The sequence below is a fragment of the Arvicanthis niloticus genome, chromosome 2, assembly GCF_011762505.2.
Source record: "Arvicanthis niloticus isolate mArvNil1 chromosome 2, mArvNil1.pat.X, whole genome shotgun sequence".
NCBI lineage: Eukaryota > Metazoa > Chordata > Mammalia > Rodentia > Muridae > Arvicanthis > Arvicanthis niloticus.
This window is the reverse complement of record NC_047659.1, coordinates 77,571,982-77,643,788: the sequence shown is the minus strand read 5'-3', so window position 1 is coordinate 77,643,788 and position 71,807 is coordinate 77,571,982. Positions and strand designations below refer to the sequence as shown.

The window sequence follows — 71,807 nt, the reverse complement described above, 5'->3', positions numbered from 1 at the left end:
AAATCAAGGACATCATAAATTTTTCAGGCAAATAGATGGAACTAGAAAATATCATCCTGAGAGAGGTGACCCAGAAAAGGTTATTAGCCAAAAAGTACAGAATACCCATGACCCAACCCACAGACCGTAAGAAGTTTAACAAGAAGTAAGGCCTATGTGAGGATGCTTAAATCCCGTTAAAGAGGGAGAGCAACATAGTCACAGGAGGCAGAGGGAGGGACCAAGGTGGGAGAGGGGAGGAGGCCTGGAGTGGGGGACAGGATCAGGAATAAATGGAGTCTTCTCTTGGTACTGATCTCAGCCTCGCCTTGTCATTTAAGAGAGTCCTTTGTCACAAGGGGAAACATGGGCACCCATAAACACAGAGTGATCTCTCCTCACGCTCTAATATAAATACTTGTGCCTTGAAAGAGAACTAATCTTCCTTGGGAGAAGTACCATTTGGTAGAAGGAAGTCTTGTGACTTATGAAGCACCGGAGGCCATTTATTTCTTTTAAATATTATCATCCTGAGGGTAAAAACATCATAAGAAAAAAATGGGACTCAGGAAACATTGGCCTTTTACTATTCACAGCATTTCAAATCCCTGCCTGGTCTTCCCCATAAAAAAAGAGAAGGGAGGGTGGAATGGGGGCGGGGGGAAATCTGTGTGAAGGTGTACTGCAAGAAGAGGAGGGGCTGATATTGGGATGTAAAGTGAATAAATAAATTAATTTTTAAAAAAGAATTTAGCTTATGAGAATTGGTAGGCCAGTCTTAAAAATGTTTTTAAAAATAATAACAAATGGTTAATGTTCACAGCAGTGTTTAAATTTATATACAGGTTTTAAGAAGGCTTGAGACTCAGCGTGTTTATGAGCCTACTGGATTTAAGTTATTGCATTTCTCAGAAAGTTTTTCTTTGTTGAATCAGATAAGTAGAGTATTAAAGGTGACGTGGATATGTTGTGTACAAAGATGCCTTTAAAAGTTGAAGAGATTAAAATCAATTTTTAAATAAAACTAAACACTAGTCAAAGAGTTATATATTGCAATATCTCTATAAATAATTTATAAGCAATATTTGGAAGCTCATGGAAAAACTAATGCATTGATTTGTTTAAGGTTCACTGATTTCCAGAGGAGGGCATCAGAGCCCTTGGCACTGGGGTTATATAGAGTTGTGAACTACTACGCTGGTGCTGGGAACTGAACTTGGGTCCCCTGCAAGATGAGTAAGTGTTCTTAGCCACTGAGGCTTCTCTCCAGCCCCTAATGTATGGGGTTTTAAAAAATTGTTTCTTTTATTTTTTTTTTGAGATTATAATATAGTTACATTGTTCCTCTTTTTTTTTCTTCTTCCAAACCTTCCCACAAACCCCTCCTTACTCTCTTTCAAATTTATAGTCTCATTTTCCATTAGTTGTTGTTATAAACATGTATGTATATATGTATACACATATATATTCCTAAACACATAAATACAACCTGATCAATCTATATCATATAAGCATATTGCTTACTTTAATAATGTTGAACAGGGCCAATAAATAGATTTACATTTTGGGGTCTGGAGAGCTGGCTCAGCAGTTAAGAACACTGGCTGGTCTTCCAGAAGACCAGGGTTTGATTTCCAGCACCCACATGGTGGCTCACAACTGTCTGTAACTCCAGCCCTCTTCTGGGCTCATCAGGCACTGGACATGCATGTGCTGTGCAGACAAACAGGCAAAACACACATACATATACCAGAAAAATTATATATATATATTTGAAAAAGAATGGTATTGGCAGCAGATCATGGTGGTGATGCCTGTGATTTCCACACTTGAGAGGCTGAGGAAGGAGGATTATAAGTTTATGAATAAAATAGTGATATCCTCTTTCAAAGAGGGAATAAAAGAATGCTTCTGGGCTTTATGTTTGACTTTTAGAAATGTTTTGTTTCATTATACAAATTGTTTTGGCTCTCTCCAGATGCCAAACCTGGTTGAATTTTGATCTTGGTCATTTCAGCCTCTGAATCGTGGGAAATGAACTTGTGGTGTTTACAAGCCTCCAACCCAGCATGTTCCCTTACGCATGTCTGAAAAGAATAAAATAAAAACATGAGAAAATATTGTTTTATGTTTGATCAAAAAATGTTACAATTGTTTTTGTTAAAGGTGTTTTAAATTTGCAAATATAATTATTTTCCCTGTTAAGTAGGAAACGGTGTCCTAAAGGTTACATCTGTTATTCCCAGAATAAACCAATATTTTTGGAGTGGATTATTGAATCTATGTAATTTTACGAATTGGTTAAATTTGCTATATAGTCATATCCTCCCCCCACCTTGGGTAGAATTAATTTAAATTATTTGGCAGTAGGAAGACTAGGGTAGAGGTATTGCTGGGTCACTGTCAGATGTAAGAGTCAAAAATTAATTGGGGCAGGGCACAGTGGGACATATCTTTAAGCTTAACTGCCTGAGTGGTCTAGGCATGAAGACTGTGGCTACATGGTTTCTCAAAATAAGGACAAGCACAAAAAGAAACTCAAATCACATTGTAGCCTCAGTTAACAGGTTATCCCCTTTGCAAACACCATGAAGAATTTCACCAATAGAGGATGACCTACTGGACACAGAAAAGAGCATCTTGGGACACAACAGAGCTGTTCTATGAGGTCAGCACAGCACAGCGGATCACGGAGCAGCTTTGGAACTTGGAAAATTATTTAGCCTCTTGGAGCTTCAGCATTTCCCACAGCTCTAAGTGGAGGGAAGTCAGAGAATGACACCTGAAAAGGCTAAATTTGAGATAAAATGGGCACTGAAATGGGTGCTTTGGATAGCATTTCCCCCAACAAGCAGAGCGCTTAACCATTTGTCTTTTTACAGGGATCGTTTCCTAGAGCAGAATTGGAGATTGGCAGAGCATCAGGACTGAGTCCTTCTTGGAAAGTCAAAGAAAAGATCTATTTGTGCCCCTTTGTGGCTCCTGGTGGTTACCGGCAATCTTGGCATCTCTTGGCTTGTAGGTGTATCCTCTCACCTCCCTTTTTTCTTCCTCCCCCACTCCTCCCCCCTCCCCACTTTTTCTTCTTATAAAATTACCAGTCACAATGGGTTAAGTACACATCTCTTTCTATTATGACATCATTTAATTAACAGCATCTGCAATGGGCTATTCCCAAACAAAGATGAAATCTAACGTCTGGGAAGACCACGAATGGGAAACCCAACCCAAACCAGTACAAAAGTCCCCAGTCCTCTTCAGAAACTAATTTCACTTGTAAAGCTTGTCCCATTTGATCCATGCTGGATGCAGACAGTGTCTTGCAGTCATAAGACCTCCTATAACTTAGTTATTCCCAAGACTCACAGATAAAATCTTGTGTATTATCACCATATAAAATGCACCCGATTTAAAGACTTTAGTACATATCTTGAGCAATGTGGATTGACAAGCCCCTGAAGTCAAGAGAACAGATTCCATAGCCTGGACACTTAAGATTCTATATGGTCTCCAAATGATTCTATGAAGCCATGAGTCAATTCACTGCCTCTCATCTCTGAGTTCTCCCTTCAGAACCTGTTTTGAATTATGAGACCGGAGGCTTTCAGCATTTCTTTACAGCATGCAGTGCAATACTTTGTCAATAGAGGGCGATAGAGGGTATGAGTGCTTCCTTCTGTCACTTTAGAATCCTCCCTTTGCTTAAGTGGGGGTGTCCAGTTTCATAAGTGAGGTTCTCCATTGACCTTCTGCCCCATCCAGCCTCCCAGAATGCACAGGCACTGAGAAACCTCATTGCTGGCTGAAACCCAGAGACCACATTGTCTGCGCACACGCACACACACACACACACACACACACACACCAGCCTTGACTTATCTGTGTTCTGGGACATTGATTCCCATGATTCTCTTGTTATTATTTTTAATGTGTATATGCTCCTCGTGCTCGCTCTCTCTCCCTCCCTCACTTCCTCCCTGCCTCCATTCCTCTCATTAGCTTGAATCTTGTCAATTACACCAGACCAGCAGACCACAGAGGCCTAGGCCTTTCCTGTCTCCTCAGTGTACCACTATGCCTGGCTTCTTCTGAACATGGGTTTTGGAGATCAAACTCAAGTAGCCCTCGTGTTTTTGAGCTAAGTACTTTATCAACTAAACTGTCTTCCCAGCTGCCCAGGATAGCCCTTTACACCAGCACTGTTCCTAGACCAGCTGTCTCCCTGTCAGGAAGCAGGGTCTCAGCTTCCCAACTCCTTGAACCTCTCGCCTCTGGCTATCAGGACTGCTTCCTGTGCCCAGGAACTGTGAGTTGGCTCTGACCCAGACAACCCACCAAACCTCTCCACCAAGTGAGCTGTAATCATTCCAGCCCACTCTGAACTCTAGCCTAAAGAGAGGCCGCCACATTCCAGGTTGTCCTTCTTAGGACGAGTTATCTTCACATCTTATGGTTAATCACCGGTAATATTTTAATATAGCTTAGGATGAAACCATCTCTGTTTCATCTCTGTGTGGCTTCTGTCTCCTGATTGGATCCAGATGGATCCAGACAGGTACTGTTATTATTTCCGTTTTGGATGAGAATTCAAGAGACTAAGTGACTTACTGAGGATCACATGGCTGTGGCCGAGATGGACACAAACCAGGACTTCTTGGCTCTGAGTAATTTTTTTTCACTCTTCTGTTACATTCTAACTAGGAATGAGTGTAAAGATACCTCTGAAGACAGAAGGGTGGGCAAGATGTGCCCCTCACGCTTCCCTCCCCACACTTGCATGTGCTGCATGCTTTAGATTAAAATAAAGGCACACACACACACACACACATACACGAAACCAGTACCTATAGGAAGACTTTCCAATGGTCAAGAGTGTCAAAAGTCATTAAGGCAATGGCCAAGATAAACACACAGGGAAAGACAAAGGGAGAACAATCACCCCATACATTTTTTCCCATGTTTTTATATACTTTACATATGGTCAGCACTGTGCTCCAAACACATTCATTTGGAGGCTATTTGATTTTTGCCAACTTCCCAGGTTTTGTCTTATCTGCTACAATGCTTCATTTCACTTTGGAGAGACCTGAAATCCCAGCTCTGAGCCTTGTCTTGTCTTGTATTTGGCTCAAGGCATAGCTAGTTTTCTGCATGATGTATATCCTGTCGGCTCTGGGGCCTCTGCTCCCCTTGAGGCTGTGATGAAGGCAGCATGCAGCAGCTTCCATGTTCCCAGAAACAGCCCTGCTCCCTCTCACAGCCACTCCCTGGAACAACACCACCACGGGAACCCTAGTTAGCTCCAAACAATCTCCTGGTGTTAATGGCCTTTCCTGAGGAATGGCTCCCCACTCCCCAGCTTTTCCAGGATGGAAGAGTCCAAAACGAGGAGCCCCCACTTCCTGCTGATTAGAACCTGAACTCTGCACTGAGCTCAGAAAGCTAGACTTGAGTCTTGGCTTCGCTACTAATGGGAGCCTTAGTGTCTCTCTGTACGAGGAGACCGGGCTACACGTTTCCTTTTACTCTCCAATCCTTTAACCCTCGGAATCTTTTCAGTTCTGTTTATTTCTCTCCACTTAAAATTGTAGTGGTTCCCCATTGCAAAGAGCTCACAATGGGCCACGCAAATTGTTCAACACCTTAAAGGCATCCCCCACAGAACTATGATGTCATCTCTCTTCCTGCCCACTGTTATAAAATACTTAGAACTTATGGAGTAAGGCAGTACAAGCTACTGTGTGAGTCCTCTCCTGACACGGGTCACTGGCTGATGCCTTCCCCTGACAGAAGTGTTCCACATGGGATTCCACAAGGAGATGTAGGTAGATGGTACAGTTTGAAGATACACCCCATTCAAGCCCCACTAGAAGGATTTAGGAGGGTAGAAATTACTCTGGCTACAGGATTTGTGTGGGGTTTGAAGGTTAAATGCAACCGTAAGAATGGGGCCCTAATCAATGAAACTGTGGCTGCAATGGTTAGTTTCCAATGACAGCTTGTCACAACTTGGAATCGTCTAAGTAGAGAGTCTCAATTAAGAAATTGTGTCCATCAGATTGAGCTGTGGACACATCTACGGGGAATTGTCTTGGTTGCCTTTGTTGATGTGTGATTACCCACCCTTAATGTGGACGCCACCTTCTCGTAGCAGCCCAGACTAAAAGGTCGTGGGAAAAGATTATGTGCCTTTTGCTTGGATGTTCTTTCTTCTCACTACTGAGTTAATTTATCCTATTGCTGCTGCTGCTGCTGCTGGTGGTGATGATGATGATGATGATGGTGGTGGTGGTGATGATGGTGATGATGATGATTCTTTTGCTGGTATCAGAAGCAGCTTTTCTGGGCTTCCAACATGGGCTAAGGACCGATGGTCCTCTAAGAGCCCTCCAGGCCTTCAGCCTCAGATTGGAACTGCAGAGGTTTCCCCTGCCTGCTAGATTGGAAGTAACTACCTTGTTCTCTGTCTTTCAGGTGTAAGGCAGCTGTTGTCGGACTATTCCAACCTTGTTGCATATGCGGATTTAATCAATCCTTCATATATATATATATATATATATATATATATATATATATATATATATATATTCATTATTCTAGACAACCTTGACTGATACATCAGCTTTATGATAAGGAGAAAACTAAGTGGGAGGCTGGCTGTCCTGCAGTGTGAAACCCTGCACCAGACTGGGATTCAGTCAAGTCTCTGCCAGCCAGCCAGACCTCCCCAGATCAACCTTCAGAAGACCTTTATTTGTTATAAACTTCCCGGTCTGTGGCATTCAGCTACAGCAACAGAAAACAGACCTAGCATCTAGCATCTAGGTCTGTGACTTTTTTTTAAAAGTCAGCATCAGTCTCTGCAAGCCCTGAGTAAGGATGAGGAGGGAAGCAGAAGTGGCCAGGCATAGTCAGAGGCATAGAAAGAGAAAGTGAGCTGGACAGGAAAGGCCGAAAACTTTGCACAGGGCTTCCTTGGATCTTAACAAGGATCACCCTCACCTCAGTGGGTTTGCTAGTCCCATGGTACAGGATAAGAACAAACATTTCTGAGGCTGGTTAAGAGATGTGTCCCCGCTGGGCGGTGGTGGCGCACGCCTTTAATCCCAGCACTTGGGAGGTGGAGGCAGGCAGATTTCTGAGTTCGAGGCTAGCCTGGTCTACAGAGTGAGTTCCAGGACAACCAGAGCTACACAGAGAAACCCTGTCTCAAAAAACCAAAAAAAAAAAAAAGAGAGAGAGAGAGAGAGAGAGAGAGAGAGAGAGAGAGAGAGAGAGAGAGGTGTGTCCCCTGACCACCACTGATCATTAGCTGAGCCAGATTTAAGCATCTTCGACTCCTTCTATCATGTCGCATTGGCACAACTGATTGCTTGTGGCCAGAGATTCCAAGACCTGGGACCCAAGCTCACATCTATTAAGGACAAGGTTATGTCATGTTTCAGAGAAACGGCTTGTGTCTCTGAAAAAAGTGGAAGACATTTCTTTGCCAAACTGGTCTTTTCCTGTGTAGTAATGGAGCTGAGAGACCAGCTAAGCCCAGCTGGGTGAGGCTCTTCTGTTCAAGGGATGCCCTGCAGCCAAGAAGAAATAATGGCTGTCAAAGAAATGTCTCATGGGTTGAACACCCAGAAGGTGTCAGGATGGCACATTAGAGGAAGCATAAGGACGTATGCTGTTAAGCCAAAACACAGGCCCTGCTGCACATATCTTCAAAGAAAGAAAGAATTGGGCTTCTTCACCATCACCACCACCACCATCGCCACCATATGTCTCTTTGGCTCTCTCTGTGAAGACTATGTGATTAAAAAAGAAATGCTCCTCCTGACAGAGGGAATCATTGGCTCTACTAAAATAGACTTGTTGCCCAGACTCTCGGGAATTGCCCACCATACAGAAAGTATCCCTGAGATCAGGCTGTTGTTCTGGCTCTGGGGGTGCGGATGGCTGTCAAACAATCCCATTTTTAAGCACTTACCAATTCTTGTTGTGCAAACACTTCGAGTTGACTAAATGGCCTCTTTTGAGTCAGTTGTTCCTGCCTAGTAATTTCCTGAGCCAGTTGTCAGAATAGGTAGCTCGGCTCCTATTAACAAGCCTATAGAAAGTGGTTCTGAAGACCCCTAGGATGCTGGCCCTGAAAAAAAAAGACAAAACAAAACAAAAAGTGGTGTCTTACAGACACTGACACCAGGGATCTTGATCTGAGCAGATAAAGAAATCGCCTGTCCTTTTACTTTTTGTACTTCTCTCTATCTAGAAGATTCTTTCCTTTCTTCCCTTTCTAAACAGTTCCTGTGCAGAAAACCAACAGAGTCAACTAACCTGGACTCTTGGGGGCTCTTCAGAGACTGAACCACCAATCAAAGAGCATGCATGGGCTGGGCTTAGGCCCCTCCTCCATATGCAGCAGATGTGCAGCTCGGTCTTCATGTGGGTACCCCAACAACTGGAGCGATGGCTATCCATAAAGCTGTTGCCTGTCTCTGGAATATGTTCCCCTAACAGGGCTGCCTTTTCTAACCTCAGTAGGAATGGATTGTACCTAGCCCTGCAGAGACTTGATGGAGGATACCTAGAGTGGGGAGACCCAGGGGAACCTCCACCCTCTCAGAAGAGAGAAAAGAGGGTATGTGGGGGGGGGGCTGTGTAAGTGAGGGCCTGGGAGGGGGCAGCAAGCAGGATGTGGGAGGGGCTGTGTAAGTGAGGGCCTGGGAGGGGGCAGCAAGCAGGATGCAAAGTGAATAAATAAATTTAAAAAAAGTTTCTGTGCATCTTGAGACTCAAAAACTACCCACTAAAGCTCCCCTTGCCCTACAGGCAAAACTCATTTTTGATCCTTAGTAAATGCGTGCATCACCTGTTTGTGTCTCTGCTTCTCCTATAAGATGGAGGCCCTGAGGAGGAAGGTGACCCCTGATTCAGCACTCAATTAGGGGCTGGACAGTCTGCAAGTTTGCAACAAATGTCTGCTAAATGAATGGGACTGGAGCCCTCACTGATTTGAAGTTATGGAGTGAATGATATCACGCCCTGGCCTAATTTAAATATCTACGTCTCCAGAATGTCGGTAAGCTGTCTCATGATAGAACTGGGCAGCAGCAGGTTCAAGGTTATGTTTCTTCTCAATTATAGACTGTAGTTGATCATGCCAGGAGACAAAGCCCCTCGGCCACTCTCAGTTCTGAAAGCACGTTCTGGGGGTAGGGGAGGTGGCACCTGGGGCACTGCCCTGGGTGTTGACTTTATGACAATCCAACCAGGTGGAAGAGGTGGATTTTATCACTAATACTTAATACTTTTTATCACTAATACTTAGTCCATCTTCTGTGTTCTCCCGAAGCCTGGATCCTGTAACCCTTCCTATGTAGGGCTGCAGGCAGAGAAAGTATCCTGCAGGATGTCCCCTCAGGATCCTCTAAGAGAACCTGAGCATCGAAAGGTCAGGAGGCAGAGCTGAGGGCACAGTTTAGGGACAGTACCTGCTTAGCATGCACAAAGCTCTGCATTCAAGAACATACACTGGTAGCTCCAACCCATGCAACCTCATGCACTCAAAAAAATAGCTATGAATAAGGTCTAAGGAAAAAATCATAAACTTACCTTAAAAATTATTGGGGGGAAGGACAGGTTGCAAGGATTTTTTGTTTTGGTTTAATTTGGTTGGTTTTGGGAGTTTTGTTTTGCAACTAGATTGTACAGTTTTCCACCATGAACTTTGTAGATGACAGTGTAAGATTCTAGACCAATTGCCTCAACTGAGAATATCCAACTGGCAAGAGACTTAGCCCTGGGAGGGGCTCAGGTTTCTTTCCTGTTGTCTGCATTTTTTGCTGACCCCATGGGGCAGAAGACAACCACACCACACCACACCACACCACATGCTCGGTATCATGCTCCAAAGCCCCGGATGCACTTCCAGTAGGAGACAAGGGAAAAGAGAACAGTGAATGAGAAAGGCAGAGAAAAAGGCGGCTGGAAAGAGTAGTAATGGGCTCTACATAAACAGGTGATAAAAGCTGATAACAGCAATGGCAAAATTCAGAAAATAAAAACACTGCTCAGAAGATTTATAGACGAGCTAACGTGGAGCTTCGTTGGCAATAACTCGAACTGATAAAAAAGCAACAGGGCATCAGCCACATAAACACCCAGCCACTTGAATGCTTCCATGTATATTATGATGACCCCAGTTGGTTGACACCGTCCAGCCCCCCCTGACCCGGCACCAGGAGCAGCGCCCGACGCTTCAGGAGGAGGTTGTGTTGGGTCGAGGCTGCCGGGTAGTTTTTTTAGAAAGACAAGTTATGTTTGACTGGATGCAGATGGCCCAGTGAAAAATGAATTCTGCCAGCAGACCCTGCCTTTATCAGCTGCAGAAGTTCAGCTGGGATGAGACTTGCCCACCCCTAGTCGGACAGAGTGAGCCTCTGGTTTCAACGCCATATCACACAAGTCTTAAAGAATTCTTCCAAGTGCTTGGAGCCGACGCATATCGGCTTCTGGGAGTGCCTCTGGGGCTTTGGGGCACGGTGCGGAGCATGCGGAGTGGGGTGGATGGCTGTCTTCTGCCCCACGGGGTCAGCAAGAAATGCAGATAGCAGGAAAGGAGCGTGAGCCCCTCCCAGGGCTAAGTATCTATCCCTCCCAGGGCAATTGTGCCTTGGTCCTTTTTGCCTTCTAGCTATGGTAGAAGGTAGGTGCCCAGGAAGTCAAGAGGCTCCCATACACACCATACTGGATGACGCCTAACTTTTCCTTTGTGTCAAACACTATGAGAGTCCCTTTGCCTCGTTTAACCAGACACCTCAAACTCCAGCACGATGCCTTTCCAGCATTGCTGACCTGCAACGTCTCCAACTGTAAGCCAGAAGCCCTTCCTTTCCTAAGTGGCTTTTGTGGGGTATTTTATCAGATCAATAAGAAAAGGGAGCTAAGACAATGAGGGACCTGGGCATGAGAGAGGCAGGGTTTGATACCCAGTTAACCAGGCCGGGTAGCACAATCCACTGGACAGTTCAGAAGGAAGTCAGTTCAGCAGGGACCTTGGAACTGAGAGAGACTTTGGTGGCTTTGTCAAGCCCCATGGGGGGTCATGATCTTTGTGAAGCAAGAGAAGCTCTGGAATGATTTAAGCCAGAATGTCAATCAGGTCTATAAAATGTCAATGCAATCAAGAAGAAATAAGTCACAAGGGGACCTGCCTGTGCCATGAAAAGGCACTATTGGGTGTAGCTAGAGTTCTGAGAGAAAACAAATGACATGACGGGAAGCCAAAGTCAGTACTTGGGAGATACGGAAAGGTAGTAAAAGCTGACCAGCAAACCAGCAGAAGTGTGCAGGACGTGCCAATGATGTTTACTGTGCCAGCTTTTACAGAGGGAGGCACTCTCCACATTGAGAGCCACCTGAGCTACTCTCTCCCTAACTGGGCAATGATGGTTGCCTGCATACAAGGGCTGTGCAGGGTGCAGAAGCCCTACCAATTTACTTATCCTGTGCTAACGTACAGGATACTTGATTCTAGTGTGTGTCTGTGCTGGGTCCTGGCAGCCCCTAGGAGCTTCAGAGACAGCAAGCGTCAGTGGAGATGGAGATGGGATAGTAAATGGGGACTGGGCTTGTCCCCAGACAAGGAACAATCCTCTCAGAGAGTACACTGTGTACATCTCTCCCTGCAAGGAGTGCTGTGGTGGTTTGAACATGCTTGGCCCAGGGAGTGGCACTATTAAGGGGTGTGGCTTTGTTGGAGGAGGTGTGGCCTCATTGGAAGAAGAGTTGTCACTATTAGGGTGGGCTTTGAGACCCTCCTCCTCCCTGCCTGAGTATAGTCTGCTCCTGGCTTCCTTTGGATGAAGATGTAAAACTGTCAGCTCCCCCATCACCATGCCTTCCTGGATGCTTCCATGATTCCTGCCATGATGATAATGGACTGAAACCTCAGGACCTGTGAGCCAGCCCCAATTAACTGCTGTCCTTTATAAGAGTTGCCTTCGTCATGGTGTCTCTTCACGGTGATGGAAACTTTAACTAAGACAAGTGCATTGGCTGAGTATAGAGATGGTTCACCCCACCCAGGGCATTTTCAGCAGCCAGATGTGCCTGGTTAAGAGATAGTGGCTGTAGTGGGGTTTGAATCGGATCCAGAGATTCAACTTGACCTAAGTAAGCATCATGTCCAGGAGAAAGCAGGGCCCTGTTCCCACTGGCCCTGGGCTGGACAAAGCAATGCAAGCCGGCCTGACCTAGTCATTGTGGGGAGATAGATGGTAGCCCAAAGAAGCATCCCAGGATGAGAAAGTTGGATGGTCCATGATCTGAGATTATGAATCATAGAGCACTGATGTGTAGTACCTTCTAGCCCACACACTAGCTGACATTACTTTTGAAGGAAGTAATTGTTACAAGAGGTGGGATCTTTTCATTCTATTGACCTTGTTTATTTTTTAAATGTAATTTATTTATTTATTATTTATTTACTTTAAATCCTGCTCGCTGTCCCTCTCCTAGTCACCCCTTCCCATAATCATTTCCCACCCCGCCCGTGTCCTTCTCCTCTGAGTGAGTTTTAAAAAGTAGCTTTTTGGCTGCTGAAACCCCAAATCAATTGGTATATGCCTTCAGAGATCCTACCTACCTGCAAGAGGCTTCATTATATAATGCTACCCTCTGCGTGCCTTATAGATGCAGGAACACATACAGACAATATGTGAGTGCACCTAAGGGAGCAGAGGGGAGGTCAGTGTGAAGAGCCAGGCACAATTGTGAGATCTCTGGGGATTTTATGGTTGGGTGAAGCATATCATGATACTCAACAAAGTAATTGAGGAAAACCTTACAACAGCCCATGCCTTCAATGTTACAGTGATGTTTAAGAGGTTAAATAGAGATAGCCTGCACAGAAAGAAAAAGATACTCCAGAAGTCATAAGGTTATTGAATGAAAACTCCGAATCAAGAGTAGGTTACCTCCCTATAATTGTGGGCCAGGAATGTCTCTAAAACCCCTGACACAATAAAAAGCCAGGGCAACAGCTGCTGGTTGCACTGCAGAACTAAATGATAAGGTCCTGTTACTTCTCTCTGTTGCTTAAGTCACTATATACTCTGGGTGGAGTACATAAAGAAATCAGAAACAGGACTCTCCCTTCCTGTCAAAGGGGCTGTTTGGGCTACTAAAGAGTAGTCGTTGAATGATAAAGACCACGAGCATAGGCTACCACATCTAAGGCTACCATCGATACAGTCTGCTCCTGGCCTCCTTGGTTGTTCATCTGTAATGATAGCCTGTTGATGTCAACAGCATGGCAAGTAAGATGTGTTCTCTGGTGTAATAGTGGTATGACCGTTACGGATACAGTTGTTTCCTAATTGGATTTAAGGCACATGTCACAGAAAGGAACTTACATTTAGTGTTGTAAGACAAACAAAACCTTGTGGTTGGGAAGATCATGGGCACTGGTGTGGAAACTACTGTTTTGTTCTGTGAATTAGATTCAATATGCCTGTCAAATGGCCTTCGAAATACTTGTGTTTATGCCTATGGATTGTTATAATGTTGGCCTTGGTTAAAGAAGCTTTTTTCTGCAGTGGGTGGTGGTCACTTCAGACTCATAACTAGTCAAAGTACAAAAATAGCAATTCAATAACAGAAATGATGAGAACATAAGTATAATAAATCACGTATCTTTGCACCCCTCCAAGCCTTGGGAAACACCTTGAAAGAAGCAGGTAGAAGAATATAAGAACCAGAAGAAGGGGTTGGGTGCTACGGAACTCTGCCCAGCAAGTATAGCATAACTGTTGTTGTCAGAGAAACAAGGCGGTTGTGAGTGCCCAGACCAGAACTTCATAAGGCCAGGCCCACTAACAAGAGGAGGGACAGCTCACTAGGCCTCTGAGGAAGATGATGAGGTGGCTTTTGAGGCACGTGAGGCTTCTCCCTGAGGATGTAGGCGTGACTAATCATTGTGGGAGGTGGGTTTCAGTGGCGCAGTTGTCCAAGGCTCCAAGGCTTCTGTGAATAAGCCCTCATTTGTGTTCCTCTAACCCACTTAAAATTATTGGTTCACTAGCTAAACTGGGCGAGATTTTTTTTTTTTTTTTTTGATCTGTCATCACTGCCTTCCCCCGGGCAAACATACTTGTTCTCATTTTCCCATGCAAAGTCATGTAACACCTGGTCACCCCCCTCACTAGAAAATACGGACAGTTACAGTTCAAGAGAAAGGCAGAGGCTCCTTTTTGGCAGGGCCAGCTTGTCAATGACTAAACCTGGCCTTTCCTGTAAGACCACCACAGCCTGCTCACCACCCAGTGAACTCAGGGCATGTTTATCACACAAGCATCCACACAAAGAGGTCAGCTCCTCCTCACAGCTGTTTCTGGGGCGGAGGCAAATGCTGAGTCTTTTGCTTGTCATCTCTTGCCACAACATTAGCATGACCTTTTACCAGATGGTTCTCTGCTTCTCTCCCTTGCTGGGACAGAGGTTTGTTAGGGTCCAAGATAGAAGGGAGGGCTAAGTCCTCATTAGATGATAAAGGCCACTTGTAGGGTGTAATTTTAAAAATCCAGATGATTCTACTACCAGCCCCATCATCACTAGAAGCCATCGACTTCCTCCCAGGCATCTCCTTCGAAGGTAGAGCTCTTTGGGAAAGCAAGATGCCACTCTCTAAAAGGGATCGTTGACTCTCAACTTTCAAATGTGTTTCTCAGTTTTCCTCTTTTCTCAGCACCTGGCTAACATTATACTCTCTTTAGTTCTAGTATGTGATAGAAAATACGGAATGATCCTATTAAGCAAAAAGGTCCTATACCTGAATATAAGAGAAGGAACATCCTGCCAATCATGCCTGTTGTCTCTGGGAATGTGATAGTTGTCTAGACAGTGAGTGAGCAGGACAGCTGTGCCATCCTCTGCGTAGGCCTACTGCTGTGGTAGGGGGGTCCGGCAAACCCTGAGATCAGGGGAAGGAAGACAGAGCAATGAAGAGTTAAGAGCCAGTTAGGCTAATGCCCCACTGTGCCATATGCTCAAGCTGAATGACCCTGGGTGAGGATGAGGTGCTTCTTAAACCTCAGTTCTTCATCTTAGAGAGAGCATGCACAGGCAGTGGTGTTGACACACACAGAGGTTTAACAGTGGATGTGCACAATCGCTCCCCTTGTGTCCCTGGAGCACCCTGTATATGAATCCCTGGTGCCAGCAGAGCAGGTCCAGGTTCACACAGGGGTCGGCCTTGTCAGACCTCCCTGACATCCACACTTCATTTCTCATCTGTCTCTCTCTTCCCGGTCGTGTCTTCCTCTTTCTACCCCTCCATCTTTCCCCAGGAGTCCGCTTATCCTCTCAGTGGACCTTGGGAGTCCCTCTTGTCAGACCATCCTTCTCCACCACTGTCAGCCTCACCAGTGCTCCAGGGATGATGCAAGAGAGGAAACCCCCTTATTACAACCATCACCCCCTGACATTTATCTCAGCCCTGTCCCCCTGGACCACCCTTCAACCCTCCCCTGCTCCATGAAAATCACTCAGTGTCTCTTTAACACATATTCAGAGTCTGCTCTTGCTGCCTCTGTCTGGCTACAAGCTCTGCCTAAGTTTTCCCAATAATGGCCTGATTTCCAGCCTGTGCTTACTGGCTTTGCCTTTCAGAGCCCTAACTTCAGGGGCTCTATTGTCTCCCACTCCCTAGCCCTGCAACCCACCCTATGGGAAGTATATGGAGGATCTGAGCACCAGAGTTGTTGTAAGGCCTCCTGTGGGCTATCCTGGGATCTCCAGCCTTCTGAGACTCCACCCCACTTTGTTTTCTGTCTCACTCTCATTGAAATCCAAGAACTAACAGAATCAGAAAAACAAAAGACCCCAGAGCCTTCTACAGAAACAGCTACTTTCTTTGCATGGCTTCAGTGATGATGAACTTTCCACCAGGTTTGAGACCATTATAATAAATTTTTTTGTTATGTGTGTTTTTGTGTGTTTTCACCGTGCATGTGAGTATAGATGCATATGCGGTCCAGCGGTCAGTGTTGAGTGTCTGTCTCCATGACTTTCCACCTTACTTTTTGAGACATGGTCTCTCATTGAACCCAGTGCTCATCAATTGGCCAGCCTGACTAGCCAGAGAGCTCTGAGAATCCACCAGTCTCCGCCCCTAGTACTGAGAGTTAAGAGGTGGGTTATCTCTCCTGGTTTTTTATGTGGGCTCTGGGGATCCGAATTTAGATCCTCGTGTGAATGCACCAGGCATTTTACTGACTGAGCCATCTCCTCCTAAATTTGTTTTTATTCATTAACTTTTGCATGATTCTATCAAATATATATTTATATAGATTTCAATCACTTGATAAGTAATCACTAGAAAAAAAGACATCAGAGGAAAGAGCAAGAGGCGTTTAGATCATCTTCAAGATTTGTTTTTCCTGTAGTTTGTTTGCATTCATCTCAGATTCCTTACCAGCTACTCTGCCTGCTCAGACACTTCAAAGAAAAATGTCTCCTCAGAGTAGCTAATTCAGAAAAGTGGATTTAGATATCAATTCTAAAGCACCCCCTCTCCCCTCTTAGCTGGTGACAACTCTTTCCAGTAAAAGAGACTCCCTTCTTTTATACCAGGATCTCTCAAACCTGGGACCACTGACATTCAGAGATGGATAATTCTTTGGCAGAAAGAATGGGTGTCCCGGGGCATGATTGGCTGTTTAGCTGTATCTCTGGTGTAAGTCCTCCATCTCTGTCATGATTACCCAAGACCTGACTAATAAGCTCCTAAAGGAGCAAAGCCACTCCCTGCTTAAAAGCCCTTGTGCTGGCTAGTCTCATGTCCATTTGGCACAAACTAGAGTTATCCAAAAGGAGGGAATCTCAATTGAGAAGATGCTCCATAAGGCAATTTCTTAGTTAATGATTGATAGGGGGAGGACCTAGCCCATTGTGGGTGGTGCCATCCCTGGACTGGTGGTCCTGGGTTCTATAAGAAAGCAAGGTGAGCAAGCCATGTGAAGCAAGCCAGTAAGCAGCATCCCTCCAGGATCCTGCCCTGCTTGAGTTCCTGCCCAGACTTCCTTTGATGATAAACAGCAATATCAAAGTGTAAACCAATTAAACCCTAAATCCTTTCCTCCCCAACTTGCTTTGGTATTTCATTGAAAAAAAATTAAGATAGCTCTGGTTCTATACATGTGTGTACATACATAAACTCTCAAGGACACACTGATAAATCTGAGTTTGGTGATGGTGCTATGGTCACTTGAATGAGAATGGCCCCCATTCTTGCCCTCAATCAGTTGAATTTTTTTTTGAAGGATTAGGAGATGTGGCCTCATTGAAGAAAGTGTGTCATGGGGGAACACTTTGAGGCTTCAAAAGCTTCCCATCATCCCCAGTACACTCTTTGCCTTCTGCTTGCAGTTTTGAAATGTGAGCTTTTAGCTATCTCTACCACCATGCCTTTTCTCTGCCATCATGGACTCTAACCCTCTGAAAACATAAGCCTAATTAAACATTTTTTTAAATAAGTTGCCTCTGTCATAGTGTTTTATCACCATAATAGAAAAGTGACTAATACAGAGGTTGGTACCAAGGAGCTGACTCCTGCTATGACAGACCTGACATGTGGGTCTGAGATGAGTGTGGAATATGTTGGAACTGTCGACTAGATAGGACGGAGTGACAGGATCTGAAAGGTAACTTCCCCATAAAGTGTATCTTTTGGGCTAGTGTGTACAGTTCCTCCAGTAACTTCTGCATGATCCTCCTGACCCTCAGCCCCACAGACTAACAAAGCAGAACCCCGAGCCACCACCATGGCCATTATCAACTGTCAGCATGGTTTGGTGCCATCTTAGCATTATCAAGTGTCACCAGTCACCTTTGAGTCCCTTTCAGCAAAGACTTGTTGAGCCTGCCCTATAGGTCCTTGTTACATGTCTGCTGCCAACAGCCCACCATGGCAGGAATCATCTGGGAGCAAATCAGAATGCAGATGTTCAGGCTCTCTGCTGGAAGTTCTACAACAGAGCCTGGACCTGAGCAAACTCTTTGGGTGGTTTCAATAGACATTAAAGCTGGGTTTGAATCCATGTCATGAGTAACTCAGGGGAGGGAAAAGAGCACCCATTTAGTTCACATCACAGTTGGGAAGATATGACTGATACAGGGGAAATAACAGGGCAGAGTGTGGGCTGGCTTTCATCACCAAGCATGTTGTGGTGGGAAATAAGATATTAATTGCTCCTTCATTCCTCACCTAAGCATGGCCACTGAGACTCAGTGTCTTCATCCATAAAACAAGGGCATGTTTCCTGTCTACCATACAGGATTGCCCTACAGATTGAAACAGAATATGGATAAGTACCACAATGACACAAGACACTGTTCAAGGATACATACTCTTGGTGCTAAAGAAATTCATAAATGAAAGAGGTCAGGAGGGTTGGAATAGTGTCGAAAGCTCTAGCCAAGTGGGTGGGGGGAGGTTGGAACGGAAGTAAAATGAGATGGAGAGCTTTGTACTTTGCCAGCCTCCAGGCCTGCCCACAGGGATCACCTACTGACCACCACCCACCAGCTGCCTCCTGACAGCCTGCAAAATGTCAGCACCACTGGTCTCAGAAACAGTGTCAACCAGTGATTTGCAAAAGACACAAGACACACAGATGTGGTCTTTGTGGTGAGGCTGGCAAGAAGCCCAGCTGTTGCAAATAATCACTGTGGTTCAAGGTACATGGGAAAGGACATTTTGTCATGTTGCAGGGCTGACCTGTGAGCATGCCCAGCAAAAAATGGGAGATACAGAAAATCAACAGGTAAGTTCATGGGCAAGAGTTCTAGAAAATTCCCATAAGTCTTTGGTACACTATTTTTTTTTTCACTGTCCTCTGCTCGTGTCAGGGAGGGGCTATTGCCTTCTCATAGATGAAAAACAAAACAGAAGCCCATGGACATAGGATTTGAACCCAGACTGTTCTCCTTTCTGAAGTCTGTGTTCTTCCTGTGAGCTGCACTGCTGCAGTCTTTGAATTTCTGGCCTGCCCTGAGCAGTGGGAACACTGTGTTTGGACTTTTGTTGTGAAACCCACTCTCTGACTCACTGACGTCTGCCATGCTTGTCCTGAGCTTCTCCAGAGAAATGCTGTCTTCTGGCAGGAAAAGATAAAAAAACGGCTGATACCCATGAGTCACCGCACTCGCTATAATTAACGGTGATGCAAGAGCCAGAGGCAGCAGAAGAGCCTCCAGACCCCTCTTTTAGGTTGTCCCGACTTTGAGTTGCAAAGAGAGTCCCTTACAGCTAAGCTCCTTTGTGCCCAAGATCCTTTTAAATGAAGAAACAAAACCTGGAATGCATGCAAGCTCTCAGATAATGGAGCTGAAAAAGGCTGAACAAATGCATGTCCTTAAGATGGAGAAACATACACCAGAAAGGGGGGGGGGGGGTCTACAGGTTACGGAGAGTGTAGATCTTTGCTTTCACATTCAGCTGCCCTGGAAAATCTAAGCAGTTTCCCCGCCTACTGAGATGAATCATGGGAGCTACAGTTGTAAATTCAGTTGTACTAGGTGCTCAGCTTCTGCCCTCCTGATACCCACAAGATGTCAGTGAACTATTCTCTTCTGTTGCTCTGGACCTGATGCAGTGATTGTTCGATTAAAATAAGCCTTGAACCACAATGTCCACCACACCATGAGCAAGCCAATCACCACACAAGGGCGCCTGCTTCATGGAGAAGAGTGAAGGTGGCCCCTGCAACTCTGAAGACGGATCATTCCCAGCCCAACAAAAAGAAGTCAACTAATGGTCAGGGACCTGGATGGGCAGTTACTGGTAGCTATCAGTGTTGATGACATGACTTCCTGTTTAAAAGAGGTTCGACTGACCTTAAACACAATACAACAAAAGACTCCTGCATCTTCTTTTTGAATAGACTTTAATTGATGGCCAAGTGAAAAAAAATGCAGGTTACATTTTTAGTATTATCATTAATACACTGTAAGATTGACATCCACACAGTGATGTAGCTAATACCCATACACCTCCTAATTTTAGTTGACAAAGAGCACATCATATATATACATATATATTTACATAGTATTATTTCAAGCTACAGTAAATAATAAACTCCCTCCCTTTAAAAACAACAACAACAACAACACACACACCTTTAAACAATGGATTTCCTCACAATAATATATATATTTTTTCCCCCACATACTTGCAGATTCAAAGATACTTAAGTTACTTAAGAACAGTCTTACCAGTGAAGATCCTGGACCAGCCCCTAGTTTCTTTAAGTCATTTTAATTTTTACAACTTGATGCCACATAGCCAGTGTGGTCTGTACACTCGAAAGACACCCCAGATGATGGAAATGAATCTTCCACTTCCTTCACATGAGGAGGAAAGTACATCTCTGAAGATGTACCTGATTACAACTAAGAAATAAATCAAAAACACTTAAAAAAAAAAACTCTGCTCTTGAAACATCACGTCTTAAGAGCCCAGTGCTAATGTTAACAGTGGATAGCTGAACAGGAAGGCTCCTTCCTGTCCCAACTATGCAGGGGTTCTAGTTAATTCTAAGCCACTATGCAGTTACTCGAAACCTATGAGCTTTAAAAATCGCCTGGTAGAATTACATCCGGCCTTCCAGGTTTCCAGGTTTGCAGCCTGACCTCTGGAATTCTGCAGGATACATGCCCCTGGTGCCTTGCTCTCTGATTTATTTCTTTGTATGGCTGTTAGTAAATGGGAACCATGACAGAGTTTACATTAGCAGACACATACACATGCCCTGGCCTATAAATATCCCATGAGAGAGAATGGAACAATCTCTCTAATCCTGGAGAAATGACCACAAAGGAGAAGAGGAAGTCGGGGGACATTATCAACAATGGTTCTTCTAACGGTAGAAAATTCAGACAACAGCAATGGACTTTCTAGACACTATGAGCCACCTTTTTTTTTTCAGGCCTGTGAGCTAACCGAGAGTGGGCAAAGCACCGACTCCTTCCGGCAAACCTGATTGGATGCAATCAAACACGTGTGCTGTCTTGGAAGTCGGATGACGATCCACCGTCGTGTCTTTTTGTAGGTGAGTGGGAGGAATTTCAAAATCAGATTTGGAAGCAGTTTGCACACTTTCCTGCCTGGGATGCTGGACTGTCTCCGGGTCGCACCCCTCAAAGCGCCAGCTGGAGTTTGGTCATGTTTCTCTGGTGCATGTTGTGATGGCGGACTAATTCATCTGACCGCGCAAACTTTTTCTGACAACTGTGCCACCGACAGCTGAAGGGCTTTTCACCTGTTGACACAATTGCCAGTCAGAGACACTTGCAGCAGAATGACTGGGCACAGGTTCAACTATCAAAGGCCCGAGTTAAACCACCACAACCCGCCCTGGACTCCCATGGGTCATTCCCTAAACTAGCCAACTGGCTCTTCACTGGCAGTTTGGGATTAGCAACGCCTTTCGAGGGCTTGATAACCAGAAGCACTGTAAATATAACAAAATGGAAAACTTGGGGAATGGGAGGGAAGTCTAGTTTGTGGAAATCTCTAAGCAACTCATAAATTAAGGAGGTTTGGGAAACCTCTGTTTTATCTCTAAGGATGCTCTGTGACATGTGCAAATGCTTCCCTGTGGCTGGCTAAGTAGGACCTGATCTGCAAGCACTACTGAACCACCACCCTGGACACTGTTGATTGATGGCTGGCCAGAAGTAGATCTGGGACCAAAAGCTTTACTCTTTATATATAGATGATTTAAAATAAATCATGGATACCAATTTGTACCCTATTTGCTTCTTTCTAGTGCAGAGTCTGACTCAGAAACTGTGTTAGAGCAGACGTTCTGGTTGCAAATGATTAAGACTGCTCTATCTTGGGAGCTCCGATTCTCAGTAAAGACAATAAAAAGCTTGCATGTGATGCCTAGCATCCAAGCATCACTTAAAAGTTTATGTCTGTTGCCTTTAAAACAGCCTCACAAAGAAATATTATCTTCACTCAACAGACTGGGAGGGGGTGGCTGTTGCAGACAGATCCAGGCAGGATTTGAATCTAGACATGTCTAAGTCTAAAGCCCACACGCATCCCTGTATCACATCCCCAGGGCTTGCTGAAGAAAATGCCATAGGAAACAATCCCTGTGCCATCTGGAGGATCTTCCCAGGGTATTGATACCCGACATTGAGAAATGTCTCTAAAGATGTGGTGCTTTGAGGCTAGACTGGGTGGTCAATCAAATATAGCATCAAGCAGTTTGTTGGTAGCACGGGTACAGGGAGGGAGGTGTGTAGGGATAGACTGTGAATTTGGGACCAACTAAAAGACAATATGTCAAAAATACCCAAAGAAGAAGACTAAGCCATATCTCCCCATCACTAGGACACAGGTGCTTTGACATATCTAAGGTATAACCTGTCTGTCCTGAAGAACCGGTACTTTCCCAGACACTTACAATGCCATGGCTTCCTCCTACTCTTCACTGGCCATCCGCTTCTCCTAAACTGGCTCCTGCCTGACACTCCTACCTCCTCCTGGGCACTTCTCAGCTCCTTCTCAGATTGGTCCTCTCAGCGGCACCCAGCTTGGCTGATTCTGGCTCCCTCTTCGATCCCCTGGCTTCTCGGGATGGTTGTTTGAATTCAAGCTCTTTCTCCAAGAAGATGAGGTGGGCAGAAGCAGTTACCACTGAGGGTGAAGCCCAACTGCTCTGTGGCTCTGAACAAACCACTGAATCACTCCCACCCACAGACTCATCTGGTCCGTGAGAACTAAGACCGCCTACCCTCCTCTTCTTCCAAGGATGCTGTAAAGATGAAGGGCTAACCTAAGAGTCGATCCTGCTTCCTAAGGAAGCAGATGAGCAAGAAGGGCGGTGGTATTCCACTGTGAACCTCACCAGCCTTGTGGACAAGCACAGTGCTTCAGCAGCAAGCACTTGTCAACCCTCCATTCTCCTCCCTGTGCACTAACACGTATAAGGAAATATATCCATGAGTTTGTGTTAATCTGGCAGAAACCTAGACTCCTCATGGAGCTTTAAGTAAGTGGAGTACATTCTCTGATCAGGTATGAAACTCAAGCTCTCAGCAGAATAGAGTGTCTTGAATTTCTGATCATGCTGTAGGTTGATTGTTCAACTGGTAATACAGTACACTGGGGACAGTGGAGGTGAGTTTATCTCTGCACCTTTGCTCTGAATCCCCTGGACATTCCCTGCCCATCTCTTTCCTACCCAATGCTCTTTGACCCTTTCTCTGAAAAACATTATCATTTATCATATAAAGATAGCCAGATATAGCCACTCTTTAAATGGATTCTCAACTCTAGAACTTTTACATGAGTCTCTCTCATCACAAACAGTTTCATTCAACAGTTGCTTAGAAAATAATGAAAAATAAATGTGAAGAAAAGTTTACGCACTTGTTTTACCTGTATGAGTCCTGGTGTGGGTCTTCAGATGGTCGGACCGGGAAAACTTTCGCTGACAAGTTTTACACTGGAATGGTTTCACACCTAAACGGACAGAGAAGGTCTAGCCTCGGCCCTAGCAACTCGGGGCACAGTGAGACACATAAGGTGGGCTTGCTGGCAGCTGGAGAAGCCCCGCATATCCTTCACATCAGCCAGGTCTGGGTCTACCTGGACCTCACATTTCTTTGATCCCTGGACCCAGCAGAAGCCACCTGATTTTGTACAGCAACCTCCAGGAACTGCTCCCGACGTGGAAAAAAAAAAAAAACATTTCCTAGTCCCAAACATCCAGTAATTACCAGAAGACAAGTGCTAGGGACTGAGGAGAGTAAGTCACTGCAAACCCGGTTCTCTCCATTGCCCTGGTTCCTGACTGACCGTCAGTCTACCAGCAGCCTGCTGAGGGAATCTCACTGCTGCTGTGGCTCTTGAGAGAAACAGGAGATGTTTCCTTTCTTTCTTTCCTCTTTTTCCTTTGTAAAGGAAAACTGTTTTATGATGTGTGAATGTGTGTGTCCGTGTGTTTGAGTGTGAGTGAATGCATGCCATGTGTGTGCATTGCCCTCAGAAGCCAGAAGAGAGTGTCCTATGTAGCTGTGGGGACAGGCAGTTATGGGCCGCCTGATGTGGATGATGGAAACCCGCCCTGCAAGAACAAGTACTCCGAACTGCTGAGCCATCGTCTCTACAGCCCTTTCTTTTTAAAAGAAAAGTCTCCGGGTGAGGGAAAGAAAGCTGGAAAGATTAAACAGTTAGATCACCCTCTCATCTGTGTTCAACAGAGAAGACAGTCACGACAGGAGCTCCAACCCAAGGGCCTGTGACTGCTGCCAATGAGAAGGGAACCTACAAACCTGTGTGTCTCCTTTGGTGCCTTTTGAGCTGGTCTGAGCGAGAAAACCTTCTCTCGCAGTCCTTGAAGTCACACTGGTATGGTTTCTCACCTTAGGGAAAACACATGTCATTCTGAGTACAGTGCTGGAAGCAAACCTCGTCACAGGGAAACCCCCCTGAATGCCGATGAAGGGGTCCCAAGTGCCCAGAGCACTTCTGGGAAGCTTGTTATGGTAGTGCTGTAGACTTCTGGGAAAATAAAATCCCACTTACACACATGATTGTGGACACAGGAAGGGAGTGACTTCGATACCCTGGTACAGTTCCTTCACTGTGCAACTGAGCCAATAATCTGACATCAAAGGGTCCATGAACAGACTAGACCAGACTGTCCAAGTAGAAGGGCAGACTGGTGCCTAGCACTGAGGCAATGCTCAGAAAAATACATATATTAGCACGGACTATTTAGAGAAGCCAAAAAACAAAACAAAAGGTTTGTTTCAAAGTCCATGTTTGAATCAGAGATTGAATTTCGGACAGATGCGCCTTGGAGGCTGGCCTTGTAAATGAACTGTACTGTGTTTTATGACCTGGAGATTTGGTGTTCTCTGCTACTGACTTCTTGTTCCTGGGCCCAACATAAATGACTCCATGGTTGTAAGATCCCCCAGTTAAACCAGAAGCTGAAGCATTTAGCAAGATTGCTGTTCTTTAATCTGAGCGGAGTCAGCAGTGGGATTGTGCAACCCTGGATTCAGAAAGAAGAGCCCCACCCCTGTGTCCACAAGGAAAGTTCAGTCAGATGCTGGGAGAAAAGCCCCCATGAGTGCCCTGTGAGGGTTCCCACCTCTTAGAATTCTGACTCACTGGATTCTGGGATAAAGAGCTAGCTACTTTGTGGTCAGTAGGGTCTTTCCATTGATGGACAGAGCTCCAAGTTTCCTATCCTCTCTCAAGCCCTCTGGTGCTTCCCTGGTCTTCTCTGTGTCTCCTGTAGCTGAGCTCACTACTCTGAGTCCTCCTCACCCTTCATTTTTATGTCCCCATTCCTACCCACCAACATGTTAAGCACACACTCTTCACAAATGTTGCTGTCTCTGCAACACTATCTTATGGTTTGAGTATGGAATGTCTCCCACAGACTCATGCACTTGACCCCTTGGTCTCAAGCTCATAGTACTTGAGACCTTGTGGAACATTTTAGGAGGTGAAACCTAACAGGAAACAGTGGGCTGCCATAGGCGTGGCCCTAGAGGCGCATAACCTGGTGCACTTCTGGCTCCCATCCCCTGTCTTCTGTCTCCCTCTGCTTCTTCATCCAGAGATGTGAACAATCAGCTTCGTGCTCCCATTGCTACAGCTTTAAGGATGTTCCCAACATTATACCTTCCCAGCCGTGATAAACCATGCTCCCAAACAGTGAGCCACAATGAACCCATTTGTCAGGTGTTCAGTGACAGGTTAAAAGAAACACCTGGTGCAGCCTGCTTGGAAACTTCATGGCCTTCTGTATCAAAGAACTGACTCCAGAACATCTTCATGTGTCTTTGGATCTACCCTTCTAAGTTTAGAGTGACCTTGCCCGTCAATCTCTGAGTCATCTGATTGTCCTATCCCAGGCTTGTCTTCCCTGTTAAAGATGCTAATAGTCCATCAGGAATAACACTACCATTTCTTCAGTCCTGGAGACATGGGTCCTATGCTAGGTGTGTTATAGCTACAACTCCTGTAGCACAGTTTGAATTAAAGTACGAGGCTTGAGAATTGTATAGTGTTATACGCTACAGTGTATAGCGTTATTGTCTTCATGGAAAGCACTTGGAGTTCAGAAAAATGTTGGGTGATGATGACTCAAGGTCTCATCAGTTGGTGGTGAACGAAACATTCAAACAAGTGTCACTTTTACTCTATGTCATTTGCTTTTCACCGCCCTGCTCTGCTTTCTGAAAATGCCTTACTGGATTCTTTAATAAAGGATGGGAAACCAACATGCAAACATCCCTGCAGCCTCAGTCACCTTGGCCTGGGCTTTCAGAACGCAAGCTTTCTCTCCCACAAGTCACCTGTGTCCTGAGCAGTGTCAGAGTCCAGAACAGGAGCTCACGACTCACTGTGGCTTGAGTCTGGACAGTGGACACACTTACCAGTGTGCTTCCGGCTGTGCATCTGTAAGTGGGACAGCTTAAAATATCTCTTATTGCAGCCTGGGTATGCACACATGAACGGACGTTTCTCACTGGTTTCAGATGCTGACCGAACAAGAGTTGGGGCCACTCCAGATACACGCCGAACATCCTGCAGGCAAAAATATAAGAGGAATGGAGGCCTTGTACTATATGTGAACATTAATGGAATAATCCTATGGGAAACTGAACACTGAAATGTACTGAAAGAAGAGAAGATAGGTTTGGTATGAGACAAAAACAAAATGTTCACCTCACTTCCATACCCTAGATACCTGTAGCAGACATCACTAAAGGATGATAAGGTAGGAAATTTTACAATGCAGTATTCTTCTATCGTTACAACTGATCAACAGAACTAGGATTTGAAATGAAGCTTCTTTGGGGTCCCTGACACAGAACCTCTAGAGAAGAAGTATTAGTGTCTACAGAGTGCCCAATCTATCTCTCACTTAAGATAGTGAAGGCTAGAATTTCAGAGCCCCAGATGGAATGTATGCCCTTCCAATTGGAAACATGACGGTATGATTATGAACTCAGCCAGAAAATGGATGAGAACGTTCTTACTGGAGAGAGACATGAGACACATGAGAGACTGAATGAGGCCAAAACTGGTAAATAAATACTAAAGAAGTCTTTGAATCTGGGGCCTCTGAGTCCACCAGAATCCTGTAGTATAATCGTTTGATATTAGAAATAATTCCTACTTGTTCAACTACAGGTGTGCCCACCAACGCCAAAGACATGGACAGCTGACACAGGAATAAGTGATTCTCAACCCTCTTAATGCTGTAACCCTTTAATATCATTCCTCAGGTTGTGGAGATCCACAACTATAAAATTATTTCATTGGTGCTTCATAACTATAATTTTGCTATGTTATGAATCATAATGTAAATATCTGATATGCAGGGTATCTGACATATGACTTCCAAAGGGGTCAAGACAGGTTGAGAACTACTGCTATAAGCTAGTAACTTCCTGTTCTATGTGTCTTCCAATCTATCCACTCACACACCCACATTCTTGTTATTAGTTTGTTTGTCTTGCCCTGAGAGGGCACTTTTTATTTTTTTATTTTATTTTATTTTATTTGGTAAGGAAAATTCTGTATGTTATACTATACTGTATTACTAGGTCATAATGTATGTCAATATTTGCTTTTCTTCCAGGGCTAGTGGTGGTATACAAGTGGATCATAGGCTAGTGGTTTGTTTAGCATATTCTAGAAGAAAAATAATAAGTAGGGACATAACACCTGCACAGCAAGTGTGGCATCTACTAAAGGCTCTGACAGTGGATCTGACAGAATCTGGTGGGAAGGAAGGCACAATAAGCCTTCTTCATCTCTTTTCATCTGAGATGATGGCCATGTAGGAATAAGACAGACTAAAAGCAGCTGTTATTGTCAGTCTGCCGTCTGCTGAAGGATGCTGATGGTGTCTGCTGTGGAACTCCTTCTGTCACATCTCTGCATCTCTGAGACTTGTTTGTTCCTCACCATAGAGAGTCTTGTGATGGCAGAGCACACTTCACTGATTCCATGAAGTCGAGCTCCGTGCCCACACCACACAGGGCCTGGCCCACGTGCAACTTATTTCCAGGGTCTTAGCTTCCCTCCAAAGGACACTCTGGCTACTTCTCTGTGTCAGCCACTGAGTTGTGTTTGTAAATAACAGATGTAAGTCCTTGGTAATTGTGGTTCTGACTGTCCAAAAGAGGCCTGGGGTCAGGTAGGGCCTCCCTTTGAATGAGCTACATTTTCTGAGATTCTTCACTCACCCAGGAGTCCTCTCCTTCCTGTTTCCACTGACCAACAGTATTATTTTATTTCTACCAATAAACAATATTAATCAGCCAAACAAGGATTATGGAGTCTGATAAAATGTGTGTTGCACACCTCAGCTCCCACTTACTAGTTATGTGGTTTATGCAGGAATCATAAACACAAGTTACTAAGTCAAAGAAGTTAACCTGAAAATGCAACACTGTATCCAAGAACGTTCTGAGAAAGGGGCAGTGATTGTTGGGGAGAGAGGAATGGAATAGGGGCATGATGCAAGGTGGTGAGCACTTTTGAAACAGTAAACTATGCTGTATAATACTAGATAGATAGACAGACAGATACAAACAATATTCTTTTTTGTTTGTTTGTTTTGCTGTTGTTATTGTTGTTGGGGGTTTTTTAAGACAGAGTTTCTCTGTGTAGCCTTGGCTGTACTAGAACTCACTTTGTAGACCAGGCTGGTCTTGAACTCACAGAGATCTGCCTACCTCTGCCTACCTCTGCCTCCCTAGTGCTGGGATTAAAGGCATGGGCTACCACTGCCTGGCCAGTTACAAATAACATTCATTGTAACAAGTGTATCATACCAGGGACATGATGTGAATGTGGGAGCAGGAGGACATAGGAAGACTATAGTTTCTATGAATATTCTGTGTAAGCCTAGAAGCTAGATCAAGTCCATGTTTTTAAAGTCTGTGTCTAAATCCCAGCACATAGAACATGCCTAACCACAAGCGGTGCTGTTGTTAATGCTATTATAAACACTAGACAAAACAGTCTACCTTTGAGCACTTTGCTATACAGATCAAATCTTAGAAGTCAAGGGTCCAGGTCACTAATTCAAGTGCAGATGACCCACACACAAGAAGTGGACCACCCACCATAGAGAAGCAGAAAATAGTAGAGGCAGAGAGGTGAGATTCTGCCGGAAGGATCTTTGTGGCAGTCAGGCAAGGTAACATCTTTGGGGAGTAAGGAGTTCCTTTGAACCCACCTCCGACAGCTCCTCAAGATTAGAAGGTCCTTCAGCTAAGTGTGGCAGAGCATGTGGGCAGAGGAAAAGGTGGCCTTTGGCTGGGCGTCCTACACTCACCTGAATGCCTCGGAAGACACCGTGGGTGTGTATTCTGTATTGAGCACCACAGAGGATGGGGGTTGTGTGGTTCTCACTCTCGTACCCTGTGGCGTGGCTGCAAACAAAAGACTCAAGTTAGTTCTTTTGGAAATACAGAGTCTTACCTCCCTCCATAGGCTTACTCGGGAACAGGCCTCTGTGAAATCCGAGGCTATTACATCTATGTGTTACCATCTTGCAGCCACCCCACCCCAAAATTCACCCTCAGAGGCAAACTGTCTGATGCTGTGTACCTCAACAAGCCAGAAAAAAAAAAAAAAAAAGAAAAAAGCCACAGTGGCAGGAGCTCATCCCAGGCAAGTTGTTTACCGTCCGAGCAGCGGCTGACGGCAGGAGTATCTCTGGAATGAGCAGAATGCTTCAGGCTTCGTGTGAAGTACACTGGGGTTTTGTCGGCACCTCATGACTCAGTTCTTACCAGATAGCACCAAGAAAGTGATGACATTTACAAGAAGAGATGTCACGTCCTCAGAAGGGAGTGGGGGGTGCACGTCTGTGGCTCCACTCAGTCCACTGATCAGTTTTCCAGATCAAGTTAACTCTGTGTGTGTGTGTGTGTGTGTGTGTGTGTGTGTGTGTGTGTGTGTGTTCGCACGCACAGCTACATGTGCATATGTGTGAATGTTCATGTGGAGTCCTAAGAAGATATCCAGTGTCTTCCTTGATTTCTCTTCCCTCTATATTTTTGTGATCGAGTCTCTCACTGAGCCTAGACCTACCTCATCAATTCAGTTAGGCTGTCTGCCCAGCAACTTCTAGAGATCCCCCACCCACCCTCCCTCTCTCCATTTCCCCAGAGCTGGGATTACAAACACACCTGGATATTTTTAGATAGGATCTGGGAGGCTGTACTGAGGTCCCCATGTTTGTATGACAAGAACTTTACTAACTGATCCATCCCCCTACCCCCAAATAGCCTAGGAGCTCTTACATTGATCTTTTGGAAGCTCCACACCCCTCCACCCTTACTTGTAGTTCCAAGATACCCCCAAGCAATGCATTTCCTAGAAGTTGTGTCAGCCTGCCATGAAGGACAATTATCCAGCACTCACTGATGGCCACCTAACTCTTTGTGGGCATTCTGCTCTGAAAAGACTCTCTCCTCTAGGTACAGTCCTGGAATCTTATCTGCAGTGATTTTATTTCCAATCCAGTCAGCACAAAAATCCTGGCCCACATTTGCAAATCTATCAGAATTATATTGAGAATCACTGTGGGGAGGGAGAATGAGCATGCACATCTCTGTGACAGGAAGCAGCTACTTTAAAAATACCCATAAAACCACCAAAATGTAACTGAAAAGTGGCCTTCTTATCCAGAAATCCTAGGTGTATTCCTAAGAGAAATAAAATCAGATGGGGGGAGTGGGAAACACATGTATATATCATTCATTAGCATTCTTTGTTCTCACAAGCCAGAAATGAGAATCAACTCAGCAATCCACTGATAAAGGACTAAATAATGAAGTCTATCTACACAGTGGAATATTACATGGCAAGAAAAAGTGAAGTATTGATACGCTATAGTGAGTTTAATAACTGAAGCACAGAAGACCATATGCTGCAGAATTCCATTTATACAGAATGTCCAGAGTAAATGGCTTAGTGGTTGGTTGTCTGGGACAAGGCAAGTTGAGGAAAACATGGGAGTGATTACTGAAAATGTCCTAACACTGTAGGAACAGTTACACAGTCTGTGACTTTATCAGAAACTATTGTCCCGTACACTCTTAACTTTATGGCATGTAAAAGCAATAAAGTGTCTTTGGAATGCTTCAGAGCAAGCCGAGTATGGCAGTGCATACCTATAATTCTAGCACTTGGGAGGTGGAGACAGAAGAATCAGGAGTTCGAGACTAGCCTAGGCTACATGAGACCTTTTCTCAAAGAAACAAACATACAAAATGATAATAAATGTTGTAGTAGCATTGTTTAAAATTAACTGACTAGAATCTGCCCCTCCACCGCTGCTACTCCAGAACCATGGATACCAGGGGACAGACAGGTGACCTAGTGGACCAGCCCACTCTGTCTGATGGACTTGGGGAAGGCCTAGGGCTGACTCATCCCTAACTCCCCAGGGGAAAGAATTCCTGGAAAAGAGAAGTGTCTGCCAGGAAGGCTGTGGTGATCACACAGGCCAGGGCCACACCAGCTGTGGAGTTTCACATTGAGTTGTGGTTCAAGCATTTCAGAAAGAAAGGTTTGTCTTTTTTGGACAGTCTGTGGAAGGAGGAGGCTGTTCTGATCCCAAGCCTATACTACGCCATGTCTGTATATCCTCCATCAAGTGATCTGATGCATCTTGCCAAGAGAGGGGGAACCTCAGAGAACTAAACCAGGGTCAAGCATACAAAAGTTGCGGAGAAACACCAAAGTCAGGCAGCATCTGCCTTTCTGACCCTCAGAATGTGCTCAACAGGAAAGTGAGAACGTGATGCCTTCCTAACATACTCTTCCAAACACAGGAGAGGAAGCGTGGCTGCAATGACTGTAGCAGCACAAAGAAGACCAGGCCTGAATAGGCTATAGGACACTGTGCCTCAGCAACTGGGAGACACTGGTTTTACGTGGTTCACCATCTGCATTAAGCCAAATTATAATTTGCAAATTTTCGTGGGGGGAGAATTAGCAATCTGTGTTGACAGTTGTTCTCCTCTTGTTAGCTGAGTTCTTCAACAGTGGAAACAGGGAGCATGGAAAACAGATTTTCATCAAGATTCTTGTCCAATGACAGAAAGTATTTTGTCACTCAATGTTTATTGAGCATTAACCCTCAGTCATCCAAGCCAGTGACAAAAGAAGTCACTAGAAACACAACCATGCCTGCCCCTATCACTCAATTCTTCTACCAAGTCTGTGAATAAGGAAAAGATTTGGTCCCTGCCTGTTTGTTCTTATGTCCCCATACCATTCCACATGGTAGAACTCCTGTAAGTCAGATTGCTTCCCAGTGTGGTCTTCCCAGAGCACCAAGTACAATATTTAACCAATGTCTCTTCTCTTCTCTTCTCTTCTCTTCTCTTCTCTTCTCTTCTCTTCTCTTCTCTTCTCTTCTCTTCTCTTCTCTTCTCTTCTCTCTCTCTCTCTCTCTCTCTCTGTCTGACAGGGAGTCATTCCAACTGCTGAAATTTTTCAGACTCTGGACTTGGCTTCCAGAACATTTGTTTTCCATCCCCATATCATCTCTACATTCGGAAAGCACCATCCCAGGGCTGAGGAGTTATCTCATCCAGTAAAGTGTATGTCATGCAAGCACGAGAAACTGAGTTCAACCCCCAGAAGCAACATAAAAATCTAGCATGGTGATGTGTGCTTGTAAGACCAGCCCATGGGGAATAAAGACAGGCAGATTTCTGGACCTCACCGGCCAGCCAGTCTAGCCTAGTTAGCAAATTCCAAGCCAGTGAAGAGACTTTGTCTCAAAAACGGAAGTAGATGGTTCTAAGGGCAGAAGGTACCCTGAGACAGAAAGGCTTGGGAAGATGATGATGGCCAACACAACCACAGAGCACTGAGACCCACCTGATGGCTTAGACAGATGGGTGAAACCAAGCTTTACGCCAGGACAACTCTTCTTGCCAAAGCCCATGACTCTGCTATGGATGAACCAAATGAAGTCCAAGTGAGGGTAGGACTCCCAAAGGCCTAGAGCTACAAAGCCCGCCAAGAATGACAAGAGGTGCAGCAGCCATGTTGAACATTTTCCTAGAGGCAAGGATGCACATTCCAAATAAAAGAGTCACAGAACATCCCAGAGACAGGAAGGATTATTTAAAGAGCTGAAACTAAAAAGTGGGTTGTAGAGCAGAGTGTGGATGCCAGCATGACAAATAAGCAAGGGGATCCTTTTTCAGGGTACAAATGCATGCAATGACTTCCCTACCATCCAACACTGATAACAGGGGGAATAAAGGGAAAGTGAGATGTGCACATAGACAAGTATATGAACCCAGCAAGAGTAAGCCTGGCCTTTCTTAGGCTAAGAAATTGTTGCTTCATAAAACAACACTCCTATTTTGCTACCTCTTAATCTTCCTCTTAAGAATAGGAGCTTGATTCAACAGAATGACAGAGGGAAAGGATTGGACGACTCTATGGCTAATATCATTAGAAGGCCACAGAGGTTTATAGTTAAGACATGATTGGCAGCCATGGGCCCAGGTGGAAAGGGGCAATGTCTTTGGTACTGACAGGTAAGGTTGTGAAAGAGGAAACTAGGGAAATGTGGTTTCTTTTCCCAGCCTGAAAGAGCTCACTGTGTTCTAGAAATCACACACTAGGTTGACAAAGACACTTTAGGCCATCTTTGGTACGATTGCCCAGCCAATGATAAGCCACCTAGGAAGCATTTAGCCCCTCTCCATCATGCCCACAGAAATTCAAAAAGAACTATCAAATATCTCATTGTAATACAGATTGACCTAGCAGTTACCTTCTCTCAGAATGGTGATCCTACCACAAAATAGCAATAGACCTGGGCTTATGTTTTGTGTATGACTGAGAAACTTTCTCGTTCTCACTGGTCTGTATTCTTTCTCAAATTCTCTGAAAGATCCAGCTTAGTCACTTTAGTAACTTTCCCTTACTGCTCCTGGGTTTCCGGAGTACAATGGCTTTTTTTCTCACTTGAAATTCTCAACTCCTCCACCACCTCTCATTCTTCACCAATTTCAGAGAGGATCGGACAAGCAGACAATTGTTTGATAACAAAATGTGGGCTTGCTTCTTTTTTGCTTAAAGCAGAGCCACAAACTCAAACACCCTAATGGATCCAAATAAATTAGAAGTAAATGATGTAGACTCCAAAGAACTAATAGCATCTCAACTGAGAGTGACCTGGCCACGTGACCTGTGTATCACATCTCTGTCGGCCCATCGATGGCTGTCTTATGAACTTAGTGCTGGCATTGGTTCCCATTCTTGAAGGACTTCTCCAAGATTCCTTGAATTTTGCATTCATGCGAATAACATCCCTTTTAAAAACCTTTTTCTGATCGAAGAGCTACTAATCTGCATCCCCTGCTTCCAAGCCAATCAGCGAAGCATAATCTATCAGCCAAAAATTCTCCATCTTAGTTCTGCTGTGTTCTTCCTGCGTGCCAATTAGAGGTAGAGACTTGCCTGATCCTTTGAAAACTGGGTACCAGCCTCTTCCAGTTCCTGGTGCCCATGGAGGTAAGAACAGGGGACAGATCCCCTGGAACTCGAGCTGCAAATGTCTATGAGCAGTGTGTAGGTGTTGAGAACCAAACCCAAGTCCTCTGCAAGAACAAAAAGTACTCTTACCTACCAATCCATCTCTCCAGCCCCCGGGGATGCTATATGTACACAACAGGAATGACCATTTCTGTTAGATTAGATTCTAGCTTTCAGCTATTGGTGTCAGCTTTTAGCTACTCAGCTTCGCTAACCTATTAAACAATGAGATTAAACACTGACCTTACAGACAGGAAGCCCTCCCTGCCATACCACTAATTCTAGAACATTAGTTTCTCAGGACTGCTGTGTGTAATAAAGTAGCACAAATCGGGGTGGTATAAATCAAAGCAAATTCACCCCACACAGCTCCGGGCCACAAAATCCCATCACTTGTGAGGTTAAAGCAGGAGGGTTGCTGCAACTTCCAGGCCAACCTGGGCTACATGGTGAGTACAAAGAGTGAAATGGTGGGACAGAGAGTGAAATCCTGTCTCAAAGAGAGGAGACTCAAAATCAACCTAAGCCTCAAGGCACTGGGTGGATATCTTTCTTCCAGTGACTCCAAGGGAAGTTTCTTCCCTTATCTTTTTCAGTTCTGGTACTTTCCCACATGTCTTGATCCCCCCTTTTTTTCACACTGTACCCCCTCTTTACCTCCTGCTACTTTCCTGTAGTCCAGTTTCCCACTGTCTCCCTATTCTAAAGGAGCCCTCCCCCACCTCCAGATTATCCTGGATCATCCACTATCATTACCTCAAGACCTTGGCTGAATTGTTTTGCCTGTTACCATGTAAGTCTACATGCACAGCTTCAGAAATTAGCATCTGGGTATCTCTAGGTAGTCAGCCTATCATACTGGGGGAACCAGTGTGTTCCAGTTCTTGCAGATGCAGTAGAAAAAGCTAAGTTCATCTGGATTCTACATCTCCAGATTACTCTGGGGACACACCGTTCTTGAATCTAAAAGTCTGAGTCCCAGACCTACATTAACCACTAATTTTTCCCCACGTGGCTAGTGAGTCATCTCATTGTTTCTGTATCCAAGATTCATCGTTTGCAGGATGAAGCTAATACCCTATTTTGAAGTTCTGTTTGAAGATTAAAGAGGTGAACTATTCAGGGAGCAAAAGTTAAATATCACCAAGTGACCATATCCCAACAATATCCAGGAGGTCTGTGGTTGTAACACTCAGTTACTCCCACACCCATAAAAATTATTCACTCCATGTTTCAGTTATGAGTCTGGTGATGAAGATCGATAAAATTTGTATTTTTCATCTTGAATACAACCTAGATCTAGAAATCATTAAAGATCCACCCATCATCTTAGTCCAATGCTTAGCCTCCCTGGCTCCTGTTCCATGTAAAGTGAAAATAATAACACCAGCCCTATATGCCTGCTAGAAGCCCAAGTCAGGTCAGGGAAGCATTGTGCAACACTTGGAACAGGATAGACATTAAATAAATGTTCACTGCTGCTTCCATAGTAACCAATGTCATTGCATTACAAAGTATTTTGGGTTTTAAGGCGAATTTAGGTTCTATGTCCAATGTCAGAGAAGGGCCAATGACAGAGCTGAGGTCTGAGTCCAGCTCGGTCTATTTTTTTTTCTCTCCCTTTACAATAAGCAGGACAATTTTTGTGGTACGATTTCATTTTCTATCATCATGACACTTGAATGACCTCCAGCTCTTTTCTCCAGGGTCTGACTCAAGTCAGACATTTTGATGTTTTAACTGTGTAGCCTGGGGGAGGGGAGGAGAGAAGACAGGAATGGGTGTAATAAGTTGAGTACAGCATACTGTGGCTTCTACTGTGAGACTGTATTTAGCTGGGTATAAAAATAAGCCCAATAGTAGGGGAAGAGAAATGGATCATTCAGTAAAGTACTTGCATCAGAAACATGAAGAACTGAGTTTAGATCCCCAGCACTGATGTAAAAAATAAAATAAAAGTGTAAATCCAGCATGGCAAAGTGTACCTGCAATCTCAATCTCTCTGGACAGCCAGCCTAGCTGAATCAGGGAGCTCCAGGTTCAGTGAGAGAGTGGCTCTAAGGTAAGTGGGTAGAGATTGAGGAAGATGCATGACATTGGATTCTGGCCTACACACACGAGAGAGAGAGAGAGAGAGAGAGAGAGAGAGAGAGAGAGAGAGAGAGAAATGCTAACTGATAGAAATGCCTGCTTACAGTCCAAACTGTACAATTCTAACCAAACCAACCTCTTTTCTTTCCATGGAACCATACAGAAGCAGTTACCAGCCCAGCACACATCTCCTCCCTCCCTTCCCCCACAGCAGCGTAGACGGTATAAAGTGTGTCCTGAGACAGTCTGCTTTTCCTACACAGCTTTAAGAAAAAAAATGCATCAACACACATTCTTAGAAAGCTTACAGAAAAACGAAAGTATCCTTCACAGAACACAAATTATAAACCCGCTTCTTTCTAAAAATGTGTACACTGTGGTCTGGCTCAGGAAAGACACAAAACATTCAAAGAGAGGCTTCTTAAGAAATGATTAATTCTGATATTCCACAGGCACAAGAAGATTAATAAAAAGGAATTGAGGTTTTCCAGATGAAGAAAACCAGAGCTTCCCTGAAATCCCTTATCAACAGAAGTTAAAAAAAAAAAAAGAAAAGAAAGAAAGAAGGAAAGAAAGGAAGAGAAAAGAGAGAAAACAAGTTTTTTAAGGCAATTAGCATTTAATATAAATATAAAAAGCAAGGATGGAGCCTGTGAGTTTTCTCCCCCACCTCTAGTTATTGACCAGGTGTGTAAGACCTACTCTCACACCATCATCGCCTTTGCCTTCTCACCTCTACAGAGCTCATCAGGGAACCGTGCAGACAGCCTCCAGCTCTTATGTATCAGACCATGGAATTTACCCAGAAGGCTCTCTGTACTCTCCATCCTCAAAGCCCAGGGCTTAACCATGAGACATGCAAATAAGTGCCTGTCTTCTTTTGGTGTTGACAATAAACTTTCCTTCAAGCCCTGAGGCCCATCACTCCCTTGTCTAACTTGCAATCTAAGGGGAAAAAAGAGTAAAGGAGCCACATTAAGAAATTGTGGACTTCTATGAAGGTTAAGCACCGAGCTGAGACTGAACGCTGCCTCACTAAAATCTCCTTGCTTGAAGATAAAGAAGCCCACAGCTAGCCAAGCCTCTAGATGTAATTATCTGATTTTAGAAGTGCAGGGCTTCAAGGTCTGAGGTTGCAAGTCTGACAGAGGCAGCAGCCTGCCAAACAGCTACCAACCACCTGGCCTGCTATCTCCCACATCAGCAGAGACAAAGGCTTCAAGAGAGAACACTCAACAGAGTCAAACAACACAAGCCTCCTAAGGAATGCTCACCCCAAAGCCAACTCAAATTGTTCAGTCTCAGAACACCTCAGGCCACAAGACCCAGTAATCAGCCTGGCTAGTCCTGGTAGTCAGCCACAGAATGCTTAAGAGTAAAGCATCACCAAATTAACATCCAGCTTCCTGTAGCCAGAGGAATTTCAAAACCCGCTTTCACAAATGCAGATGAGATCTTATGGGGCGGGGGATGAAGGGCTCCCTGATTATCCACATTCACAACTAGTGACAACCTACCATAGAAGCATATACATCAATGTATTATTTCATTCTGTCTGACTGTGGTCACCTGAGAGCAAGGTAGAATCTACATACATAGGTGTTAAGAACGAAACCATATACCACATTCACCTCTTTGTGAAATTCAACTCAGTTTTTCTAGTGACTATAACACATTGGTGTGTAATATGCTGGACATACTAGTGGTATACCCCAACCCCAACTGATACATCTACAACACAACCCCTATGCCAAAAGCTCAAGGAACATCTCCAGAGAAGGGGCAGAAAGATTGTAAGAGCCAGTGGACCAAGATGTTTGCTGCAAGGTACTGTCTTTTATTGTGACAGGGAAGCTGCACACAAGAAGTCTCAATGATATGATCTCATAGACAGGACCAAATGACACCCATTAACACACCATTGTGGATGGGAGACATATCACCAGGTCTCACCCTGAGCTGAAAAGCTACAGATTCTTGATGGTTACTGAGAGGGGAGAGAATCAGTCTTCTCCAGAAACAAGCCCCTGACAGATGTCAGCTGTATCTATACATGTGAACATTGGAGCAACACAAAGTGATCTCAGCAGTTTGCGTGTGTGTGTGTGTGTGTGTGTGTGTGTGTGTGTGTGTGTGTGTAAATAATTAAAGGAGGCCATGAATTTGAAAAAGAGTGTATGGGTGGATTTGGATGGAGGTAAGGGAGGGGGAAATTGTGTAAATACAGTACATGTAGAAAAAAAAAGATTGTTCTGTGCTATGTTTATGTGTATAAAGAGGAAGCTAGAAAGATGAGCCTGCTTTAACAGCACAGAACATAAAAACTTAAAACAACCAAGCTAATCCAACTGGATTTACACACACCCCTACCTATTATCTGATAATTCAAAAGCAGAGAATTTCCTCAAAAATATCCTTAGAAAAGAACCGGCTATTATTTTAACTTGGGAAGTATTGATTCAATTTAGAGATTAAATAAATGATTTTTTTTTTGCTTTTCATGAAAATAATGTATTAATTAATTAGTTTATGTGTATGCATGCACATGAGAGTGGCAAGGCCCATGTTTGGAGGTCAGAGGGAAACTTGTGGAAATTAGTTCTCTCTTTCCACCATCAAGTCCTGGGGACTGAAGGTGGGTCCTTGGGCTTGACAACAAGCACCTTTACCTACTGAGCTATCATATGTGAACATGAACCACATGGTACCTGGTTCTAAAGAGCGAATCAAATCCCATTGTGGATAGTTTTGGTCCACCATGTGGGTGCTGAGAACCAAACCCACAACCTCTGTAAGAGCAGCAAGTGCTCTTAATTGTTGAGCTATCTCTAGGCTCTCATTTAATATTTTCTAATTATTTTTTTTGAAATTATGATATAATTTCATTATTTTACCCTTCTCTTTCCTCCCTCAGCCACCCCCCCACGGACCCCCTCCTTGCTCTCTTTCAAATTCATAGCCTCTTTTTCATTAATTACTATTACATACACATGTCTAATTATATACATATATATTACTAAGAGAATCAATACATTCTCTTCAGTCTGTATTGCATTACTTGTATGTAGGTTTTCAGTGTTAACCATCTAGTGTTGTATAACCAGTTGGTGTGTTCCTCTCTGGAGAAGACCATTTCTCCTGCTCTCAGTATTCCTCATTTGCCTGTGGCTCTTTGTGTAGGCTTGAATACATTTGTGTTTTTTGAGATAGTTTTTCTGTGTTGCCCTAGTTGTCCTGGAACTTGTTCTGGTGACCAAGCTGACCTCAAACTCAGAGATCCACCTGCCTCTGCCTCCCAAATGCTAGGATTAAAGGCATGTGCTACCACTGCCAGGCTTGAGCAGTTTTCAATAATATACTTAATTTGATTCTATGTATTTCTTTGTTTGTTTACTTAATTATATGAGTATTTTGGCTGCTTGTATGCCTGGTGTCTGGTGTAGCTAGGAGGCCAAATGGGGTGTTGAATCCCCTGGAACTAGAGTTACTGACAATTGTGGGCCACTACATGGGTGCTGGGACCTGAACTGGATCCTCTGCAAAAGCAACCAGTGCTCTTAACATCTGAGCCAACTCTCCAGCCTAATATATTTAATTTAGTAATAACTTCATATTAGTCCTTTCCTTATGAGACTGAGAGCATGCTCTGTCACTCACCCCCCCACTACTACTCCATCCTGGCTTACACATACCATGGCGTTCAGCTCCACGTCTGGAGAGCAAGCACACACTCTCCCCCACCATCCACTCTGGCCTCTAAAACTTCTTCATTGAATACCTCTTGTTTTGCTGTCCACAGATATCCCTCCCCCACCCTGCCCTGTCCTTGAATAACAAAGTCTTCTGTTCCCTTCTGGTAGCCTCCTCATCTAATCACATTCTCAGAGAAAGAATACATGGCTGAGATCTCACCAACCAGACCACTGCCTGCCCCAGTCACAAGACTAATTTAGGCAAAGACAAGATTCTTTCCTGAATCTTTTTGTTAAAGAATCAATAGAAAACCATCCTCTAATATGTGCATGTACACATAACTAAAGAATAATAAAAATCAATATTTAAAAAATACAATAAAATAACCTACTGAATTCTCCCTTGGATTTTACCTATGCACAAGGGCATTATCTAATAGTCATCTAAAGGTGACTGGATCCTGTTTATTCCATCCACACGGTTCTCACTAAACCTTGACTATACTCCCATTTGAAAAGTTTCCTTATAAATATGGCTTATTTGTCTCCATTTACTATGCAGCCTAGTCCTCAGCCAGTGTTTATTAAGGGACACTGACTCAGTGGTTCTAGCCAGCCCTTCCACTGTATAAATCAGCCTTAAGAGCCATCAAAACACTCACCACATGCATTAGCTACTCAGACTTCTCCCAGCCTATCTCAGGCTTCACACTCAGAACAGAGCTAAGAGATAATCTATTACCCAGTTTCCTCTGGCCTTGGATGCTTAGCAGAACATTTTTAGAACTTTTAGGAACTTCCCTTTCTGCATGAACACACAGACTCAGGAACTCATAGTCTCACTGACCACATCATCAGACCACACAAGAAAAATGTGGACTCTCCTTATACATCACTGGCCATGGGGTGCTAATTTACCAAAATCCCTAGTTCATCTAACTTGCTGGGTTCTTCTGTATTCTTGATGGTTTGGCTCTATGGCCAGATGCTTCTACTGGTTCCACCAGAAGAGCAGTGCCCTCAACCTAAATGATAGGCGAGGCCATGTGCTCTTGCATCTGAGAAAAGCTATTCCAACTATATGAAAACTTTCCTAGAAAAGAACCAATGGTTCTCAAAACTCAGGTTCTGAATCAGCACAGGGTTCTGGAGACTCTTGCATTTCCAGTTGCAATGGAGGCACATGAGAAATGAAAACTTTAAAAAAAAAATCTTCCAAACTACCCTTCAAAATGTCCTTGATGGGCCGGAGAGATGGCTCAGAGATTAAAAGCACTAGTCCAGTAGGTCCTGAGTTCAATTCCCAGCAATCACATGGTGGCTCATAACCATCTATAATGAGATCTGGTGCCCTCTTCTGGTGTGCAGGCATATATGCAGGCAAAATGACCTTGAAGGGCACTGTCATGCAGGAAGACCTGGATTCTATCTCCAGGAGAGGAAAAAACAAAAACAAAAACAAAAACAAACAAAAAAAAAAAAAACTCAAGGCAAAGAAACAATGGAAACCCTACATAATAATTCAAGTGAATCATACTCTTGAAGAGATTATGATTTATACTCTAACAATAAAAATCTTTTTCCTCCCAAGACAAAGTGTAGCCTGGCTGTTCTGAAACTCACTCTGTAGACCGCGCTGGCTTCCAATCCAGAGATCCATCTGCCTCTGCCTCCTCTGCCTCTGCCTCTGCCTCTCTGTCTCTGCCTCTCTGCCTCTGCCTCTCTGCCTCTGCCTCTCTGCCTCTACCTCTCTGACTCCGCCTCTGCCTCTGCCTCCGCCTCCGCCTCCGCCTCCGCCTCTGCCCCTCTGCCTCTGCCTCTGCCCCTCTGCCCCTCTGCCCCTCTGCCCCTCTGCCCCTCTGCCCCTCTGCCCCTCTGCCCCTCTGCCTCTCTGCCTCTGCCTTCCTAGTGCTGGGATTAAAGGCAAACACCTAATAAAAATCTTTTAACTGGAAGAAAATAGCCATTGACAAAAGTTAAAATACAAAAAAAGAAAATATCTACAGTACATGTGACAAGAAAGAGACCGTGTATAAACAAAGAACATCGGCAAAGCAATACCATTACTAGATGACTGTCCCACTTCTAACTACACCTCTCAGCAGAGCCTAAGGGGCCTCTCCCCCCTCACCTACATTGCTCCACCACCCCCTCCCAACATCCCTTTGGTCTTATTTTGGTCATTCCCATCAGCAAACAAATATGCTATGCTTCCTGTTACCTAAAAGTCAAAAAAAAAAAAAAAAAAAAAAATAAGGAAAAGAAAAGAAAACCACCCTCTCCTGACCTGCTTCCCCAATCAGGCAGAGCCCTCGTCTTGCGTGTATAACCCCATTTCTGTAGACCTGCCTGAAGAAGTCTTTATGGGTTATGTGCACTCATCTCCTCCATGAGCCCGTGGGCAAGCGAGGCAAGCACACTGCCCTTGAACTACACCCTAGCAGCTCAGAATCTCTTACACCCATCTATCAGTCTTCCCACCCACTCTCTCTAAGCCATGCAGGGATAACTGCTGTAAATAAAGATGTGTCTCCAACCTTTTCTTTCTGCAGATACACACACAACAAATGTTGCTTTTTAAAAATTATCTTTGCGGTGAGATGACAGGTGATTTCTCTGTAATGTTCTAGCGCTGCCTGAATTATTTTTAATGAGAAACTTGTGTTATTTTCTAATGGGGGGAGGGGAGAGACCGATTTCATCTTAGATAAAGCAAGCATCTCTACTTTACGGGACACTCCATCTGCGCTGCATTTCACAGGTGAGGGACTGGGAAGACAGCTAAGACAAATGAATGTGCTTGTTTTCAGCAGAGAAACACCTACCGAAATATGCAGTAGCCCCTCGTTTCTGAGAAACATTTGGATGACTTTTTAATAGCGTACATTCTAAGTCTGTATTTCATTTTCCTAGCTGGAGATTACTATCTTGTCTTGGGCAGATGACAAAGAGAAGGATAATGGTGGGGTGGGAGGTGGTCTCAGAAAGGCGGGAAGAGCCGGATCTGAAATATTCCTTGAGTCATAAGATATCCTTCCTTCATGTGCTGTGCCCTCTCTTCTGAGAACACACAGTTCATTCTCCCACCACACCCACCAGAGCCCTCAGTGACCTCACTTCATCTTCAAGTGTGGAAGCCACCACCATCCTCATTTTCAAGTTGGCTCCTTGGCACTACTTTCCTTTACCACCTTTCCTGTCTTGGGTTGATCTGAGCAAACCTGTCATTTCCCTCTCGTGTTGACGAGACGAAACATAATTCTGACCTTAAAACTGAACAGTTATAAACATAGTTTTGAGGCAAAAAAAAAAAAAAAAGAAAGAAAGAAAAGAAAAAAAAACCCAAACCCTACAGGCTCAAAAATATTTTTAAATTAGAAATAATTTTAAGATAATTTTAAGGGACTGTTTTCCAATAATCAACACACTCATGAGGTCTGAAACTCTAATTTGATGATGGCTTGTCAATATACATTTACTGGCCTCAATAGGTGGAGTCAAACATTTCTTAAGAGAGAAAACAGCACAGGGGTAAGTGTATATATAGGAAGTCTAAAGGAGTGTGCAGCACAGTGTTAATAACCACCCTCTGCTGGACCACTCCTGGGGGTGGAGGTAGTGGCGGTTGCCTTCCCACATCACTGCAGTTTTTTGAATGCTCTGATTTTCACAACTACTTAAAGAATTTAAAATTTAAATGCACAAACTGATAAATGCTCAAAGGGAAAGGGATGTGGGAGTGTAAAACCAAGAAAGCAGAACAAGTCTTCCTGTCCTCCCGTAGCTAAAGGGATGAGGACACTACCCTGAAGTCTCTGTCTCCAGCAAACGCAGGAGTCCATTCTTCAAACAGATCTATCAGACCTCTGTCAGGTCCAAGGCAAGGCCAAAACAAAGAAGTGTGGCGGAGAACTTCCTTAGCATGTGTGAGATAGGAGTCCAGCCCAGCAGCCCCAAAGGGAGGGGATTGCTTTCAGCAGCATAAATTGAGCCATTTGGAAGAAGGAAATGAACAGCTTGGGGCAGGGGCTAAAAGAGCAAGCTCAGGAATGTTCTATTAACGGGGCTGCTCGTATTCCCGGAATCAAGTCTCCCAACCTTTGCTTTGGCATCTGAAGTGCCAGGAACTACTTAAGAGCTGGTTGTCTGTTTTCAAGAAGTAAATCTCCGGGACAGGTACTGTGTGCGCAGGCGCCAAGGGAAGGTGCGGCCATGCCTGAGCTCCCAGCCAAAGCCCCAGCTATCTCTTTTGGCAGAGGTTCTAGGAGATGAGACTATGTCTAGTGGGGATTTTCTCCAGCTTTGACAGCCTTGGCCCCACCAAAACACACAGTGTTGTTTCCCCATACATCACTCTTTGAGAGTCTTCTGGATTTTTCCTTTCCAGCATCCACAGGTCAAATACTGTGTGTTCCCAACAGTCTGTGAACTTCTTGGAGCAGCAAAGGGACATTGATTGTCCTCAGCACTCCTTTTGAGTTTCTATTGTGTTGGATTTCCCACTCCCCCTACCCTGTCCCCAGAGAGTAACTTCCTCCTTGTTCTAATAACTTGGACCACAGTCAAGGTTGATGTGTTTCTCCATTTTGTAGGCTATTTTCTTCAGAAGAGACAAAACAGAGGCCAACAGGGTAGCTGAGGTTTGTCAGCAGCCTTAGGAAGTCAGCAGCCATTAAGAATACACAAAGAACATGTTTTCAAACAAATACAAAGTAGACAGAACAAGACGTTGGTCTGAAATAGAAGTGTTCAAAATGGGGAATTTATGCTCAGAAAGGACTCCTCAGAAATGTCTTCTCCTAAGAAACCACTTTAAAAAAAAAAAGAAAAAAAGAATCTCTTGCTTCAGGAGATGATATAATAGGTAAGGGTACTTGCTCTACAAGCATGAAGACCTGAGTTCAAGTCCCCAGCAGTCAACACAAAAACCTATGCATGGCATCATGTGCCTGTAACCCCAACATTGGGAGCCAGAGGCAGAGAGCTTGCTGGTAAGCCAGTGTAATGAAAAGGGGTGGGCTTTCCCAGTCAGTGAGAGAACCTCTCAAAAGGCAATAATGTATCGCAAGGCAATAATGTGGAGAGTAAGAAAAGAATGTGCCCGTTTCCTGCTTTGGCTACCTGTGCACTCATGTGCATGCAACACACACACACACACACACACACACACACACACACACACACACTGAATTCTATTTGTCTATGGGGAAAGAAAGGAAAGAGGCTTCACAAAGAACCTTCTTTCTAACTGAAACTGAAATGCAGGAATCTCCTCTTCAAGGTGATCAAAGCAATGTGATCCCAAAGGACATGAGGAAACTCAAACATAGGTAATGAGGGGCTGCAGAGATGGCTCAGCAGTTAAGAGCACTAGCTACTCTTTCCAGAGGGCATGTATTTAATTCCCACCACCCATGTGCTAACTCACAAACATCTGTAACACCAGTTCCAGGAAATCGAATGCTGTCTTCTGGCCTCTGCGTGCACCATAAGCATATGGTGCATAGACATATATGCAGGCAAAGCAGCCATAAAATAAAATAGTTTTTGGAGTGGGAGGGAATGTGGGAGACAAGGTCTTTCTCTCTCTCTCTCTACATAGCCCTGGCTGTCCTGGATTCACTTTGTAGACCCGGATGCCTTCAAATTCACAGAAATCCACCTGCCTCTGCCTCCTGAGTGCTGGGATTAAAGATGTTACCAGGCCAATAAAATAAATCTCAAATAAATAAAGTAATGAATGAATAAATAAATTAAATAAAAAGTAATCTCTTCCAGGGTAGAAAACAAGGGTTCAATCTGAGGTACATGCTATTTAAATTTTTTAAAAACTGACATTTGTATGAGTTATGTGTGAATAGTGCCTTCTTTCTTAAAATTATGAGTCCAATTGTCATTGTTTCTCATCACAGAAGAAGAATCCTTTCACACAGCACTCCAAATGAAGTCAGTATTCAAGAAATCCATTTTTATGTCAGAACTGTTTTTTCCAAGACAAAAGTGATGAATTTGCCGGGCAGTGGTGGCGCACGCCTTTAATCCCAGCACTTGGGAGGCAGAGGCAGGCAGATTTCTGAGTTCAAGGCCAGCCTGGTCTACAGAGTGAGTTCCAGGACAGCCAGGGCTACACAGAGAAACCCTGTCTCGAAAAAAAAAAAAAAAAAAACAAACAGAAAAAAGAAAGGAAGAAAGAAAGAAAGAGAGAGATGAATTCATGAAAAACTCGTCTCTGTTTTAATATATATAAAAGTGATCCAATCACCCTTAGCTTCATCCTGATGATACAACTTCCAACTCCTGTCAAGCGATACATTTTACACAGATGAGTCCTTTAAGATTCCCAATCTAGTCCAGACATGGTGTCATATTTGGGAGCCAAAGCAGGTAGTTCTGTAAGTTCCTAGCCAGCCTGGTCTACGCAGGGAGTTCCAGGCTAGCCAGGGTTACAAAGTGAAACTCTATGTCAAAAAAAATAAATAAATAAATAACAGAGTAAATAAAAAGATATCAAAATTGTCTCAACTGTGGAAAGATTCAAACCAAGATTCTTTATCTATAATTTTTGGGATCAAACAAATCATGAAACCTGTATTTTGGCATGAAGACTATTTTAAAATTAAAACGAAGTGCTTACTTTAAAATCACACTCTGTGGCATGTCATCTGGGGAGAATTACCAAATTCTGTATGGTGGAAGGTAGAACTCAAAAAATTAAGAAAAGTTAATGAAAATAGAGAGAGACGCATTTCAAAATTATAGAGGTGTTTGTTTGGTTTGTTTTCAGAACCACAGAACGGGAGAGATACTTAGATAAAATGGCAGACAGTTTGAAGAACAGGGGCAGGTCTCAGACGACAAAAAGTGACTCTGCTGAAGGAGATCCAGTAAGGAGGACAGAACCAACAAAGGAAGGAAGACGAAGGCAGGTCCTGGTGTGTAAGCAAAGAAAACAAAATCAAGACACAGCTCCAGAAAGGCCCCCGAGTGTAGCTCTGAGGCTGACGGAGAAGCTTAAGAAAGAGTAGAGACGTGTGTTGTTGCCAAATCTGCCCTGAGTCATGGTAAATGGAAATCTATGGAGAAATGCAAGGTTAAGTAAACCCAGACTCAAAGACCTGACTGAGCTACAAAGAACACATTGGACGCCACAGAGTGCTCTGTGAAACAAGGGAACAAGCAGGCTTCCTGCTGCGTGGATTTTTTTTTTTAAAACCTGTTTAGCACGGATGTTGATGAGAAAAATATCACCAACTCCATGCGGACAGTGATAAGTCTACAGCAAACAAGAAGAGGGCAGAGGTAGGGGTAGGCAGATCTTCCTCTGTGCCCTCCAACTACCCTTAACCCCCATGTCAGGCCTAACTCCTGCGTTGCCCCAGATGTCAGTCAACAAAGCCATTGTCCACTCACTTGCTCTGCCCTTCTGTCCATTTCACTGAGCTGGAGCTCCCAGCAGCCATTCTAGAAGAGAAGAAAAGTAGGAATGGAGAACAGAGGACGCACGGTCCCGACAAGCCCCTGGCACCCAGAATCCAGTCAGAAGTTCTGAAGCTAATGCCTTGTCAAGAGCTCTGAAATATGCCTCCAGTCACACTGGTTGGTGTCAAAGGAACCCTGAGAAAGGCTGGACAGAGACTGAGCTTTGGAATCAGATCTGGGCTTAGAACCCAAGCTCTCCCACTGACCGGATGGGAACTTGGGAAGTGGTTTGACTCTGTAGGATGTATCAATTCGTCTTCAACACAAGTGACAGTGCCTGGATTCCAGAAGCCTATTAGGAAGCCAAGGTGGCCTAGAAGAGCACCTGACGTCATCTCCTCAGACCTGTTAGAAACTACACAGGAGCTCCTTGGCTGCTGAAAACCAGCCCCTCCTGACTTCCTTGCTTGTTTTTAGGTGCAAAGAGAAGCTCTGTACATCTTGGCAACAGCTCTTCCCTACAGGGCCTGTATATCTTGTGTGAACACTGACTCCTGGTCAGTGCAACCAGGAGCGGACACATCTAACTTCAGACTGTTCAAATCAGCACCACACCGATACAGTGCAAACTGTAGACTTTGTACATGCAAAGTGTTTCTTGATAAGACAGTGCAATGGTTAACATCTGTGATAGCACCAGCAAAACATAAGCACTCAATCAAGTTTCATGGGCACAACCTCGAAGAATTCTAAAAGCATTCAACAAAGAAAGGGCACACTAAGGGTTCCCAAAACTCTGCATTCCCTTGGTCCAGGCAAAAACATCGCATTTACATTTTTGAAAATTTAATATTAAGCATGCCTCTCCTGCCGGGAGGGGGAGGAAAGTCTCCATGTGCCACTGTGGGCTAGGGCCCCCTTCCTAGGCCTAGACCTGTTCTCCCTTCAGAAACTATAAATATCCTGAAAATGATTTAAACAGGTTCCTTACCCCTTTAAGGTAGCTCCTAGGTTCATCTGATTCCAGGTCATGCATTCAAGCTGGGAGGTCATTTGGTATAAATTGTCACTGCGGAAAAACATCCACAGTTAGAAACATGGACACATAGGCAAGGACAGAACTGTCTCTTTAAGTGAAATGAAGTTTTTACTTTATAGCACATGCCTTCTAAAATAATGAATATGTGAATCTGAAGTGATTTTCATTTCATACCATCAATCTCTTCACTTACACACACAGAGATAACACACACATACATACACATATGCACATATATACACACACATACACACACAAACTCATACACACTGCACAAGAAATGGGAACAATCTAGTTGTTAAAGAAAAAAACCTCAAATCATGAACGTTGGAGTTTCTAACAAGATAGTAAACCTTGGAGGGAAGAGGTAGAGGGAGTAAGGCTTTGGAAAGTAGCACAGGCTGGACAGCTCAACAGTAAAGTAGCACAGGCTGGACAACAGTAAAGTTAAAAGCCCAAAGCTGAGAGGAAACTGACAGCAGATTAATTATTCGTGAAAGGGCCATTACATTTGTTTAACCAGAAGGATAAGTATCATGTGGATTATGAGAGTCCGAAAGGTCAGAGTGATGGGTGACGAATGGGCTAATACCCACAGATGTGATATCCAAGAGAAACAGGGCAATCTCAGCTCACAGCTGAGAAATAATTCTGCATCTATTTTATAATCCTAGTGAAAGTCCATTGAGGTTTTTAAAAAAAAATTTTAACAGCCCATTATTTTACATTAATACTTCAAAGGGGAAAAAATACCTCCATGTAAGCCAATCAAGAGCTGCTCTCTTTCCAGTCTGTCTCTCACTACTAACACATAAATCAATAGCCAGAAATCTACAGTGACCAAGCCCTATTAGGAAGGCATTTAGGGCAGAACTGAAAGGGTTAATTGTGAAATCTGTGGCTCAAGAGATTAATGGCTTGTCTGGTAACCTTCCGTCTAAACGTATTACAGAAGAAAATTTTCACCCTACCTCCAAGGCAGAAGTGAGCAGAGATAAGAAACATTCGCTACCTAATGCGTGATACCAGATCACAAATCCTGGACAATCTCCTGTCTTGTCCCGACATTCCTTTCTGTTGCTTCATCTGGCACAGGCAATTGGAGTTTTTAATTCAGAAAGAGTTTTCAGGGCCAACTGAATGGAACTGGGAACTTGTGGAGAGGTGACAGAAATCACAGCGCTCTGAATCACTGAATACTGTGCATGCTGGCTCTCAACCTTGCTTGATAAATAACAGAAGGGCCCATCTGACTCTCTATAATCTCTCTGCAAATTATTTAGAACTCTGTAAAGCCAGAACACGGGCTGAGGAAGAAATCGGCTTCCAGGAGGAAATTTTTGCATATGAAAAATAAACCAACTTCAAAGTCCAAGTATGTGTAGCTTCATTAGTCAGTGTGTATCTGGGCCCATCGTTCATCCCTGGGTCTGACTGGTTATTATGCTACCACAATATCCTGCATATCAATGGAGGGAAAAAAGATTAGTTTCTCCTGGAGCTTCTCCATTTGCAGCGGCAGGCAGCCCGTGCTGGTCTGTGCCACTGTGTTTCGCAATTCCACGAATTCCTTCTGTAAGGCTGATGTAATTAATTCCTGAAAGACCCCAACTTTTATTAGAAGTGCCAGCCTGCTGCATTTACCACAGCAGAGTTTCTTGAACTTTCTTTGGGCTGACAGTTCATTAATAAGTGGCCTCCTCCACAATCTCTCCACTGGTTTTTGTTCTCCTGTGCCTTTTCATCAAGCAATCCCTTATTAATCTTGCCACTCATCTTAGCCAACAGGCCCTGTATCCCCCGGGGAGCTCTATATTTTTGTCACTGATTTTTAAAAAATTGTTCACCAACTAAAATCACTGAGCTGCAGTTGACAATTTTCCTGGGACCCCTTGGGATGTGGGGTCTCTCTGGACTGATTTAATTCTTATGTAAGACTCAGAACATGGTCATTTTCAAGGGTGAGTGACAGAGGCTGATGCATACTGATGAATGAACGATTCCCAAATACCTAAGCTTACATTTAGAGACTGTCTAAAACTGAATGCTCGGCCCTAAAGACTCCTAGCTGCGTGATACCAAAGGATCTCAAAGACAAGTATCTTTAAATGCACTTCCTTGATCCCCAGAAAGAATTTTCTCAAATAAGAACGTATATACCATACATGTGTGTCTTCCTACAGGATATTTAATAAAAAACTCTGTATTACATTGTTCAAAATGGCAACTACTATCTATGTGGGGCTATTGGACACTGGAAATAGAGCCTCACTGAGAGGAAGCTTGGGTTATACTGGGTTAAGTACAGTGTTTTAAAACAAGCTTTTTTTTTTCTTATTTTAATGTGGCTACTAGTACATTTCATATGCACATACGGCTTCCACTATGTTTCAACTAGACAGTGGTATTTATGAGTGGAACTTGGCATGTGCTTCCCCCTTTGGAAGCACTTGGCATCTAAGCCTAGTTCTCACTGTCATTTACACAGTAATCATACTCTCACTATAACATCACGATAATTTTTAAATACTACTACTAATTTTGAAAAGATATTTTCTCCTTGTGATCTCTCTCTATAGAGACCCATAGGAATCAACGGGACTATGTTCTGAGTCTATGAAAATCTGAGCAAATTATTGTTCCGCTCTCTGTACCTCAGATTTCACATCTGTCAAATGAGAAAATTAATCTTGGTCTCATTTTCTAGGGATATTGTAAGGCTCAAGGAGCTTGATGCTCGTAATGGCTCTCCTAAGATGGTATAGGGAGAACACAGTCTTATAACCTGTCAAATTTTATCTGGCACATTTGCACATTCTGGGTATCACTCCCACCAACTTCATGAAGTCATCACCCCCATTTGTCAGACAATGACTGGGATGCAAACGGGTACCTGGTGCTAGAATGACTGATGGCCCTCTTCCCTGCCTTTTTTTAGAGGTTCCTGGGCATGATTCAACAGCTGAACCTATGCTATCATTTATATAATAACAATATAGAGTGAATCTGAAGGAGAAGACAAGACACCCAAAGGCACACCAGGATCAGAGACTCCTGGAAGCTGCAGGGATGCAAGATGCCTGTTGTATCCTCTCCTACTGGCTTAGGATAGTGCATCCTCCTCTGTCAGGTGACTGACCTCCCAATGCTTTGGTTGTTCTGATATCTCAGCTGTAGAGCTTCAGAAGAGGGAGGGTAGGGAGACTAATTGAGAGAGAAGAGATTGCAAGAAATCTCCAAGCTACTAGTGGGTTTCCTTAGCCAGTGGCTTCAGTGGGCTGGCTGCATGGCAGGGCTTTTTCTCTAAAGCCAACAGGGGCAACAATAGCTGCACAGAGGGCAGAATGTCCGTGTGAGCTAAAAACACTGGATCACCCCATCATCAGATTCTGATCTCTTTGGGCAATCGTTCAACACCCAGCTCTCATCATGGAAGCCTGCAGAAAGAGGCAGCATCTCTCAGGGAACACTGACCTCCGGCAAACGAAGCATTTGCTTATTAAAGGACATGGTGTCGGCGGTGTCCACCACCTCATCCCCAGAAGGGATCAGATAAGCAGGTGGTTTGGCTCAAGGCAGACCCAGTGGTCACGTAGACATTTCAGCTCCAACCATTAAGCTCTGCCTGGTCGGAAGTGGACTCTAAAGCTACAGGCTGCCAAAATATAGTCCCAAAGCCATGATGGTCTTTATATTTCTAAGTAGATTTTTTTTTAAGTCACTTGTTTCCTATGTAAAAAATGTTTGAAGTCAGAGGCAAGCGAGAGAAGAAAGAAACTTCTATAGCTGGGATTAATGCAAGTTGGAGTTAAATAAAAGGAAGTCAGTCCCAGCAAAAGGGGAGCTTGAAAGGAAATCAGTAGTAGATCTTATAGTTTGTTTTGGCCTGGATTGCAGAATTACTGTGTTCTTGACCTCTACACAAAAGAAAGGAAGGGGGGAAAAAAACTCCATTATTATCTAGACCAGAACTCCTCCACTCTTCAAATGCAGTAGACTCCTGCACGTTTTCATTTGTAAATGTGTTTACTACATTCAGTAGAACAAGGGAGAAAGGGTCTTGTCAGACTCCTCTAACTAACTTGTTAGAGATCACGGTCTCTTCCGCCACTGCGTCTGTGGCTGGGCAAAGAGAATCTCAGCAGAGGTAGAGCTTCCCATGGGACTGAAAGACAGTGTTTGTTTTTGTTTGTTTTGTGTTGTTGTCTTGTTTTTTTTTAAGTGGAGACACCCAGCATCATCAGTGGTGAAACTTTGAGATAAAGACTTCTACTTCCATGGTCCAGCACTGGACCAAGGGAGAGGTCTCCATGGCCTCTCCTCTACCCCTTAAGCAAGGCGCATGTGGACAGACTTCCACAGAGCCTGTTCTGCACTGATCCTCCCTCCATGGTGCCTGCCTGTACTGTGGAGGCTGACTGCCCTGAACTTTCTGCCCAGCAGGCTGCAGTGAATAATTGTTTCATAGTCTCTCTCTTGGTATTGTACTTGCTCTCAAGCTCACCAGCTAACCAAAGGAAAACCCACTGGGGATTCTATTTCTAATAACAAACACTTGCTTGGCATACAAGTTACAGGAATATTTGGGACTAGATTTTTCCCCCTCCCTGGATACGGGTTCAGTTTAAGCCTGTGGCTTTGATAACATGGCCCACCACCCTGGATACCACTTCAGACCTTCTACCTCTGCCTGCTCTGTCAGAAATGAACAGAAGTTTGTACTATATAAAAATATACTGTACAATGCACATGGTTTCCCAAAGGAAGACAGGTGAAATGAATGGTAATTTTATTTTGAGGACACCTGCTGTCTAATTTATGACTTAATTGAATCCCAGTCCACTTGGTAAGCCATGGATATCTCTCTTTGATCTACAGCTTCCAAAATTCCACAGAAATTCTAAGGTGGTTGGTCTACAGGTCAGGGGCTCTACTGAACACAGAAGTATTAGAGAATCATCAACATTCTGTTAAAATATTTTTAACATAAAGCTTTTTTGTTTTTGTTTTCATTTGTGTTTTTTTTTTAAATTGGAGTAGTGCTATCTGCTAAAGAGCAAACATGGAACAAAAGAAGATCTTCTCACTTAAGCCTGCAGCACAGCTAAATAAAGCCAAGTAAGGCTATGGGCTGGAGCAGCGAGTCTCGATCTGTGGACCTGCAGAGCAGATATTTACATCACAATTTATAACGGTACCAAAAGTACAGTGACAAAATAGCAATAAAATAATTTTATGGTGTGAGGGCAGGTCACCACAACATGAGAAACTGTATTAAAGGGTCAAAGCATTAGGAAGGTTGAGACCCAGTGGGCTGGAGAGATAGCTTTGCCTATTAAGAACGCTGGCTGCTCTTCTAGAAGACCAGAGTTCAATTCCCAGAACCCACCAGAGGCTCGGAACCACCTATTCTACTTCCAGGGGATGTGACACCCTCTTTTAGTCACTGCATGTACATGGTACAGGGTTGTATATGCAGACAAAACACCATACACCTAAAACAAATAAATATAACTTTTAAAAAGAAAGACATATGATATATAAAGCTAATAGAAAAGCAAAAGGATAAGTAAAAAAAAAAAACCTACAGTGAAAAACAAACAGTACAAACAGAAATCTACTTCACACAGTGCCCAGCACTTTTCAAAGTAGCTGTGAGGCTCGCCCCATGCTGTAACAGGGTGGCAGCTTCTACCGTAGGAATAGGTTAGCAAGCAGAAGAGCCAAACAGTGAGACCTGGAAGCACTGCCCAGCTAGCTGCCTTGTCTGGAAAGAAACTGCAATGGGTTCTGCTGAGTGAGGTTGGACTTCATTATGCCTTTCACTCTGAGAGATCATGTGGTTCACTCTTCCCTGAGATCTTGCTTCTGAGCAAGCACACACACAAAAAAAGTGTAAGCCTGTAAGTCTCCCAGAACCTCACAGATGAGAAGAGTGATCTGTACTCCAGAAGTCTTTAAGGGGCTTCTACTGTACTGAGCATCACCCCAATGCTAGATGTCTGATGGTAAAGATGAAGCTGAAGGAGCCTGGAGAAAACTGCTTTTGACAAAACCCACCAGGGAAAACACTGCCCATAGCACTCTCTATAGGAGGTGTGAGTAAATGGACTTCTGCCACTATGGGAGGTAATAAGATAATCCCCAGAGAATGGCACTTAGCTGTGTGAGAGGGAGGGGTGCAGAGAGTTGAGGGATGAATTGGAGCCTCACTATCTGAACTTTAATCCAAAATATTTCTTATCATGTCCCACTTGGGGGAGCATTACCTCTCAGTTTCTTCCTTTGTAAAATGGAGGTGACAACCCTTTGCCCACCTCAAGGGATAGTGATGTGGATCCAATATGTCACTACCCATAAGGTATTTTACACTGACACCTGACACATGAGAGGTCTACGCAAGCATTTGCACTCACTATTTATCTGTAAAAGATCCTGGCATGGAAAAGGGCATGTCCAGAGTCACTCGTGTTCAGAGTAAAAATGGCCTTTGGATTCTCTTCCTCAAGTTTCTAAGCTTACCTCCTCATCAGTAAGATGGAAATTATGGCATCTACTCCACAGATGGTAAGGTCAATGGGTGAGCTAAGCAGGCTACTGGAGACAGAAGATGGTGTGGGGACAAAAGAGCCGACATTTTGAGACTTTCTTCAAAGCACACTCACATTAATACTCTGCTTATTTAGTGCCAGAGGTGCAGAATTTCTGTGTCACAAGCTAGAGAATGACAGTAGATCTCAAGCCTGGGGAGACAAAGGGAAGAGGGGGCTGTACTGGGGGAAGCATCAGAAGAGTGTGCCTCAGGGTATCAAGTGCAGCAAAGCAGACAAAATACATGCAAGTCTTTCCCCCCAAGGTGCTCCCAACTTGAGAAGGGAAAAGGTACCAAGCCAAGGGCCAGTGAGTAACCCCACCACTGACCGTCTAAAACCGGAAGCTGAGCCATGCAGTAATTGACGTTGCTCTCGTTCTCCCTGCTACTTAAAGGTTACATTCACGGGAGGGATTAAACAAATTTCAAATGTTTTTAGAAACAGAGAAGTATGTTACCTTAGCACACTTGCCCTCACCATTCCTTTGGAAAGTTATGTGTATTTGGAAAAGGGGTCACCAATACTGTGAATCTAAAGCAAGCATCAGAGATGTACATGAATGCTTCAAGGGAGCAATCTCTCTTCCTACAGAAGTCACAGCTGGTCTTGCTGTGTTTTTACTTAGAAAAGCTACATGTTTTTAGGAAATCGGTGTTAAAAATAAGGCCAAAGCAAGTCTTGGAATGTCATAGAAAGAATAAAAGGATAAGCAAATATTTATGCAAGGTGACTCTGACAAAATCGCTTTCAACCATGGTCAGTCAGAAGCTGGGCTAGAAAAACACGTGTGCTTCATATACAGAATATGATCTCGGTGTAGGGTGATATAGTCCAGTGGTAGAGGGGTGCTCAGCACACTGAAGGCCCCAGCGACAAAATCCCTAACAATCAGAACGACTTTATTCCCATCCCGAGATTAACCATAGATTCATCCCAACATCACATTCCATCACAGAATCTCCCCAAATCAAAAATCCACAATGGCAACTTCGTTTGGAAAAATGATACTAAATCATAGATTGTGATCACTTTATCCAAGATATCTTCTAGTGGCAGCTCAGCCCTTCTGATGGATCCCCTTCTCAGTACTGGTCAAGGTTTGGCAGAAAGGGAATAAGCATTATAGAGTGTGCATGTGCGTATACACACAGACAGACAGACAAACACACATGCAGAGAGAGAGAGAGAGAGAAACAGAGAGACAGAGAGACAGAGACAGACACACACAGAGAGAGACAGAGACAGACAGACACACACAGACACACACACACACACACACACACACACACACACGGGCACACACACACACACACAGAGAGAGAGAGAGAGAGAGAGAGAGAGAGAGAGAGAGAGAGAGAGAGAGACTATTATATCTTGCCAGTCCCCAGCTTCCAAGAAGGTACAGGCCCCATCTCAACAATGCCCACTCCCACACCAAGCTCTTCCTGACTGAGGGGACCAAGGCCTTCACACCAGGAACTGTTCCAGAGCCCCCCCCCCACACACACACACACAAACACACACTTATAGCTACTAGAATAACAGCAATGACACTCTAGCAATAGACAGGAAGGATGTCTGTGGCTGCTGCCACCACTCCCCAAAAGGGAAGAGGCTTCCACCGTGAGTGCACGCCACTGTTGTGCTTGTTCTGGTGATTTGGCCCCACTCAGACTGGCCTCCGGATAGCACGGATAGCACGCTGGCTCTGCAGTGCTCGCCCAGGACCACTTTCTAGATAAGGAGGAGAGAAATGCATATGTCCCTTTCTGCTCCTTGTGCTCTCTCCTGCCTGAAGAAAAAGTGCTGCGGAATCCAAGATTCGATTAGATAGGATGGATTTTTCACATCAAATAGAAACGTTTTCGAAGTGAGAGCACTCCAGAGAGGCAAAATTAGAGGAGACCGGGCTTTATGCCTCGATACCATGATGGGAGTGAAAGACCAGCCCCAGGGTCAATGCACCTGAGGCCCTAGGTTGCTACACTGCAGGCTCCGGTGTCTACAGCAAGAACGTTCCCCTCCTCCACCTCAGGGACTGGAGGTCCCCCAGGCGCGGTCATTCCCCCACCCAATCTCCCATGACAGACGCTTTTCCTTCCTTCATTACCTCACTACCTCCTTCCCTTGACGTCAGCCTCCCGGAGTCAAGGGGCGGGAGGATGGGAATGGGTTTGGGGCAGTCGGTGTCAGGATCCCCATAGTACGGGGAGGGAGGAGGGGGGAAGTGAGCGAGCGGTGAGGTAACGTGCACCCAATCCTCTGCAGCCAAGACAAGGCGCGCAGCACCTTCCAGCCTGTCATGGACCGGTGTGTGTGCCTCGCAGTTACTAAGCAACTATCTGCGACGCGGGATGCCCGCCAAGTTCACCCAAAGTTGAAGAATAAATTTGGGGAAGAAAAGGTGGAGAGTGGAACTAGAGACCAGAGAAGGGGGAGGGAGCAGAGATTAAATGAGGAAAAAAGAACTTCCTTCTCCCGGGAACAAGAAGGGTTTGCGTGCCTGCGCAGACATCTCCATGTTCATCCACTCGGGCAAAGGCCTCAAAGCGCACACAGGGCAGCCACAAAACATGTCAACAAAACACTTCCACGGGCCAAAACTCTAGAGGGCAAAGGTGAGGGGAAGGAGGCCCACTGTTTAAGTAGTTTGGCCTGTGTGGTCAGTTGACACGGAAGGCTTTTAACTTTTTAACTAGAAAGACGGGGTTGGAGTGATTTTTTTTTTTTTTTTTTTTTTTTTTTTTTTTTTTTTTTTTTTTTTTTTGGTCCGGGGCAAGTTAAAGGGCTCATGACCCGACATGGTGGCTCATGCCTTTAATTTCAGCACTCTGGAGACCGAGACAAGCGAATTCCTCAGTTCGAGGCCAGACTGATCTACAGAACAACTACCAGGACAGTCAGAAAAAATCCTGTCTCGAAAAAAAAAAAGAAAACGAAGAAATAACCCTTCAAAGCAGCAGTTCCCTTATCTTCAAACACAACACTCTTCATTTATATGCAAAGCAATAACCCAAGCCACCTGCTTTAATTTGAGTGTCTGGGTCCAAAAAAAGACCTCTTTTGCCTCGCGTTGTCAGCGACATCCCGAGGTCAGGCTCACGTGCACTTTCTGGATTTCCAGGACCTAGTCGCAGTGCTCCGCATTTTCTTACCTGCTGTAGGGCGTCCTCAGGAGCAGGGCCTGGCTGCCGGTGCAACTGTCCGTAGGGGTGTGGCAGCCATACACCGGAGGTGGCACTGAGTACTGCTGCTCGCCTGCCAGAGAGTCAAGGGCAGCAGTGACTGAGAGTCGGGGCAGGAGTTCTGGTGCAGGGGGTAGCGTGCTGAGCCAGTGAGGTCTGGCGCCAGCTGTGTGACAGCGAGGCCGCCTCAACTCAAGGACTACTTCCTCACTTTAGGTTGCATTGCCTTCACTCTGGCATTGGTAGCCTTGCTTGAGGGGCGTTTTTCCTTAGCATATTTTGAACTTCGAAAGGAGATTCGATCTTTCAAATAGGGTAAAACAAGCTAGTATTTCTAAGGGCCCTTTAAATGTCTCCACCGGCTTCCTCAGCTTGCTAGGGATTGAAGATTCTGATAGGATGTGGTAATATAGATGGGGGCATCCGGTAAAGACCCGCATCTTTCCCACTCACTTACCCAGCGAGCCCTGCTGGCCCATAGGGTCCTCGTGTTTGAAGGAATGGTTGGGGAACTGCGCCGCATGATGCGAGGGCGTGTGGCCATAGCTGGGCGCCCCGTCGAAAGTGACCGTGCTGTATCCTGAAGAAGCGGCAGGAGAAAAGCACAAAGTCAATTAGGTTCCTGAAAAAACAGGGGCATTGGCAGGACTCAAACCAAAATGGTAGCGGGTACCCAATCTCCAAATTCGCATCATCAGTAGAGCCGTCCTCTACCACCCCTGCCACCACCACCCCAGCCTTCTAGGACTTCAGGCTTGAAGCGAGGGACTAAACTCTGTGGTGGGAACTAATCTCATCCTTTTCCCCAAATAAAATCTCCAACTCCCGGCTTTTCCCAGTTCTTCTGTGCCTGTCTTCCATTGCTGAACAGAGCCTCCAGCAAGTTGGGTGTAAAAACCGTCGCCCGCCTGGCGGAGAAACTGTCTTTCTTAAAAACAAACAACACCATGGCTCTCCCGCTGGGGCGGCTCGGCCCAGAGGACTGGGTTTCCTCCGCTGACCCCGCTTTGACTCGGGGCTGTAAATCAAGGACCCGCGCACCAACTTTCATTAATTACTTTGAGCCAGTTCAACGGTCTGCGCTTTAAATGGACAGAGTAATTACCAGGGCATGTTACCTCTCTGGACTGCACAGCCAGACACCAAGACACCCAAAGCCTTTAGGAAAGCTTTTAGGGGCGGAGGTCGGGGAAAGGACCCTTCCAGTTAGGGCGAATCTTGCCCTACAGGTCAGGATACTGTCCCTACTTATCCCTGTGTAGCAACATCTGAGCCCCTTGCCTCAGTTTCCATGCTGAGAAGCTGAGGCTGGTGATCTCCCCTATCTCTCAAATGCATGAAAATCAACGTGAAGTCTGGAAAATCGGGGTCTTGAAAATCCTATTCTTTCATGATATTGTTACTAAGTTTCTATGAACACATTCCCCACCTGTTTTGCCAAAGCTCAGGTTGGTGTGGAAGGGGGCATCTTGAGGATCAGTCTAGAGACTTAATTGGGGCAGGGCCTCCTCCTCCGGTCTTGGTGAGGCTTAGAAGAGGGAGCCAGGACTTACGGGATAAAATGCAAATGAGAGCTGACCCTCACAGAGTGGCTAATCCCCCTCCCGTCAGGGCCAACGTTGTAGCCCCAGTGGCTTCCTACTGTGAAGTCTCTAAATCCCAATAAATTCTAGGGGCCTAAGTAGAATAAAATGCCCACCTGAAGTGGAAATTTCTGGTTTCTTTGGAGATTCAGTTATGTCATATGATGCTTTTACCCACCAGTTGCTCGATCGAGATCGAGCTCCTTCAGTCAGTAAGAGGTTGCTGAGACCATTCATTCAGTACAGGGACAGCAGGCCAGCTATCTCCAATTTCAAAATACAGAGGGGACATCCACTGCCCAAACAAAAGGGTTACTCTGGCGCAGTCAATGCACGATACCGCTTGTGGTGTTTTACAGTGAAGGGGTGAAATAGGGTACCATGGGAATTACCAAGTTGTACGCTGGGGAAGGCTTGAATGCCCGGGAGAACGCTGGTTAGTGACTGAGGCATCAGCCAGCTTTTCAACCTGGATGAGCCCTGAGTTTCTCTGCTTCTGAAGTGAGGAAAGACAACCCTCAACCCTAATAACTATTGGCTGTGGATTAATAAGTACATGTAGCCTTCCAGAATCTTCTTTTTGAGAAACAAGGCCTGGCTTTGCTTGAGGCCTACAGCTTACAAACGAAATATGGGTGCAGGCACCCACCCGAGTTTTCCCAGCAGAAATACGGAGTTTGTGGAAGAGTCCTTAAACAAACAAACAAACAAAAAAAAAAAAAGAGGGGAAGGAGGGAGAACAATAAAGAAATTTTCTCTAAACGAACCCTTCTCCATTCCTGAACCGAGTAGCCAATGATCTCAGGCCACGCACAATCTCAGACCCGCTGCTCAGCCACTGGTAACCAGAGCTGCTGGTGCCCGGGCTGCAGCTCCCACGCCAGGGACCTCGGCTCCGCAGCCCGGAACTCCGGCTCGAGGAAGGGGGCACCCGGCAAGGCTTCGTACCCGCCTTCTCATAGATGAGACCCGCAAACCACGGCCGGGAGCCGCAGCCTTGAGCCCCTCCCTCGGGTCTTCTGGGAGGGGCAGCAGAGAACGCAGCGAGATCGGAGGGAGAGCTCTTTTAATTAGAAGCTTATCTGAACTCGGGCTGATTAGGAACCCGCTGTACCCGAGGACTGAGCCCATCTCAGGAGAGCGGGAGTGGGGGCCGGCAGAGAGATTGCTGACTTCGCGAAGTTTCAGTGTTCAAAGGCTTCTTGTTCGGGCCTCAGGGGGAGAGGCCCTCGCAGCCAAGGTAGCCACTTTCCCACGGTTTATCTGGACCAGGGAAGGGAGAGCAACCTTGACATTGCGGGAAGGAGAATAAGGCTCTGAGCTCTCCTCCCCTGCCTCCACTGCGGAGGAGCCCGGAACAGGCTGCCCCAGCCTGGCCCTGGAGAGCTGAGGGGGAGATCCTTCAGCAGGCAAGGCCAGGAAGGTGTTCCGGAAAACCCAGCTGCCAAGGGATAGGTGGAGTCCTCACTCCCACCCAACAACAGTCTTTGATATGACCGGAGGGGGGCGCCTTTGGCCCCATCACAACTGGTCTCCCCTCACGCACCAGCAGGGCAGAGATCCCCAGGGCCTAGGCTATCTCTGATAGGAGCACTACAGGGTAGGAGGTGGGGGCGGGAGTCAGAAGCTGACTGCCAAGCCCTGCATTGGTCCACACTAGGAAAATCCTCACCCCCACTTCTGGGTCCTGACAGACTTCCCAACCGTCTCACACTCATAAGTTCAGGGCCTGTTAGGCTGAGCAGAGGAAATTCATTTCAACCATGGAGCCAAAATTCTGGGAGAAAATAAGAGGAAAATGTGAATTCAAGTCCTACCTCTGCCTCTTGAAGCCTATTCTCCCAGTGACTGGATTTAGGCGCCCAGAATTTAGGCTCTTTGGATCTCAGTGCTTCTTATGAAGTACTACAGCCATTTAGCTGTCTCAATCTACAGCCCCACTGCACCCCACCAAGTAAAGTTTGCTTTTTGCTAAATTAATGTTTAGAAGATTGTGGTGTCGGCTATAGAAGAAATGGGGGTGGGGGTGAATGTCCTTAAGAAACTAAGGAAGGAAGGAATGAGTGTCGTAGTTGCTCTCCCAGGCTTGCAAACAAATCCTCTGGACAATAGAGTCCGAGCAAGCTGATGGCCATTTTCACATTTTCCAGGGACAGCTGACAACATCTCCGAATCAAAAACCCCAAACTGTAGTTGTATTTTCAACTGTACTGTTGAAAGGATCCATAGGGAACCCTAAAGTAAAAGGAGTGAATATTCAAAGAATCTCGGATTTTGAGGGTCCCTCCTAGTTGCTCTGAGGGGTAGAGGGGTGGGAGCAAGCAGCTTTACTTCTCTCTTCGACTCCCAGGAGCCAAGGAAGCCCACAGGCTTTACTTGCAGGACCCACTTCTTTTAACTAGGAGAGAAAAAGGTAAGTTTCCTAACAGTAACCCGCTTTCAGGGTACGTCCCTACACAGGAGACATCTCCCCACCGGCCTTCTCTTGGTTTGAGAAGAGCAGGGTCTGATGGGGAGCCTTCACCTGCTGCCTTCACCTCATTTCCCAAGGTTTCTTCTGTAGCAGCCCAACCTGTCTACTCCAGAAGAATCTGGATGCTCCCACCACCACCACCCCCAGTGTACTGGTAATGCCCTCCGGCTTTAAATTCTCAGCCCACCCACCTTCTGCTATGTTTTTTTTTTTTTTCTACAAGACCCGAAGTGCAGAATGCTAAGCTCACACAGAGCCTAGAAAGACTCAGAAAGATGGTGGCCCATTAGTATTTGCTGGCCAGAGGGTTGTAGATCAGTGAGCCTCTCCAAATATCAGGCAAGCTCACTCAAGGCATACACATGGGTGACAGTGGCTTCTTTTCTGACCCAGGGAGGTTTAGGCGGGCTGTGTGTTCCGTATTTAGACTCTGGTCAGGTCTCCTCCCATTTGGCCTATAACTTCTGTCCTAACCCAAACTCCGGGTTGTCCATCTCAGTTCTCCTCTTAGAGGCGAGCAAACTGACCTGAAGGGTTGCCAAAGGTAACACCTGCCTACTAGAAAGTGATGGCTCGACCCGGGAGCCTCTGCAAAGGCACCAAGCTCTTTCTCCAACATTTCTTGTTCAAAACTCTAGTTTCATTTATCAAAGACCTAAAACGGAGAGACCCCCAGAGTTGAGCTCCAGGTTTCTCCTCAAGACCAGGAGTTCCGTTCTTCAGTGGTTTCGGTTTCGCTAGGGCTTCGAGTGGTCGAGGTGCTCCAGGCTGGATGCAAAAGGCCCTAGAGAGCCCTTTGGCACCTCCTGCACCTTCCCCAAACGGGAGGCGGCTCTCCTCCCCCCTCCCCCACACATTTCAGAAACACCCAAACCAAGGACATCAGAAATTTTGATCCAAAAAAAAAAAAAAAAGCCATCTATGTCAGTAAAGATTTTCCTAAAACATCGACTCAAACGAAATTAGATTCTCAACAGCAAAGGAATCAAATGAGAACAAACGAAGAAAACGACAGGAGCCCAGGAACCACCGTTCTTCCGGGGCGCTAAAGAAAGAGAGATGTCGGGGCTCCTGCGAGAGTTAAAAAAATAGACTGGTACATTGACTGAAGACCCGCCAATAAACTTCTTCTTGTTTCTACATCCCAAGGCTTATGAAATCGTTCTCCAGCCTAACTTCAGTGTACGTGACTAGGAAACATCCAAGGGGCGCCGAAAGGAAGAAGGCCACCTTTTCCCGGTCTCACTCCAGGGATTTGGTTCGGTACCGGTTGGAGTCGGACCAACCAGGGTGTTTTTCCCATCCCGGCGGCCCGACTCCAGGAGGGATCCCAACAACCTCTTCCGCAAGGTACTAGGGAACTAGGAACTAGGTACTAGGGTACTAGGAACTGACTAGGTCCTCCCAAAGTGTTAATCTCTCATTCCAAAACTCTTTACAGCTTAAGGTGAGCCCGGAATGAGCCAGAGCCTAACGAGAGAGAGCTCGAAGGTCTTCAGGTCGGCTCTTTGGGTTTGTCAGAGGTAACAGAGGGGGTCCCTGAACGTCAGTCCCACTCGGAGTCCTCCACCTTGTCCGTCTACCCTAGACGGCTAAGAGTCAACGCCTGGTGAGGCCTTATGTATCAGACTTGTACCCGGTGTAGAGTCGCACGCTACAACCAATACCCTCTTCCTCCTCCCGTGGAGTTCCGAAATCTCTAGGACACCCCAGGGCCCCAGATGTCCTCCCGCGTCCTGCGAACTACCGGACCCTTGGGTCCTGCTCAGCAGTGTGTAAGTGGTGGTGGTGGTGCGGTGCAGTGTCACTAGCATTTGACAGAGACCCCCTGTCCGCTACTTTCAAGATTCCATTGGAAGGCAACTGGGTAAGAACTGGCCTCAGGAAGAAACAGAGGAGGGGAGAAGCGGCGTGGGACCAGGTCACGGAGCCACTACCGCGAGTGGAGGTCGCGCTGCCCGGAATCCTTACCTTGGTTGCGGATGGTGGGCTGGCTCTCCAGGCAGCTGGGCAGGTAGGGCGCATTGGGGAACATCCTGGCTTGGCCGGAGGACGCCTGGCTGGGCGGGGGAGGACCGAAGGGTCCGTAGCGACAGGCCCCGGCTGTACCGGTGAACTGGCCCGAGAAGTGCAAGGTGAAGGCGCTCAGGCACTGCTCCTCGTGCGGCTCGGCGCCGCCCCAGCTGGGCTCCTGTTTGATGAAGGAGTGGGGTGGCGGCGGAGGCGGCGGCGGAGCGGGAGGAGGCGCGGGACCGCCCAGCGACCCGTAAGCCGAGGCGCCCGGAGGCGCGAAGTCCAGCACGGGCGCCCACTGCGCCGCGCCGCTCACAGGGAGCCCGCAGCCGCCGCCGCCGCCCAGCGAGGACACGGCGGGCAGCAGCGCGTTCAGGTCCCGCACGTCGGAACCCATGAGCTGCGGTTCGGATGCGGACGGCCCTCCGCTCCTGCGATCCTGCGGACTCTCGGCGCTGGACTTGGCCCAGGTGCTGCGAGGGCCTCGGTCCCCAGGCTGCTCCGACTGCTGAAAGCACGCGGGCTCCCGGCGGATCGTGTGCTGAGACGCCGGCTCCGGGACACACGTGGAAGCCGGCTCCTGCGACAGGAGGAAGTCCAGGATCGCGGCGAGGAGGCGGCGGGCCCGGATTCCTGGGCTGCCGTCCTCTCTCTGGGTGGGTGGGTGAATGAGTGGGTGGGAGGGAGGGCGGGAAAGGGAAAGGGGGAGCGGGAAGCGGTCGCGTTGCGGAGAGCCCCGGGTGTGGGCGCTGCCTTGAACTCCTTACCCCAGCTGCCTGGCTGCCCCCGGCTTCCCAAAGCTCAAATAAGAGGGGCCGGCAGCAGGGAAGGAGGAGGAGCCAGGATGCTCCGCGGCTCCATTCACACCGCAGCCCTAGCCAAGCTCAGCAAAGCGCGCTGCTAGTCCGGGTTGCTCGCACCGGGGGCGTGGGGCGGGCCCGAGGAAGAGTTCAACTCGGAGACACCCCCCTCTCTGGCCCGCCACGTGCTCTCAGCTGGCCTGTATGGCAAGCCTCCTCCTGCTTCCCCAGCTTTTCCCCCTGCTTCCCGAGTATAGGCGCCTTGAGGCAAGGCCCTCTAGGTAAGTAGTGAGTCCCCTCGGCGTCGGACCGAGGTAGGAGAAGAATCGGGCCTGATAATCAGAGAGGGTGGGGTGAAGGGAGGGGCAGGTGGGCTCTGAGAGGGCGGGAACCAGAGAGCCCAGAGAACTCTCCTGGGTTCTGAGGCAGATAGCCTAACTTTGAGGCTTATCTCCTCCCTTGTCCAGAACTCTAGAGCCTAAGTGCGGGGTCACTTTAGGAGGTTGGTCCCTCTGGGTTCATAGGTTGAGATTCAAGGTGAAATTGTTCGGGATGGGTAATTATGAAGTGTGACGTCAGTTGTGACAAGCGTGACCTTTCCGGTTGTCTGGTAGTTGGTTCTTTGGCACGGTTGGAACCCAGAGGGCAGGTGCTGCCTACAGTGTAGACGACATTACTGACCCTTTTTGGCAGGGGGTATATAAACCTTATATTAGCTGGAGGAAATTTTCAGCTGTTGGGGGGCGGAGGGGGGGGATGCCGTGGGAGGCGCTTAGCAGAAATGCCCAGAACCTACTTAGAGTGTGATGGGAACCTTCCAGCGCCTTGTTGAGAAGAAACGGGAATGGAGAAGCAAAGCTGCTTCGCCAAGCGCGGCTTCCTCTAGTGATGAGGAAATGATAACGGACCTGCAGTGATTGATCAGAAGATGCAAACCAGTTAGACTACCCTAGAGATGAGCCTAGGAGAGGCGCCATTGGCCCCTGACTAGAGGCGTGTTCGCACTGCTAGCCCAGAGAGTTCCGAGAGTGGCTTCTCAAAATCAGCTCCTCCCTCCACCTTGCAGCTTTTTGGGAATCCCTCGTCTTAGAACAGGTGTTTGGGGATTGGTTTGTATAGGTGTGGGTTTCCTAAAATAGTGGACTCCATGGAGGAATGAACCCGTAGGCAAGTAGAAGTCTACGGGTTTCGCAGGGCAGACTCGGGAACTCTTGGAGGCAGCAGCGACTGCGCAGCTTGGAGCACGGGGCCGGGAAGCCCAGGGTTGCAGTCAGGCATCCCGAACCCGGATGGTCCTTGAAGCCTTCCAACTAAACCTGTGGGGGGAAAATAAGTCAAGGATGTTGGCTGTAAACAGAAGAAACCTAGCGTTTTGATGGTCTTAGTGAATTCTCCAGTCGCTGCACATTGGTTTTAACTCACACGGATTCGTGAATCCAGAATCGCTGTTAATTTGATTTGGGACCCAAGGCGTCTTAGGGCTCAGAAGGTATTGCCTTGAGCAATTACCCATTCCTCGTGGGGGCTATATAGTCTATGTAGGTAAAGAATATACACGGGAAGGTTAATAGCACCACATTATCCGTTGGTACCCCTTCACTTTCACCGTAGTGGACCCCGTGCGTGCTGCTTTGGGATTTTGACTGATTTGTAATGGACTAGAAGCTTTTTCCCCCCTCTTCTTGTCCTTCCTTCTTTCTTTTAAAAAAGAAATACAGGGCCCTCACGACAAGCTTCTCTCAACTCCCCTGTTCTCTGCCCTTAACTGCGCAATAGGGCCCAGGGTCATCAGACTTCTTGGGTGAAGACAGGCCCTTTGAGACACAACCTCTCAAACCCAGCTTGCCCTGAAAGCCCCATGCCCCTGTCCCTCCTTCCCTCCTCCTGACCTCGTATTTCTACTCGAAATCATTTTTTCCCTTAACCTGGGGAAAGAGGAGCCCTTCGTGAAGAGTCAGGGTTTCATTACCAAAGGAAACTGGAGGTAGTTTCTTTTTTAATCTCCTGCAAAATTTTTGGGAGGGAGCCGAGGATGGAAGTAATGTGTAGAGAGGTCGGTTTGATTTGAGCTCCTGAGATTACTGAATTTCAAGAATGGAAAAGGACATACCTCTGCGTCCACCTTTAAATTTTTCGTGTTTGCCTGGGGGTGGGTTTGTGAGGTGGGCTAGCGTGAGAGGAAATGGGCGTTCAAAAATTGGAACTCCTCTGTCATTTTTCTCAGGATTTTTTAGGGGCAACACGGGGAGCATATGTTTGACTCCCTTTTCCTCCCATTTCTCCTAGCATAAAAGAAGCAAGAAGTTCCTATCAGGGTGTAGACATAAGTGCGGGGGCGGGGGGGGGGGACTGCCACGCAGTTGGAGGACCCCTGGTCAGACTAGACGCTCCTGAGATTCCCTCCTCCCTTGCCCATCCCATGTCTAGAAGTACAAGCGCCAGTAAGCCGGTGTTCTGGGACTTGCAAACCCTTGGAATCACAGGTTACCTCATTCCTCCCAGGTCCCGTCTTTCTCTGGGTACCTCAGCAGACCTAGCTATACTGACTTGAATACCCTGAGCTGACTGTGAGAGCTACATACAGCCTGGCCAGGGGGTGTCGCACCTGCCGCCCACCCTAGACTTCCTTCCTTTGAGGCCCGCCAGGGTTCCAGAAAAACCGAAGGTCACGGCTAACTAGGAGCTCCCTACACTTTTCCTTTTTCCCATCACGATGGCCCAGCCTCGGGCCTCGAAAGGGTCAGTTCCAAACTCTCTGTTCGTAGGCAAAGCCAGCGATTAAACTCAAGCCAGAGTCAGCGGAGGAAACTGCGGCCCAACAGAGATAGGAAAAGCCCTCTAGTTAAAAGCAAGGTGGCTTGAAAATGAGATCTCACTTCACTTGCCAACCAACAGCTGTATGACCCCTGATAAGTTCCGTAGTATTTTTGAGCCTCAGTTTCCATTATTGTTGGTCAAAGGAGAAAATATGACAGTAGCGTTCTACCTTCGGGGTTGTAGATTAATCACATAGAAAGGTAGTGTTCTGTTTACGACAAAACTACTCGATTTTGATACTATTATTGTTCAAAGACAGATTTGAACGGTTTTTGCCGAGCTCAATCAAAACCCACAACTTTCAACGTCCGATTCGATTCGTTCGTCCGATTCGATTCGTTCTGGGGTGGTTTAAACCACCGTCTCTGCTTCTTTAGTACGGATGGAATTTGGAAGAAAAGAGACACTGGCAGTCTAGGTGGCTTCGATACACGTCTTAGAAGGTGCATAATTATTACAAGATGAAAAACATTGCATCTAGACGGAAGGGGAAGCGAAGATCTCAACCTGGTCTTTCATCCCGCGGCTGTCAACTGCATCTAGGTCTGCACAGCCTGGCGGCTACAGCCGTGGCCCAAGGGACCAGCGCACACGCCAGGGCCTTGATCTGGCAGGTCACCCCGAGGCTGTTGACAATTGAATAAACACGCTGAAGCCCTGCGATCTGTCAGTGGCTGAGGCCGCCAGCCCGCGCCCACAGCCAGAGGATGGCGCGAAGAGTGACCCGACCTCCAAGCCACCAGTCACCGGGTTAGCCGCTAGGGCCGGGCTGGCCTTCTTGAGCCCCAGAGCAGGAAAAACGCACCAGCGCTGTTCCTGTCTCCCAGTGTTTCTAAGTGTTTCTAAACCCAGGGCTTTGAGAAAACGCGCATGGAGCTCAATTTCCAGACTGGCGCATTTGGAAAGAAAAAAAAAAAAAAAAAACGATTCGTTTTTGCAAAATAGAAGAAAAATGTAAACATCCGAGGACCTTTTGTGATACAGTTAATCCCTAGGTTTCTTCTTTCATTTGAAAATTGTCTCGATCCCTTATTTAATTCTTTTCTTTCTTTCTTTCTTTCTTTCTTCCTCTTCTTCTTCTTTTTTTTTTTTTTTAAAACTAACCTTCCATCTGGGCTTCAAACTCTCCTCCCTGGACTGGTTAAGGGGCTAGAACCACCTAGCGCTGCCTGGTGCAAGATGCAAAATTTGCCCTTTCCCCCAGATCCTGGTGCCTGGAACCGCAGTGTTTTGACGCCACACCACGGGTTCCCCAGTTCCCCCCAAGAGCCCCCAATGAAAGGATTCAGCAGCGCTGCTTCTATTATTATCCCGTAAATCTTCTTAAATTCTGGAACTAATTATATAGAGGATATGTCTCAATTTGTTCTGCATTAATGCCACAGTGGGGATGGAGACCAGGCCGTGGCCAGAGCAGATATGGAAGCCCATGAAATTGATGAACTGAGAGTTGCTTCCAGTCCAGAGCGCACCATCTGGAATTCCAGTCTGAGGTTACAATTAGAACTCCTGACCCCAGATTCAACTTTGCAAACAAGGGGAGGGGGCGGTGAAAAAAAAAGGAAGAAGAAGAAGAAGAAGAAGAAGAAGAAGAAGAAGAAGAAGAAGAAGAAGAAGAAGAAGAAGAAGAAGAAGAAGACGACTTATTCTACACTTGTTTAGAGAGAGAGAGACAGACAGACTTTAATCTTTTCACCTTAGAAAATTCTTTCAAAATATTTGGGGGTTTTTTATGTTTTTATCCTAGAAATAATAATATCCTTTATAGGCAGGGCTTCATCTCATCCCCTTCACTCCTGGCTACACTTAGTGTCACTTTTCTGTCAGCATTGGAATTAATTAAATACGAATGAATTATTCCTCAGAAAACTAGCTAAGTCAAAATATCACTTTTCGATTTCCCCCTTAGATAAGTAGTATATGCAGAACTGTATATGGACTAGGAACTTCCTCCCTCCTCCTCCCTTTCCTGCCCTTTCTTCAGTTTAATTTTAATCAAAGATTGTATTTGTGTTGTAATTGTATTTGGGTTCTAATTCAGCAGAGCAATCTCTTCTTTTCTCTAGTATTATGTTCTTTTATTTTTTCTCTCACCTTGACTCCCAGAAGAAACTAAAAACCAGGCAGAACTGGAGAATCTGTTAAATTTATTAGCATAAATGCCTGGACAAAACGAGTTATAAATCATTTGGACATATTAAGCCTGAAGTTAGCCCCTTGCCAGGGTCCTGGTGTATGTATGTTCATATGAAGCACGGGGTCCCTTCTCACTCTCACACTAAATAAAAATGTAAGAATATCCAAATGTTGAATTAGGAACATGGAAGGTGGTCTCAGGGTTAACAATCTGTTAACAAAGCTTCCAATCTGTGACAAGGACAGAAACTCTGGACAGTCTGCATTTTAGTCTTCAGCAGAGTTATTTTATTATCATTGTTGTTGTCATTAGCAGTAGTAGTATTTGTTGGGGGTTTGTTGAAAAGTCTACAAGATAATGTGTGGTAGAGTGGGGTTCAGAGAGGGTAAAAGTCAATGTTTTCCTAAAACGAGTCAGCTTCATAAAAATCTAGTTAGAAAGGTCCCTGGTACTTCCTGCAGAGAACAGATTAGCTTTGGTGAAGAGCTACCTGGGTCTCCGTGTGTGCCCAGCTAACCAGCAGGGGCATATGTATTCACAGAAGGTGGATGAGGAAAGTGGGGCGGTGGGGGGGGGGGGGGGCAGGGAGAGAGACTGACAGAATTCCTACCAGAATTTATTAAGACAGAAATCAGACAAACTAAGCCAGTGAGAGAGGGCTTAGCTGGAAGAGGGGCTTAATGCCAAGCTCAATAATCTGACTTTTGTGCCTGCAATGAGACCAGGAAACCAACTCTGGGGATGTTGTCTACCTTCCACACACTGATGCTGTGACACCCACCCCACAACACACGCAAATACAATCAAATCATCTTTTACAGAGCAAACAGTTCAACGTGCTGGCTCATAAACACGATTGTAAATCTTGGCAAATTAAGTCATCTTTAGCTTTGAGAAACAAGTGTCCTCAAGTTTTTTTTAAATCAAAACACTCCTCTCCATCCTCAAAGATGCATGTATGTTCATCTGTTCAGTGTTACTCATTAAGCACTCCATAGTGACTGTACAGTGGTACAGCTCACCTGCCAGTAAAGTAGTTGAACTGGGAATTCAGTAGTGATAGGAGATAGCCCTCCTGTGCCTTCAGGGACCATCCATTCCAGGAAGCACCCAGCCAACTTTCTGTGAAACAAATCAAATACATCCACAGACCCAATCTAAGTACTATAAACCAAACAAAACAAACAAATGGGATGCTACAGAACTGGACAACTGATGGAAGGAGCTTGGGAGGGGACAATCTAGAGCCCTTGTTTCTTGTCACCTCCTGCTCTGTTTGAATGCATTTGAGAGTGTTCTAACCTAGGCACAAATAGAGCTGGTTTGAAGGATTTGGAAAATAAGGTCTAGAAATGTCTCTGT

At 45.5% G+C, this 71,807-nt stretch overlaps 1 protein-coding gene across 4 annotated transcripts; it reads right to left on the bottom strand.

The window, feature by feature from the left end:
* Window positions 1–19,909: 19,909 nt before the first annotated feature.
* Window positions 19,910–65,367, bottom strand: Wt1 (WT1 transcription factor). Of its 4 annotated transcripts, none has more exons than XM_034495579.2 (10): window positions 64,650–65,367; window positions 59,080–59,202; window positions 58,593–58,695; window positions 48,797–48,874; window positions 47,797–47,847; window positions 29,364–29,460; window positions 26,446–26,596; window positions 24,322–24,411; window positions 23,417–23,509; window positions 19,910–21,290 (listed from the first exon to the last, which is right to left on the bottom strand). In XM_034495579.2, the coding sequence occupies exons 1-10, from the start codon at window positions 65,086–65,088 to the stop codon at window positions 21,169–21,171; spliced, it is 1,347 nt and encodes a 448-aa protein (XP_034351470.1). In that variant the 5' UTR covers window positions 65,089–65,367; the 3' UTR covers window positions 19,910–21,168. The 4 variants fall into 4 exon arrangements, with proteins under 4 accessions (XP_034351470.1, XP_076785485.1, XP_076785486.1 ...); XM_076929370.1 differs by having other exon boundaries at window positions 23,426–23,509; window positions 64,650–65,339; XM_076929371.1 differs by lacking the exon at window positions 47,797–47,847.
* Window positions 65,368–71,807: the final 6,440 nt, after the last annotated feature.

Bases quoted from the DNA above. Each gene is read 5' to 3' on its own strand.
- Wt1 (XM_034495579.2), bottom strand. From the start codon at position 65,088: ATGGGTTCCGACGTGCGGGACCTGAACGCGCTGCTGCCCGCCGTGTCC. The intron at 59,203-64,649 runs GTAAGGATTCCG...CCGCTTCTTCAG, and splicing joins GCCCACCATCCGCAACCAAG to GATACAGCACGGTCACTTTC. The intron at 48,875-58,592 runs GTAAGAAAATGC...GTTTTTCCGCAG, and splicing joins CTGAGGACGCCCTACAGCAG to TGACAATTTATACCAAATGA.